Source organism: Vanacampus margaritifer, chromosome 2, assembly GCF_051991255.1.
Source record: "Vanacampus margaritifer isolate UIUO_Vmar chromosome 2, RoL_Vmar_1.0, whole genome shotgun sequence".
NCBI classification, from domain to species: Eukaryota; Metazoa; Chordata; class Actinopteri; order Syngnathiformes; family Syngnathidae; genus Vanacampus; species Vanacampus margaritifer.
In genome coordinates, this window is record NC_135433.1 from 38,946,700 (window position 1) to 39,018,788 (window position 72,089).

At 38.9% G+C, this 72,089-nt stretch overlaps 2 protein-coding genes across 3 annotated transcripts in view; one reads left to right on the top strand and one right to left on the bottom strand.

The window, feature by feature from the left end:
* Positions 1 to 963: 963 nt before the first annotated feature.
* Positions 964 to 31,303, bottom strand: LOC144043809 (activin receptor type-2B-like). The gene is made up of 11 exons (XM_077557797.1): positions 30,744 to 31,303; positions 27,581 to 27,797; positions 18,073 to 18,188; positions 16,440 to 16,591; positions 13,888 to 14,031; positions 13,659 to 13,802; positions 10,199 to 10,347; positions 10,009 to 10,123; positions 7,415 to 7,553; positions 7,195 to 7,325; positions 964 to 6,868 (listed from the first exon to the last, which is right to left on the bottom strand). Exons 1-11 carry the CDS (start codon positions 30,793 to 30,795, stop codon positions 6,674 to 6,676), a joined length of 1,554 nt encoding a protein of 517 aa, XP_077413923.1. The 5' UTR covers positions 30,796 to 31,303; the 3' UTR covers positions 964 to 6,673.
* A 15,107-nt stretch (positions 31,304 to 46,410) lies between these two features.
* The window catches only part of LOC144043346 (integrin alpha-6-like), a 27,489-nt gene continuing 1,810 nt past the window's right edge, over positions 46,411 to 72,089 (top strand). Inside the window, exons 1-25 of one of the 2 annotated variants that reach the window (XM_077556886.1) lie at positions 46,412 to 46,693; positions 56,882 to 57,009; positions 57,100 to 57,179; positions 58,234 to 58,495; positions 59,445 to 59,576; positions 59,659 to 59,872; positions 59,973 to 60,166; positions 61,006 to 61,103; positions 61,197 to 61,324; positions 61,391 to 61,480; positions 63,344 to 63,405; positions 63,486 to 63,655; positions 63,916 to 64,056; positions 65,143 to 65,258; positions 65,329 to 65,485; positions 65,576 to 65,653; positions 65,786 to 65,865; positions 68,136 to 68,213; positions 68,313 to 68,415; positions 68,491 to 68,661; positions 69,916 to 70,017; positions 70,195 to 70,305; positions 71,269 to 71,367; positions 71,462 to 71,587; positions 71,676 to 71,776. In XM_077556886.1, coding sequence (XP_077413012.1) covers positions 46,512 to 46,693; positions 56,882 to 57,009; positions 57,100 to 57,179; positions 58,234 to 58,495; positions 59,445 to 59,576; positions 59,659 to 59,872; positions 59,973 to 60,166; positions 61,006 to 61,103; positions 61,197 to 61,324; positions 61,391 to 61,480; positions 63,344 to 63,405; positions 63,486 to 63,655; positions 63,916 to 64,056; positions 65,143 to 65,258; positions 65,329 to 65,485; positions 65,576 to 65,653; positions 65,786 to 65,865; positions 68,136 to 68,213; positions 68,313 to 68,415; positions 68,491 to 68,661; positions 69,916 to 70,017; positions 70,195 to 70,305; positions 71,269 to 71,367; positions 71,462 to 71,587; positions 71,676 to 71,744 — 3,171 coding nt within the window. In that variant the 5' untranslated portion in view covers positions 46,412 to 46,511 and the 3' untranslated portion in view covers positions 71,745 to 71,776. Of the gene's footprint in view, positions 46,694 to 56,881; positions 57,010 to 57,099; positions 57,180 to 58,233; positions 58,496 to 59,444; positions 59,577 to 59,658; positions 59,873 to 59,972; positions 60,167 to 61,005; positions 61,104 to 61,196; positions 61,325 to 61,390; positions 61,481 to 63,343; positions 63,406 to 63,485; positions 63,656 to 63,915; positions 64,057 to 65,142; positions 65,259 to 65,328; positions 65,486 to 65,575; positions 65,654 to 65,785; positions 65,866 to 68,135; positions 68,214 to 68,312; positions 68,416 to 68,490; positions 68,662 to 69,915; positions 70,018 to 70,194; positions 70,306 to 71,268; positions 71,368 to 71,461; positions 71,588 to 71,675; positions 71,777 to 72,089 lie in introns of both variants that reach the window. The other variant, XM_077556885.1, reaches the window with a different exon arrangement.

Here is a 72,089-nt window from a genome sequence, read left to right on the forward strand (position 1 = left end):
TGATCGATTTTTTTTTAATCAGATCGGAATTATATGTGGGATAAAATGTTAACGTGGCATATTCAATCGTCAATCATGCTTTCAACAAGTCATATACAATTATGGACCAGTTTACACACTATAATGGCGTCCAAAATAAAAATATGGTGATATATAATTTTACAATATTAATACACAAGCATCAAATATTTATCGGGTTTAACTATGGATGGGACAAAAATATCGATATAGCTATACATCGCTTTTTCCTAACAGTACAGTATTGATACTGATTGATCAGTTTTAATTGGGAGTGCGATAAAATACACTATTGATACCCAAGCATCAAATATTTATCCGTTTTAAAGGGAAGTCAACTCCCAAATTTTCTTTTCTTTTATGTTGTAGGCCTATGTGTCCCCCACTTGTGAAAATGGGGCATTATGAACAATGTGTTTTTCGAATATGAGTTAAGCAGTAGAATCCACCTGCTATCAATCTCAGGAGGCAGTCATTTTGCCAGTTGCTGTCAACTGAAAATGACATCACAGTTGCTCAGGGCTCATGTAATTACAAATCATAGCTCCTGTTTTCTGAAGCCAAGCTGTGATTGGTTATTAACTTTACCCTGAACAACTGTGATGTCATTTAGACAGCAAGTGACAAAATGGCCGCCCCCCTGAGATGGATGACATATTCTAGAATGCCGGGTTGGGGGCACATACAACCTATTACTGCAAATAATATTTTTGGGTTGACTTCCCTAGTCGTGCGACAAGTATCAGTATTGTGATGTATACAGTACAATCACATAAATATCAATCAGTTTTGTAGAAACGTAATGAATTGTAACTCTGTAACAAAACTTAAAGGAACATCTGTAAAAGTTTGGAGCCACTAGCAGGTTCAAGTCAAGTGTACCTAGTAGTCTTTCCGGTGTGCGTATTTCACAGTAAACACAGTGAAGATGACAAACACACTGGCTTTATCTGCGTTCGTATTTTATTTTTCATATACAAAAAAGATGTCTTCTCATCTACTTTTTTTTTAATTTTTAAATTTCTACGTACTTTCCGAGACAAAAGTCATACATTTGCGCACGGGAATCATCACATCAATGGGGAAAATCTTGTCATTCACACTCGAACAAGGGCTTTCTTTGCATTCACACACACACAATAATAATAATCATAAAAAAAACTTATACATACAATAATTGAGCGATTTTGAACAAGAGTGAGACAAGTCTTTTTGTGTGTGTTAAGAACAGACATGAACATAGAAAAAGCTTATTTTTGTATTAATATGTCTAAGTCAAAGACTAGTTCCAATTTTGACATATAGGGGGCAGCCCATTATTGCACAAAGCATGTTTTTCAGGTTGGGTGCCAGTGCATCTGCATGTCAGTGTAATGAATGTTCCTTTTTTTTTTTTTTCTTTCGGCCACTATTGCACTCAACTTAAAGTCATGGCTGCCAAAATTAAGTTGTCCTACTCTTGCTCTCAGTGGCTCAATTGTTCTTGTCCTTTTTACAGATGACGCCAAGTTACAGAGGTACTGTGTGAGGTAAGTGGTGAGAAGAACTGGAAGTGTTTTTGGGAGGCATTGTGTGAAAGCACCTGGGTGGACCGTTAGGGTGGGAGTGGGGGGTCATTGTTGCACACAGCTGAGTGACCATCAAATGATATTTAAATGACTATTGCTGTGTTAAATATATTGCTGGACCCTCAGCTCATACACACATCACTGTGCACATCAATCGTTTTGCGTAATCCCCCAAAAAAATATTGAAATAAAAATTACCCCATCCATTTGTTTGTTTGTTTTTAACAGAAATCATATGAAAGTCACCATCTTCGCACAGCACTGCATGTCTAAACTATCACGTCTGAACATCACATCGGCAGGTTATGTGTTTATTTAGAGGTAATACTGTTCCAAAAAAAAAAATAAGAAAAAAAAGAGCTCGCAGAAGCATCCGGAATCATCTTTTTGCTTGCGATCCACACACACAAGCACACGCACACACGTGTGCTAGCTACACGACACCCGATAGCCACTCTTGGGCAAAAAATAAAATCTATTATACCATACAGTTAAGACCAAAATTATTATATCATTTATATATATATTTATATTTGTGGAACAGGTATTTTCAAGTTGGATGGGGCTCCAAAAGGGGACAATTTCTATTGCTTTGACTCAGGATCTTGGGAAGTATTCATTTCAAATCACAAGAAGGAGAAAATGTGACTATGGGGTCATTTTTAATGTTTATCTCCAGAATTTCTATTTTGTGTCTTGAATCAGAGTAAGTTTCCAAAAACTAGTCACAGGAATTTTGGAAATACTGAGTTTGTCATGGGAATTAATGGAAGTTAGCTGCTAAACTATGCCCGACAATGTAGCATTGATGTACAAATGTACACAATACACACCTGTTGATTACTGGAAAGGGGAGAAGTGTTTGTAAAGTTGGTGTGATCATTATTATTTTTTAGCATTGTCACCTTCCAATAATTTATTGAAAATAAAACCAAACAAAAATAATACTGTATCTCCAAAATGTGAGAGAAATTCTAGTTTGTCTCAAGATGAAAACATTTTTACAAGTGCTGATCTCAACCATTGTTAATCAGCTATAAATTTACACTGGTTTCTGATTAAGCTCAAGCATAATTTGGTCAAATGTAAAATTTGGCCAACTATTTTAACTCCTTCCAGTACTTGCATGTTCCAGCTAAGAGACCCATTCATAGATACAGAAAAAAAGAACAATATTTCTAAATATGGCAATTTTGGGCTTAACTGTATATGGGAACCTTTAAAACACTGATTCTCAGACCCGGTGCCGGCACCAGATGTGATCGGCCTGCCAGATCGTATTGGGGTCGCCTAACGAACACGTCACGCTACAGGATTGGCTAGAAATTATCCAATTGACGACAAACATTGGAAAGAAAATATTAAAGATGTACTTTAAATAACAAAATGTACGGGCTGAAATGGTAAAAACATAAACAAACATAAGAATATAAAAGCAACATATTGAATAAATAATAAAAATAGATGAAATAAATGATAAATACACAATTTAGTTGCCTGAGATGTGACAAATATTGTCAGTTTAGATTACTAATGTGGTCCTATTATCATTAAGACTATTTTTGTTATGTATTGTGATTTGAGAACTGTTAAAAAAGAAACCAAACCGAAGTGAACACGTCTGAATCGGGCATATCGTTAGCACTGCTGTACTGACGTCATCGGCAAGGTCGACGGCGCTTCAATCTATTTTTATTTTTTTTAATCTTCAAGTATCCTGCTTTTATATTCCTAGGTTTATTTACGTTTTGACAATTTCAGTCCATACATTTTGTTATTTAAATGACATTATTAAAATTTTCTTTCTTATGTTTTGACGTCAACCGGATTTCTTTTTCAAATAACTTTATTGAACAATTATAAACGGATAATCTCCAGCCAATCCAGTAGCGTGACGCCATCGGTAGGCGACCCCGATAGAATCTGGCAGCCCGATCACATCTGGTACCGACACCGGTCCTCGAGTAACCCTATCCAGGCTGTTTTCTATCTCTCCCCAGCCAACACAGCAGAGCAGCGTTATCAGGCTTCATGCAGAGCTTGCTGATTAGCTAATCGTTTGAAACGCCTGTGTTGCTTGTGGGAGACATGGAAAACAGGCTGGTTAAGGGTACTCGAGGACCACGGATGAGAACCACTGCTTTAAAACACACATAAAAAAAAAGAAGAAACAAACAAAAACATAGTGTCCAGCGCGTCATCTATTTACAACAATCGACGTCTCTTAATTTTTTTTAATTTTTGGGGTGTGTGTGTGTGTATAGTGTGACAACTGCTAGGGCTATTGTTAAAAAAAAGTTGTTTTTTTAAAAGTTAAATTACAGTAATTTTCCTGGGGGAAAAAACTAATTAAAAATCTCAATAGACAAAGAGGCCCATCTGACAACATTTAACCATCTGGACTTAAAAATAAAACATACAATCAAATACATCATAAGAACAAAAATAAGTCCACGTACATGTAGAAAAAAAAAGCCTGAGGTACTTGTTCAGAAGATCTGAGGTCAGTCTCGGAGGAGAGGAAGCAGCTTGAGGGCTTACCCCTTCATCATCATCATTTAACACACAAACATACACGCACACACAAAACACGAACGACAACGACGTTAGCCTCGTGTCACGCCACTGATGGTTCTAGAGCAGGCTAAGAATACAAATCCTTGAGAGTTCCGGAATAGTCAGAGCAGCATAAAAAACGGACATTCAAAAATGTATGGAACTTGTGTTCGTATGACAGCATGTACACGACGACGACTGCATGGCATTGCATCGGCGAGAGACGAAAAAGGCAACCGTTTTGAGCTCACCCGGCGTGACGTACGTGGAGGACTGAGGTATCTGGGGACAAATGACTGACTTGAGCGGAATCCGTTCGACACGTCAAGGGAAAACACAGAAACAGACATGTTGCTTGTACTCAAGTATGGCGGCCTGTCCGCTATTCTCACTTAGAAACGCACACGTACAGCACAAAATGGCTCATACCCCGGCTGTTAGGAATTTTTCTAGGTTACAATTATAAGCAATAAATACCTCTCTAAATCAAGGTTCAGCTTAAATTTTGACAAACTTTACTTTGACAAAGTAAACTTTAATTCTGATTCGCACTAAGTTTGAAGGTTCTTTTAAGAATTGTTTCACCATCTTCCAAACAATTTGTTGATTGTTTTCAACTACTATCAAACTGTGCAACTTTAGCATGCAACTTAAGGAAAAATACAGGTCCCAGTGCGACAGCAGTAGAGATCCACAGGTATACGTGAATGTTATTAATCATCTTTCATGAAATATTTGTTGCTTTGCCAGATGTTTAGACTGATCTTAGACCACTATTGTGCTAAATGTTTGGTAGCAGCCATTAAGTGGAAGTCACAAAACATGAATCACTTTTGAAAAATTACAAAAATTGAGTTTGCCCATTTAAGCGACGAGGAAAATAAAGATATGGAAACCCATTTGAATTTCAATTAAAATATCATTTACATATTTTAAAACAATATTTTGACTGAAAGTACACTTCTACAAAACATGCATTTTTTTAACTGTCCGATGAAAGACAAGCTTTATCGCTTTTTGTCATTTATACTGTATATCTTTATCTGAAATGTAAAAGATCTGGAGATAATATATACATACATATGTATATACTGTACATTCATTTTTACTTGATAAATGCAGTATTGCTCACTTTGCTTTCATATGAAAAGCATTTATGCAGAACAGAATATGCATTTTTTTGTTTTTGAAAAAAAAAACGGATGATGTTAAAGACCTTGTCTGTATTTCATCAAAAAAAAAAAACGCTTTCGTAAAACATGCATTTTGTCATTGGCCAATAAAAAGCGAACATTACAGCATACAAGTTTTGCATGCTTTTTCTTTTTTTGAAAACCAAAGACAATTTGCTGTTCATTTTTTTTAAACAAAGTCACACATCTATCATCTATGTTTTTTTTTTAGGGGGGGTCTTAATCATGAGATACTTTGTTGCATTTGAATAAAAACAAAAAAACAGATGCATGCTTTTCATTGGATAGTGACAACTGAAGCTATTTTTTTGTTGTTGCATTTAAAGGTATGCACACTTGGAGACATTTTTCATTGGTCAAGTTCTCAAAACATAAAAAAGTAAGAAAAGCGGCAAATATATCATTGTGTGATTACTAAAAGATGAACTTTCTCAAATTTGGGCCAGGATATGACTCATTTTGTGCTTTAACTGCATAATCATTCATTCCCATCCACTCACACACTTACACAAACATAGTTAAAAATAAAGAATGTGTAACATTGCAACTCCAGACAGCATTCGTCAATGCCGGCACTGGCCAAAGGAGTAACTCTACAAATAAAAGCAATGAGAATGAATCAAAATCAGCATTAAAATGGGGAACACGTCCATAATGACAGCTAGCTTGGCTCTCCCTCTCGCATAAGAGGACACACACAAAAAAAGAAGCCTATTGGATACCTGAGAGGTAGTTCCCCGCGGGACCACATGGTGTCCCTAAAATCTCCAACAAGTCCAGCACCCATTTTAGCTTGATAAAATCCACTGTGCTCCATTATATATATTTATATATACTGTATGATTTTTTGTTGTTGTTTCCCTTAACTTTTCCTTTTCTGTTGGGAGCGAGGCATTCACAGGTTTAAAAAGTAGGGGAGCACACTTTGAAGAGTTTCTTTTAAAAATCAGAGAAGCGTCGACCCCTGAGGAAGATGAATCTATTTTGTTCTAACAGTCTCAAAATCCTCCAGAGGTTTTGAAGTTCAAAAGTTCATTTCACCGGGAAGGGGATAAGGAGAAAAGTATTTTTTGTTTAAATGTTAAAAAATGAGGTAATTAACGAAAAAAAAATACATGAGGTAATAACGACTTTTAGTGTTGCCTGTCGCACAGCTTAAATACTACGTCCAAACTACAGCAGATGGATGTGTTAATAAGATCCAACACCCCAGAACAAAAATACCAGTATTGGGGATAAAATAGCAGCTGCATGTTATTAAATATTCACCGAGATCCACTGAGTTTGAGTTTGAAAAAAAAAATTCAAATAAAAAAATGTCAGGAGCACTGCCCGTGTTCAGGTACTGGACTCTTTGGGAGGTAGGTCCTCGTTGGTGAGCGACGTGACAATGGAGACGGGGCCGTCTGAGGTAGTGCTGCCGGTGGTCCTGGCGATTTGGCCGATGCGCTCCTCCACGCAGCCGGCCGACAGGCGGGCCTCTGCGTCGTGGTCCCAGCATTCCTCGATGGTCTCGCTCAGTTGGCTCAAACCCTGTGGGGGGAGGAGGGGCCGCACGTGTTAAGAAGGCTACCTCCTCCGTTTCAACCCAATGGCTTACTTTTTTTGCATTTACACAAGTCTGAATTTTACCGTTCCTCTTCTGACCAACTATCTTAAAGCTAGAGTTTGCAGTGTTTAAACTTTTTGTCTAAATGACCCGACAGTAGAAAATTATTAAAAAGATCTTTTGAAAAACCACACCTTTTTGACACTCAATTTTTTCTCTCTCATCATACTACTTCATCCTGCCTGGTCAATCATGGTAGATGTCCCTGTACCTGACCGCATAACTTTGTACGCTCAGCAAAATTACTCACAGGATGTTTTAGCCAACAGTCTTTGATGACTGGGCGCAATTTCTTGTGCACGACCACATCCTGCAGATCCTCCAGGGTTGGATGCTGCCCTATTTCGTCCTCAAACGGCAGGAGGTATTCACCCACGGTAGCTGAAAAGGACATTAGAAGAAAAAAAATTGGGCCCCACTTCTTATTAATCAACTAGGACAATCACAAGCTGTCTTCCGGGTGGACTCACCATCGGTTTCGTTGCAGCGGGACACCAGCTCCCACAGCACCAGACCCATGGCGTACATGTCGATCCTCAGGAAGGAGTCTCGCTGGAAATTGATGGCTCCCTCCAGCACCTCGGGAGCCATGTAGCGTCGCGTACCCACCTGATGGCACCAAAACAAGTTGGGAACAGGCTTAATGTGGATATAGTACAGCTGTAAGACACACTGCACGTCGCACATTGACGTTCGCCATTGAACAACCCGTTCATCGTGTACGTGAGGCTGATGGGTGTCTGCAGATGCACCCAAATTGAATGCTTTCCTTCACTATGTGTTTTGATCAGAATGTGTAAATATTGAGACTTGTCTCCATGCCAATGATAGCCTGTTACTGGATCGCCGAGTTCACTGATGCGAGAGACAATTTTTACTTTTGCTGACACTGCCAGCTGTCGGAGCCTAGATTGCACGAAAATTTTGTCTTCCAAGTTCAGGGGTTAAAAAAAAAAAAGAAGTGGAAAGTGGAAATCGGCAATTCATACAATAGACTGAAATATTTTGCATTCTCCCTCCAGCCAGCACAAGCAAGACCCATGTGCTTCATATCCTGGAGACTACAGATGTGATGAAGACGACCAATTTGAAACAGCATTATGAGAAAAAGCATAGGAATTCTGGAGAGACATTTTTTCATAAAATCTGAGGTAACTAACAAACATAAAAAGCACTGAAACTGCTCCAAGTGGTAGTCGTTTATCTGACCCTAGAACAAAAAGCAAGAGCGTGCTTACTTGGAGTGGCCTGTAATTTGCGTAAGGATAAAAAGCCTTTCTCCAATGCAGAAAGAATAATAAAAAAAAAAAATACATGACAACGATTGGTGAAAAAAAAAGAGAGGAAATGACAGCTAAAATGAAGCAAACCCCCCTTTTACATTTCACAGCAACTACACGCACTGAAGTACTGTTTGGTGATATTCTAAGGCAGCTGTCTGATGGAAAACAATTCAGAGTCTATTTCTCCAGCTGTGGATGAGTCTATGACACCACTGACAATGTTTAGCTGATGGTGTTTGTGAGGTATTACGATACGATGAGTCAAAAAGTAAGTCTGGTCGCATGGCTCAGTTTGAGAGATTATGATGCAATCAGGGGTGGGCGATATCATTAGCGATATTATTGTCAAAGTTTCTTTCACGATATGTAGTTTTACATTATAGAGTATTAATATTCTCTCAAAAGAAAAAAACGTGTCCATTGATTGGCTACAAAGCAGTAGGAAGTGCTGAAAGTCCTTATTCCGCAAATCAGCAGCATACATGGCAAATTAGGAGGAAGTGATAAATCCTCATTCTGCCAATCAGTGGGCAGAGGTGAGCATCGTCATTGATGATTGATGGAAGTGCCCACCTTTTGGCGTGTGAAAAATTGCACAGGCTGAGCACCTGAGTAAAGCAGGATTACTTCTGTCGACCGCGATGAGTCCACACGGTCCTTCTCAAGCCATGCATTTTTGTGAGGCTTCACATTATCAAGCATTCGCTAAAAGTGCTGAAGCACACGCCAAAAGATGGGCACTTCCATCTATCATCAATTCCAGTCAATGAAAATGCCCACCTCTGTCAGTGGGCAGGATTCAGTCATGTAACTTAATGGCCCCAGCGTAGTGGAACACGGCAGTGTTTCAAACTCATAGTGGGGATAAATGGAGAAGTCTCTCACCAGCCTGGAAATGATTTGGGGTTGCCAAGATTGACATTGGTCAAAACGTGCAAAAAAACGGTCGCCGTGAAGAGCAACTGGCCGACATTTGTTCAACTTGCTCTGTGTTCCACCATGAACTATGAAAGATTACGAGGAAAACTAGCAGTACACACGTCTACACAGGCACGGCTACGGCTAAAGAATTGAGCAAACACACACTGTATTATTGGCAACTAAACAATCTGTCAAAACATCGCAGCTGCATTTGTTGTCCTTTGGAAACTGCGCGAATAGCTGTACCTACCGTCTGTGTTAAGGACTGTTTACAAATTACATATTCCACGGCGACATATATGGCACAAATCACTATATATCAAATACAATACATTTACATTTTTCATTCTGACTACTGTAGCTGGAATTGGTAGATCCTTGTATACTCCACTTGGAGAAATTGGATGAGATTATTGTCAGACAATCACCAGAAATGTATTTAAACACATTTTCTCATACTGATAGTTGTCGTAGTTGACAATGGTGGACCACAACTTACTGTTGTTCAGAATGATGGTGGTGATGATATTTGTCATTATGGAGTAATAGGTGACATTTAAGTGACAGAAATAAGTAAGCTTCAGGAAAATAGTTTGTTTCTATAAAAAAATTTAATTGCAAAGAAAATTTATTTTTGGGCTACAAATAATAGATTTAGTATGGCAGAACTCATTTAAAATTTACTGTCACAATATCAATAAAAAATGTCAATGTGCTTGCTAAAAAATTGTGAGGTTGTTTTTACACTTGTAAATTACGTGTGTGTACATTCTCAGTCATGCAGGCCTTGGAAACACATCAGGGTTGAAATGAGTTGCTGTAATTATTTCAAATATGGAGCAAAAGTCTGTTTTTGTTACCTGCCCATGAGTGTCTCCTGGAGGTTTCCCCGGTTCAAATCGGACGGCGAGCCCGAAGTCTCCAATGATTGCGCTCAGGTCGTTTCGGAGCATCACATTCTTACTTTTGAAATCCCTGATGATGAGAGAGAAACCGCCATTAGCCAACCTATCACAATGCAGTCGTCATCTTTTGCGCCTATAGGTATACCTGTGCGCGATGGTGGGTTTGGGTTCTTCTCCCTTGTGGCTGGGAATGTCCTCGTGGAGATAGGCTAAGCCACGGGACATAGTCTCGGCTATGAGGCACAGCTCCCCCCAGGTCACAGTGTTGCCCTTGAGGTGGTCGGTCAATGAACCCTGAAACCAAGCACCGGGAGTGTGAAAGGCGTAATGACATTTTTTTTTGTGTGTGTGACAATATACAGTGTTTCCTGTCCAACACTATATAGTTCATAAGTGTTCGGTTACGCAAAGCAGCATCCTAAGCTTTGTGGTCAGGTGACGGGTCTCCTTTTTTTCTTACTCCACATGTGTGGGTCAAGTCCACACTGGGCTAGTAACAAGTCGCGGTAAGGTCACTAGGCGAGCGCCGGCGCTGCAAGTACCGGTACCATTGAAAATGCAATTTAACTCTTTGACTGCCAAAAACGTTAAATAACGTTTAGTAAAATCCTACGGAGGACTGCCAAAGACGTTAAAAGACGTTCACTATGTTTTTTTTTTGGAAACGGGTGGAGGAAAGCCTTGGCCAGCTGTGCTGAAAGTATCAAGCAGATCTAGTTAGTATAATGCCTATTTTTGGCCCCTAGATGGCAGCGATGACTCTCTTTGGACAGGATTGGGTAGGCGTCAGTAGAAGACGTGAGGCGGAGCTAGAGTGTTGAGGGGAGAATGGCTGAGGAAGCGAAAATGGCGACCGGTTGCAAGTAGCTCACGCTTGAGCATTTTTTTTTAAAGACGAAAAGCATCGACCAATGCTAAAGAGTACATTGATGACGACGATGATGATGATGGTGACTCCGAGGTTGACGCCGAAGCTGGAAGCGTTGACGCGGCGTCATAAAGCCTCACTGGTTAGCGATGCTAACGCCGGAAAATGCGGAGCACAACCGAGCACTTCTGCACAGGCAGACGTTCAATCGGACGACGAAGAGTACCCCGAGTTCCCCTCATCGGAGGAGTGGGTACAGTCTGATCACGGAGAAGACACTGGTTATGGACTACGATGCCACCATGAATGGAGTGGATAAGATGGATCAGAACATCTACCAACCGGTATAGGAACTGAAGGACATGAGGAAGCCATCGTAACACCACCGTAACGTCACCGTATCATGATCCTGAGAGTAGACTTGATGGCAACATGGCCAAACACACACTGCAGTAAATGCTTGCTATTGCCCGGAAAAAAAGACGGCAAGAAAGTGTAGCGTCTGCACGTGAAGGGGCAATCGCAGTGTAACTAATCTGTTGTGCAAATCCTGCTGCGTCTCCTTGCACGCAGGGGAGTGTTACAAAAAGAAAAACTGTAGTTGAAACATCCACACAATTGTAATTAGTACCACAGTTGCACACATTTGTAAATAGTTTGCCAAATTGTTTTGTCAAATTGTTACACTGTTGAATGTAAATTAACGTATTTTGCTATCAAAAAAACACTTTTTCCATTGTTGGTGGTAGTGTTTTACAGAAGTAAAGCACTGTTTAGGTGTTTGTGACATCAATCATGGGAAAAAAAGGGGTCAAATTCACTAGAGTGCGTGAAATAATATCGTTTCACAAAAAGCTTGATTTCTCCGTATTTTGTCAAAACAGAGCATTTGGGTGAAACTAACCATTTTCTATTGTTGATTACTGAAAAACGGAATAAGGTAGAAACAAACTTTTTTTTCTGATGAAAGATGAGAGTTCAATCTTTCATTCTGTGTTCCCATAGTCCAAACACATCATTTTCTGTGGACCTTGAAAGATCAGTCAAAATGCTTAAATCAGCTGGCACCCACGGGATCCCTTTTCTGAAAACGCTTGGCAGTCAAAGAGATAATATAGTTTTAAATGACGCAATACCTTGGTACCAAATTAGTACCGTGCATCTCTACTATGCCATCTAATATGAATTGAACATGCAGTCAAAGTTTGATGATCATTTCAGGGATTCTCCAAAATGGGGGAAAATGTTTTGAAATTCAACCCTCAAAGGCAGTTTCACATAGGGATGCACGTTAATGCTATTTTCAACCAATACTGATAAACCAATAATTTAGAAAGTACCGATGTCGGTAACTGATAAGTAAGCCGATAATGGCAAAATTAACTTGAATACAAATATACTTTCGAATCCTACTATAACTTAACATGTATACAATACATTGAAACATTGCGTAAAGCGCATGGAGCTGAATTTGATTGATATCTCTGCTTCAAAGACAACCAGTAACTCATTTTGAGTTTGCCAAAACAAAACAGCCAAGTTTTAAAAACGCAACAAAAAACTGTGAGGTTAACATTTTGGGGAGTGTTGTGGAATTTTCAGTAGTTAGGCGAGATGAATAAAAACAATTTGTCTTTTGGGTTTCTTTATATTTGAAGCTTCAAATATACACATGCCTTACAGAGGAGTCTACAAGAAGTGACCTGTGAGAGTGTGCGCAGTAAATTATCATGGGAAGATTTTTTTTGCAGCCTGGTTAGGTTTTGAGAAGATAAAGGGAAGGTCAGCTAGACAGGAAAGCAATCAGTCTGTTCGAGCAGGCTTTTCAGTCAAGGTCACTTCGATATTGCTTCATGTACAAGAAGTGAAAAGCCCATTGTTAAAGAACATCCAGGTGTCCACAATACAGTATAAACTTATGTTAATACGTGTTCATAGTTATTTTCCATAACAGGACAGTAAAGAAAGCCCACACTGGTGACTGCCATGTCGCAATGATGCATCTTCTGTGAACACAAGGTTGCGCGCATTATGAGGTAACAAATATGCGACATTATCATATAAGAGGGGAGGGGTTGAGGAGTTGAGCCACAACCACAACAGATGGATCAACGTGGCATGTCTATTATTATCTCGGCAGATTTCTTTATGAACTGGTTTATCTGTATGATGTCAAATTGGTCGATAATTGCGATAATTATGGGCATATTTCTTTATTAACTGGTTTATCTTTATGATATCAAATTGGTTAATAATTGACGATAATTAATCGGCCACCGATATTATGGTGCATCCCTAGTTTCACTCAACACCATGAAATTTCATAGGCATGTCTTTCATGAGTAGACCCACAACAAAGTTTCAAGGATCCCGTGTCAGGAATTTAACACAAAGTCGGCCATTTTGGTTCTGTTCAAAGCTGCCATTTGGGTTGCATCATCAAAAGTTGATAAAAATTTCCCCCCCAATTATTGGCCATACACAAGCTTCATATAGCCGATGAGTAGTTTGTCAGTAAATAAACAAAGATCAGTATTATGGCTCAACAAAAGGCAAGAAATCAGTCCTTAATATACCCTGGCCACCATCTAATAAAAGTGCGGTTTTAATAAAAGCAGTGATGCCCTTTTGCAAAGGTAAACAAAAGGCCCAGGCCAATATTGGAAAACAGACAGAAGGTCGGGTCAGGCCAGCACATAAGCGCCTATAGCCAACATTAAAGAGATTGAATTCTTACTCTCTCGTGGAACTCTGTGATGAGCCACAGTTCCGTCTCCAGGTTACTGCCATGCTTCTCAGCAGCGATATAATGCAGGATATTTTCGTGCCGTATGCCCGGTGTCAGGAAGATGTCCCGCTCGTTTTGCCATGACTGCTTATCCTGCGAAACAACAATGGAAGGATGTCAACTTTTAGACCCTTTTCATGTAAAAATCTGAGTGTAAAATGCAAGAGCGTTGACCCACCTGTACAGGGAAGACCTTGACTGCAACATATTCGCTCATGAGTTGGGCTTTCCAAACGCAACCAAAGCGACCCCTGGCTTTGATTTCTAGCAGCCGCAGGGGTTTCAGGCCCACCAGGGGCGATGGAGGGGTGGGTCCAGGGTCCTGAGCCACAAGGAAACAGATTTTTTTCCAATTATATTGATTGATTATATTAATACCGTATTTACCCTCTTAGAGTAAATTACTGTAATCTCTCATTTCCCGCAAACCGCGATTGACGAAATCCTTGAGATATATATATATATCAAGGATTTAAGGATTATACACACAACAAATTTATGCCAGGGATGTGATTTGACCAAAGTGAAATTATCTGAAAATTTAGCCGGGGGTCTGGGGGCCGCTGGCACCCAGCTAGGTCCAGGGTCTAGGTCTAGGTCCAGAGCTCATGGGTTTTCCGTGTTTCTAAGTACTTGCAATGCACTCACATGACAAAGAAATAGACAAAACAACAGCATAAATTTTCAATGTATATTGAACTATCCCATATAAAATGGCAGTTTTAGTCAACTCAAAATCAGTTACATTCAAAAACATTGGACTGCCTTTGCTTTTAAAAACTATCACTGAGAATATCATCATATCTAACTAATGTGATTACTAAGTTAACACATAAATAATGTTGAAGAGTTCAAATTTCATGAACAAATAATTGTATCATGACCAAATGAAAAGTAACTCATATTAGAGCATACCACAAATGTCTTTGTTATAGCAGAAGATGTTATCTGTCGGAGTCATGTGCATACACAATGAACTACAAAAAAATAAATAAATAAATAAATAATCTGAATTTTTTTTGGGGGGGCGGGGAGATAAAAAAAGCGGAATTCCGCGAATTAGTGGAAAAATCACATCCCTGTTATGCTCACTTCTTCAAGGATTATGCTCACTACTTCAAGGATTTCGTCTAGCGCGGTTTGCGAGAAAATTAAGAGATTTTATTAGGGGTGTGCCAAAAAATCGATTCTCATAAGAATCGCAATTCTCATTTAGTACAATTCAGAATTGATTTTAAATGTCCCAAAATCGATTTTATTCAAATAAGTCTTCCATTTTTTTTGTGTGTGCCTTTATTGGGAGCACTGTTCATGTTGTACCCGATATATATATATATATATTCACACACACATATTCGGCAATATATCGCGATATTACAGCGCGCAATTCTCAAATCAATTCGATATGCGGCCGAATTGATTTTTAAACATCAATTTTTTATGGGAATATTCAACAAAACATCTTCCTTCGGGTTAGGATTCACACATTAAGCATGGAAGAATGTTATATTAATGAAACATTACGCCTTAATATTTTATTTCAGTGCTGTTCAAACATGAAACAGACTGCAACCTGTTAAATGCAGTGGCTCAGTTAAAAGTCTGAATTTTCAGATAAATAAATACATTTTCATACAAATCTTACAGTGTACATGTACAAGTTTACTGATTAGTATTTTCTAAATTTGAGCTTATTTTTTTTGCAATAATCAATTTATAGATTTGTGTCGGGATTAATCGGTATCGAATCGAATCGTGATACGAATCGAAAAAATGCATCGGCAGATGTGTCTATCCTAACAGTGGAGGGATTACAATTCATTCTAACTAGTGATGGTTCGCTACATTAGCTAAACAAGTTTGCTTTACAGTAGATGTGCAGTTGTGTAACTTAAGACAGTTGTGCTTAATAGGAACATTGCACTTAAGTTTAAAATGATCCCAAGGTTTTGACATTCTGTCATTTCAATACTCTTTCCTCCTAAATTGCGCTGACTGCTCTGCAGTAACAATTGATGTGGAAAAATCCCGCAATATAGCTACAATACAGAAAAAATAATTCCACGATGTAGTAAAGCCGCAAAAAAGTGAACCATGACATAGAGAAGGAAGACTGTACGAGATGTGTTACGAGTCATGCTTTTAAAGGGCACCCGGCTTTTTACCAGTGTGTTTTATCCTCCTACAATATCCAGTTCATGCTTACAGTTAGCAGCAAATGCCATTTCTGCTCCACTTTGTGTTTATTTGTGCCGTTTTACTTGCGGATCACTCTCTAGTCTGTGCAGCACACCTCCTTAGGAGCAATTGACATCATCGAAAAACCTATTTTTTTTAATGTGAACAAACCATCTTTAATATTTTTGTAAAATTTGCCAGGCTTTAGATGCATGTTTTTGTTGCGCCTTTTCTTATTTTAATATGGTGATAATTCAGATAACAGTGATATTAGTCAGCATAATTGTGATATATATATACAGTATATATATATATTTTTTTTAGTATGCTTTCATCACCATTCTGTACACAACTCCATGTGTTCTCTTGCCCCACAGACAATTCATTTCCACATTTCCATAGAATATAATTGAATGCACTCAACCCTCACCATTTCTTAGAGTGCCTGCGAGGTGGAAATGAGAAACAATGTGGCTTTCATTCCCTGCATACGTCTCTCTTGCCACAGAAGTGCACTGCAGTAAATATAATGGAATTTGTCACCCATCTCACCTCGCCCAGGTCCACATGGCCGTAAGGCGGCTTGCGGTGACGGTACATCCACAGGGCCAAGATGATTGCCAGGGAGAGCACACAGAGCGGCAGCAGGGAGTAGACAAGCACATTCAGCATGGACGGCACTCGGGGCGGAGGCCGGATTTTGACTGTGGGAAGAAACAACTGATGATTATAAACAATGCAAATGATTTAAAAAAAAAAAATCTGCATTACCTTATTGAGGAAATGCTTCTCCGCAACAAAGTATTAGATGTATTGCTAACCTTTCAAATGAACATTTATTGTTAATAGTGTATTGACTATCTCCAAGTAGTAGTTGTCTTGTGGCTTCTTCCAACTGGTGTGTAAACCAACATTTAAGTCTCTTATAAGTCTAATATTTTTTCCCTATATTACGGTATTTTTGTCTGATATAATTGTTTGATATAGGACTATTTTTGGTAATATTTTGTATTGTAATATAATTTTTCCACAATATTTAGATATTTATTTTGCCTATTAATAATGCATATTTTTCTATTTTGTCTATTGTTTTCCGCCCTACTTTTTGCTTAAAATGTGTGTGGATTTTTCATATACAAGTAGTAATATTGTATGCTTTTTTTGCACTTTATTACAATTTGTCATATTTTTTCTATTTTTTCTAATAGTTTATATTTATTTTTGTGATTGTTAATTTTTAAATTAACCTAATACTTATGAATAAAAATTTTTGGGCTTCACACGATCAGGATTTTTTGGGCCGATCACCGATCAGTGATCAACGAGTTTGATTACAGACCAATTAGAAGATGGAGCAATATATCTATTTAAAAAAAATCATATTTACTCTACAGTTGTCCGACAGCATTTGTGAGGGATATCGACTAGCCTGGCCCAGGAATAGCGAAAACCCACATAAGTGAGGGCAATTGAAATGCATGAAGGGAAAAAAAATAATTCTCAAAAGAACACTCCATCCATTCATTTTCTTAACCGCTTGTCCTCACAAGGGTCGCGAGGGCGTCGGAGCCTATCCCAGCTGCCTTCGGGCAGTAGGCGAAGTACACCCTGAAATGGTTGCCAGCCAATCGTAGAACAAAAGAACACAAATAAGCATAAAATTTAAGATGAGCTGAAATGTCTTAATTTGAAGAGCTGATCCATGACGCCGTTGATCGATTGGGCAAATAAAGACATTACAGCTGATGACTGATTTTGCATAAAATGCTAAAAAATATAATCAGGTCCCGATCCAGCCGATGTAAAGTCTTATATGTTTATATTTTTAGCATTGTCACTTGGACACACAATTGTACCCGATATTTTGACTCTTACCATAAGTAAATCAATGACGTACATTTATTTGATATATACTATGATATCTTTTAGGCTTTGATATTTATGTGGCACGTCAACATTCATATTCAACTCCAACAAATCAAGAGCAAGAACTTGTGTATGTGTTGCATATATGTGTGTATATATGATGTGTGCGTGTATACAGTATATTGCTTCCTCACCCACCAGTGCATCGTCTCCTATGATATAGAGATACACTGTACCTCCTAGATATAAAGACATATCGATATATCAAATGTCCTTTCCACTAATGTGGGAGTTATTTTTCGCTGGGTCCGCCCCTCACCTCGATTGCCAATGCTGATCAAGTCGGGGAGGTGGGTGAAGCGCTCGTTGCAGTAGTTGCCCTCGCAGCAGCAGAAGAAGACCTGAGGGTTCTCGTCCATGGAGACACACTCTTGCCTGAAGACACAGGATGACACATGCAACACACACCTGTGTTAGTGGTGCAGAAGAGTATCGGGGCTATTTTTAATGGCGGCCAATGCACGCTGGAGATCTTTTTGTGAAAAAAGAAGGTTCATTTGTATGATCATAAGTGCTGTACATTTCGAATCTGTCAGGTTGAAAAGCAAAAGCAGGGAATGAAGCTATTTATTGCAGTGTTTGCTTCTCTTGCTAGATAGTCAAAGCCAGGGGTCAAGTCCGGTGCTTGAGGGTCTTACAGGTTTTAGAGGTTTCCCGCCTCCAACACACCTGATTCCAATGATTAGGATTGTTTCCTGGCTTCTGCAGAGCTTGCTGATGAGCCTATCTATCATTAAGGAACCACTTGATCACTCGAGGACCAGAGTTGGTGACCCCTGTCGGCTATTCAAGGCTCGAAATGTTGTTTTTCTTTCCTTTTCCTAATTACTTCATTTGAGGAACACCTTTTTGTCTGCCGTTTCAGTCTGAAATGCTTTTGCAATCTTCCCGCACCATCAACCGAACAGCTTCTCTTCCGCCGCCGACTGGTGTGACATAAGGATGTTGTGGCATTTGTATGCCCACTTGCAGTATAGTATTGCTTTTCAATGAGTCTATATGGGGCACAAAATGGGAATTTTCACTTGCAAATTACGATGCAAACCTGCTGCTTTTGAGCCTTGCTATTGCTTGATCCAATTTTACAGGCACAGCGGAGCCATGAAAGCCACAGAAATTGTATTCTTCTCCAAAACAAGCCAATGTAGCATAAAAAACAATTTTTGAAGCTGATGGGTCAAATTACTACATATAGTTGCTTTCTGGGAACTTAAGAGCTCAGATGGCGAGTTCATTGTTTCTTAAAAGCACACAGAACTGCATTAGTGTTAATCACTAAACACATTTCTGACCATTTCTCCTAGTGCAGGGTTACTAATACTATTCATTTGTTCGTAAAATAAAATAATTTCAGACTCTTCATCAATGTCAGAAGCTAAACAAGCAACCACAACTCCAGAATCCAAAGTAGAAGCCTGTCACAGACCCCATTCAACTTCTCCAATTTAGAACAGACCCGCTGGAAGAAAAAAAAAATCTTCCTACACAGGTGCAGGATTTAGTTATTCATTCATGCCTCAAAACATAAAACATATTTTTTTTTACATCAGAAGCAAAAGAGAAAACAATTATAATAAAAACCTTAAAATTCCAAGCTGCAGCCTAAAAACTCCCAGATTTTAAGAAAATTGCAGTATTCGAGTTAGACTGTTTCTTCTACGTGCAGGATTTAGTTACTTGCTCAGGCTTCAAAATGGGCAAAATTTGGGATTCTCCTTTGAACTCTACATCAATGTCAAAAGCTAAACAACTAACCGCAACTTAGATAGGCTGAAGCTAGACAGGCTGTCAACACCCCCACTCAACATCGGCCCAGTTAGCTTCTTCGGTTACACATTCCATTCTTCACTTATGCCTCAAAATGTGCAGGATAGTCTGGATGGGGAAAAGCTGCAAGCTACTGAGTGTTATGTTGCATGCACGTGCAGTAAATCTCGGCGTACGTAAATATCCACCCGTGTCTAATTGAGACCTGACCCCAATATTTTCAAAAACAGCTTTCATGTCGCCTCAGCATGTTCTCCCACACTCACAGCGTACATTATGCAACACTGAATTATTTAAAGATGGCGCATTCTATATACAGTGTCCTTAACATTCCTGCGTGCATCGTAGGTATTTAGAATATTGGACGCTTAACAAGTGACTCCAACCCCAAAAGTGCCACTAATGTGCATTTAAAAGTGGGTTCAAGATGAGGCTGGCAGACTTTGCTGGTCGCTGCCCCAACCCGGATCGATGCCAGCAGACTGGAAAGCTCAAAATGTGCCACTGTATGAAAAGCAGTCACCGTAGTTTCATGTGTAGTGGGCAGTGGCCTAGAGAATTTGAATACTCAACTACTGAGAGATCAGGCATCGACGGCATTGTAAAATATTTTCTTTATTTCCCCTTTCACATAGATTTTCCTCAAGATTCGGAAGCTTACACAGGCCATTAAAAACAGCTTATTTGTAGTACAAAGTACATTTTGTAGCGTAAATTTTACCCATATTTTTTCCCCAGTCTTAACAGAGTAAACTTTACACTTGGAATAGAGTAAAATGTTAAATAAATAAATAAATCACTCAAGGGTTGAGGATGATCCCACAACCTTCATCGTGGGAGACGGCCACACTATCACTTAAACTATGCCACACCTAAAGTTTGTTAACATATTGTTGCTGTGTCCAAAAGAAGACCAAAAATGATGGCGGTATGAGGATTCCACCTGATACCAGCGATATACTGACAAGTGGCGTGGCTCAGCAGGTATAATGGCTGTCTCCCAAACTGAAGGTTCTGCGATCGTTCATCAACCCTTGAGTGATTTATTAAAAAAAAATATATATATATATATATATATATATATATATATATATATTAACTCTCTTCCAGAGTAACGTTTACTCTGTTTAAACTGGCACACTATAGTCTTCTAGAGTAAAATTTACAAATTTATGACATTTACAGTTTTATAAATTGATCTACACAAACAAAATGTGGTATGCAACACAAATTAAGAGTGCATATTGTGTTTTGTTGTTAGGGCTTGCGGCAATTGCAAATGTGTCATGTTCTGTTACTTTGAGTCCTGCTATGTCTGAGTTCATAAACGCAACACGAGTGACTGGGAAGAGAGAGAGACCATGAGGGACTGCGTTCAATGTCAACACAGGCATACAAAAACTGTGCTTTGGTTGTTAATAAACGTGAGTTTGCTGACTAATAATGCCTCCATAATAGATGTTGCAACATGTAAGTGTACCAAACAGGACATCACATTACATCAAACACTGTTGCTAATGCTAGCTTCCAGACATGACTATCCCTATGCCAGATACGGTATCAGGCATCAGCTACAACATGCTTGTCAGACATTGCATCCAGCCAGCGGGAGAAGCGGGAGACGAAGTACAAACCCAATTCCCAAAAAGTTGGGACACGATACAAATTGTGAATAAAAACTGAATGCAATTATGTGGAAGTGCCAAAATGTAATATTTTGTTCAGAATAGAACATAGATGACAGGTCAAAAGCTTTAACTGAGAAAATGTATAATTTTAAGGGGAAAATATGTTGATTGTAAATTTCATGGTGCCCAAAAAATCTCAAAAAACTTAGGAAATGTAGCAATAAGAGGCAGGAAAAGTCAATTGCACTTAAAAAAAACAGCTGGAAGACCAGTTACCACTAATGAGGTTCATTGGCAACTTAATTGAAGTATAAAAAGAGCAGTGGCAGTGTCTCTCAGAAGCGAAGATGGGTAGAGAATCACCAATTCCTCCAATGTTGTGCAGAAAGATAGTGGAGAAAGGTGTTTACCAGCGAAAAATTGCAAAAAGGTTGAAGTAATCATCATCTACAGTGCATAAAATCATCCAAAGATTCAGAGAATCTGGAACAATCTCTGTGTGTAAGGGTCGAGGCCGAAAAATCTTACTGGATGCCCATGATCTTCGGGCCCTTAAACGGTACTGCACCGCAAACAGGAATGCTTTACTGTAAGGGAAATCACAGAAAGGGCTCAGCAATACTTCCAGAAAACATTCCAACACAATCCACCGTGGCAGCCGCCGTTGCCAGATGAAACTCCACAGTACAAAGAAGAAGCCATTTCTAAAGCAGACCAAGAAGCGCGGGCGTTTCTCTGGGCCAGTGGTTATTTAAAATGGAGTGTGGCAAAGTGGAAACCTGTTTTGTGGTCAGACCAATCACGATTCCAAGTTCTTTGTGGAAAACTGGGGTGCTATATCATACTGACTAAAGAGGACAAGGACAACCCAAGTTGTTATCAGTTTATAAGCCTGCATCTGTCAACATATAGGGTTGCATGAGTGCCACATCTGCTCCCATCCAGGCATCATCACTTTCAGAGAAGATCTTGCATTTCTCAACACGATAATGCCAGACCACATGCAGCACCGATTACAACATCATGGCTGCGTAGGAAAAGGATCCGGGTATTGAAATGGCCAGCCTGCAGTCCACTTCTTTCACTTCTAGCGCACATCTGGCGCATCATAAAGGAGAAGGTGCAACAAAGAAAGCCCAAGGCAGTTGAACAGTTAGAGAGACGCGTGATAGACAAGAATAGGACAGCCTTCCTATTTCTAAACTTGAGAAACTTGTCTCCTGGATCCCCAGATGTTTGCAGACTATTGTAAGAAGGAGAGGGGGTGCCTCACAGTGGTCAAAATGGCCTTGTCCCAACTTTTTTGAGATTTGTTGTGTCAATCAAATCAAAGCGCCAAATAAATAAATACATAAATGATTCAAGGTTGATGCTTATTGATATTAAAGGGACAGTTTGGGTTTTTGGACATGAATCTGCAATCAGCACTGACTTACTACCGCTGACAGCGCCTTGTGACTGTGACCCGAGATCTGGTCCAATTTTGGTCGAGACGAAAGTAGTCGAAAGTAGAAATAAAAAGTTTTTCTTCTCAAAACAATTTGTGTTTAAAAGAGTGATACATTTGCATCACAAAAGCGCAAACTAGAAAAAAGTAAGACTCCATTACCGCCTGGCACTATTTTTTTGTTTGTATCACTACGCGGCGCACTGCATCCAGCTGACAGACGCACGTGTTTCACCGTAATTATAACTTTGAAAACTCACAATAACAAGCCTGACAATGACAATGACAATGACAATGAAGACAATGTCTTTAGCCCTGAGCCAAGGGCGCATCTTTATGAACCCGGATATACTGATGCCGAAATTCCTCAGATGTAGTTAGAACGGGCAGAGAGAGAGAGAGAGCGAGGAGGGATAGAGAAGTGGTACAACTTGATGGTGGAGCATCACCTGGAGCACTGAAAGAGCGGGTGACTGTCACTGACAAATGGGTTGCACTTGTTTGAAGTGCTCGGAAAGTGGTGAAAAGTGTGCGGAGATTCAGGGACATTTTTATTGGTACGACCCGGGAAATCATGCGTCTGCACCATTTTTACATATGTGACCCGCTGCGGCAGAATGGGCCGCATGTCGGGAAGATTAATGTAGAGATATTAGACAATACAAGACAGTTGGACAATATTTGTCCATTTTGAGATTTCTTGACAAATAGCCTCCTTGAGGTCTCTAGTTTAATTTCCCAGCTGCAAAAAAGTCAAAATAAAAAATAAGCAATTATTAGACACTATGCATCGTAACTAGGGGGGGTGTTTTAGCCAAGCTGCTAGCTAGCGCCGCGTCTTGCACAACTGTTTAAAAACAACCTGAATTTCCTAGCCTCAAACGTAATCCACAAATGATATATATAAATGTTGTGAGGATACACAGATCTGCTAATGGATGGATGGATGGACATAGCAACCCAAAAAAAATCTAACTACACCATTCAGCACGAAAGTGAACAGAACAGTCATCCTACCTTGTAGCAGAAGCTATGTTATCATCGCTTCGGATACCGGCGAATTGTAATCCAAACAGACAGAGACAATCTTCAATGTCGATGTTGTCAATTTCATACGACGTTGTTACTTTTAATTGACACAAAATTAATTAATCAAATTTCCCACTGTGGTAATATGACCTAATTTAAGCAAGAAAATATCACAAGGAGCAACAATAAAATAACCTAACTTTGGCTGATGCCTCAGAAGATGAATTGTAAACTGAATGTGATCTTCAAAGTTGAGGCTGATTTTATCAGTTGAGAGTTCAAACTTGCAAAACATTTAAAGGGTTCAAATCTCGGACGATGGCCTTGCCTGCTATTGGAATTGACTTTCCACTGATATTTTAACACTTCCTGAACATTTCAGGTTCATATCTTTTTCCTAAGGTACTGGTTGCTATGGACATTTGAAAGATGCAAGTACCAAAACTTAAAACCAGTTTTTCTCAAAACTAAGGATTTCTACCTTCCAACATTAAAATTGCTGTAATGTTGTCAATTTTTGAGGTCAGTCTATGTATTATATATAATTTTAAAGGGTATTAAGTGCAGATTGTTTTTTTGACACATGAGGACCCTTTTGCCAGAGCCAGTCTCACAAGAATGCTGCCAGCAGACATGGCTGCTAATCTCACTTTTTTATGTCTTCACACAACTGGCTACTGTTAGCCGTAGGGGTGGGCGATATGCGCTAAAAAAATCTCAATATTAATAAAAAAATAAAACTAAAAAAAAAACTTGGCGAGATTTTGACGATATTCTACAAAAAAAATCTTGTGCATCTGCACTCGCTTCACAAAATAATAATAGACAGCGTTTTTGAACAACAGCTCTTGTTTATATTTTAATTTGCTAATAATACATCTTCTGCAAAACATTTTACAACGATATTCTTCGGCAACATTTAACTCTTTCACTGCCACTGACGTTTAAAGACGTCAAGTAAAAACCTACGCTTCACTGCCAATGACGTCAAAAGACATCATCCAATGATTTTTTTTTTTTTTTTTGAAACAGGTAGAGGAAACCCTTCCGCATGTCTGGTGAAAGTTTCAAGTCTGTCTGTTGTGCCTAATGACTATTTTTGGCCCCTAGAGGGCAGCGATGACTCTCTTTTGACAAGATCGGGTGGGTGTCAGTAGAGGCGGAGCTAGAGCGTCGAGCAGGAGATGAGAATGGAAGACAAAGGAAAAATGGCGGCCGGTCGCGAGGAGCTCACGCCCGAGACGTTTTTTTCAAAGACCAAAAGCATCGCTGAAAAAGCACATTGTTGACGACGATGATCATCATCGATGATGAAGATGAGGGTGGTGACTCCGTGGTTGAGAAGCATTGACGCGGCAGTAGAAGACGTTAGATGGAGCTAGATGGAGGAGGGAACGGGCAATGGCGAGCGTTTGCAAGCAGCTCTACACTTACAAGACGAAAGGCATCGACCAACGCTAAAATAGTACATTGATGACGACGGTGATCATCCTCGATGATGATGAAGGTGAATCCGAGCTTGACGGCGAAATTGGAACCGCTGACGCGGCGGCTATGTGCCCCGAGTCCAATGCATATTCATCGGAGGAAGTGTGTACAGTCTGCTACTTGCTATTTATTCCCCGGAAAAAAAGGCCGTCAATAAAGTGTAACGTTTGCACGCAAAACGGACCAATGTGAAAGTGAAAGTAAACTGTTGTGCGAGTCCTGGCGTCTCCTTGCACGCAGGAGAGCGTTACAAAAGGAAAAACTGTATTTGAAACATCCACATAATTGTAAGTAGTACCACAGTTGCACACATTTGTAAATAGTTTGCGAAATTGTTTTGTCAAATTGTTACACTGTTGAATGGAAATAAACGTATTTTGCAATCAAAAAACACTTTTTCATTGTTGGTGAAAGCGTTTTACAGAAGTAAAGCACTATTTAGGTGTTTGTGGCATCATTCATGGACAAAAAGAAATGTACAATTCACTAGAGTGCATGAAATAACATCGTTTCACAAAAAGCTCTTTTTCTCCGTTTTTTGTTTCAAAACAGAGAATTTCGGAGAAAGTAACCATTTTCTATTGTTGATTACTGAAGAACGGAATAAGGTAGAAACAAACTTTTTTTTTCTGATGAAAGCTGAGAGTCCAATCTTTCATTTGGTAGTGGTGGTACCACCAGCTACCACTGGTGGTAGCTCCATCTAACGTCTTCTACTGCCGCGTCAATGCTTTCCAACCACGGAGTCACCCTCATCTTCATCATCGATGATGATCATGTCATCAACAATGTGCTTTTTTAGCGATGCTTTTGGTCTTTGAAAAAAACGTCTCGGGCGTGAGCTCCTCGCAACCGGTCGCCATTTTTCCTTTGTTTTCCATTCTGATCTCCTGCTCGACGCTCTAGCTCCGCCTCTACTGACGCCCACCCGATCTTGTCAAAAGACAGTCATCGCTGCCCTCTAGGGGCCAAAAATAGTCCTTAGGCACAACAGACCTAATTGAAACTTTCACCACAGATGCGGAAGGCTTCCCCCCACCCGTTTCAAAAAATAAAATTAAAAAAAATTGGATGACGTCTTTTGACGTCATTGGCAGCCCTCCGTAGGTTTTTACTTGACATCTTTAAACGTCAGTGGCAGTGAAAGAGTTAAGATATAGTATTAAAACTCGTTAATGTCAAATTGGACAGTGAAAGCCAAGTTGACGACAATATCGATAACAACGATTATCGCCCACCCCTAGTTGACTGCAGCCAACGCCAAACACAAGAAACTTTACTCGCAAGCCGAATTAACACACGTTAACAACAATGTATGGATGAGTCCCTTTCCACCGCGAGACGTGCGATGCGTTCACTAACACAAGAATACAAAACAGAACGTGCAACACCGAAACATACAACACACCTTAGTTCCATTAGTTTATAAAGTTTATACAATCGTAACGTTATATACTACTCGCTCTCGCTCTCCATTAGCTCTCTCGCGTCATGGTAAGCACTTCCAAACAACTTGGTTTGTGCAGCGTGCCACGCAGTGATATGAACAGAAAAAATAGTGCCCGCCGGTAATGGAGTCAGATTTTTTTCTAGTTTGTGGTTTTATGATGCAAATGTATCACTCTTTTAAACACAAATTGTTTTTAGAAGAAAAACGCTTCATTTCCGTGACCCCAGCCAATTAGCCGGACTATCTGAATTTCGTCTCGACCAAAACCGGACCAGATCTCGAGTCACAGGACACTGTCAGGGGTAAGTCAATGCTGATTGCACACAACTGTAGAGGAGGATGCCATACAGATTCATGTCAAAAAACCCGAACTATCACTTTAATTGTTGACAATTTTGATCATCGACAAGTTACAACATTGTGACTAATCGACTTATCTTTGCAGCCCAAGTCTAATGCGACATAATGCTAGGGCCAGTTTCGACTCTCCCCTTCCAGTGACTGGGGGGGGGGGGGGGGGGGACTGGCTGCCATTTGCCAAATTTGGCGGGAAGATCCAGAACACATTGTTGGTGACGAGCTTCACACTTCAGTCCCAACTTTCTGATACTATGTTTCCGTTCACACAGAGCTGCAGGTCCCACCTGTTGTTGGTATTGTCTCCAATACCACAGCGGAAGCTGAAAAACTCACAGGTCAACCTGAATTGCCCGTTTACATACTACAGTAGAGCAGCACCACCGGGGGATGATGAGGCTTTGATGAGCAGTGTGAAAGGCATTTACTGTATGATTGGCTGGCAGTTGCCAATTTTGCCGGAAAGACCCAGAACCTGCCGGCCTCTTTGGCCTTCAAAATCAACTGCCGTAGCACAGCCTCTTGGGAGAAGTGAGTGTCAGGTGGGTAAAGGTTCACACCCTGGTCCCGCCATTCACACAGTTGCCATCCACCGGCTCACCTGTCATAGCAGTTGAAGTCGTCCAGCCAGCAGCCTTTCTTCACCAGCTTGATGGTCCCTGAGGAGTTGAGCCAGGAGGCGTAGCAGTGCAGCCGCTTGTCCTTGTCTTTGTCCTTGTCGTCGCAGCGCTCAAAGCCACTCTGGTTGGTCTTCTCAGCGCGCCAGTTGTCATTGTAGAACACACACTCGCGCGTCTCCGCCTCGCCTACGCTGTATCCTGTGAGACACCAGACCAGACAGTAATCAATCCGACCAAGCGAAAGGAAAAATGGATGGATGGATAGACGGCACGGGGAAGGAACATGGAAGAGTTATCGCTTTGGAGCGCCGCCAAGTTCGGGAGTTCCTCTAGGGCTCGGAAAGTTGCTGCCAAATAATCCACCGTGCTTAAAAGATCTATTTAGACTTTTAATTAGCCGTGATACAAAACATAATAGCAACACGCCAGACGTGTCGAGAGATAAACACAGTCCAAGGGATTACCCCCGCCCCGAGTACACACTTCACTTGTACAACCTGTGTGCACTGTACATCTACCTCTGGGCTTGGACTGTCAATTACCGGTTAAGACATCACAGCATAGGTTATACCGTACATGAAGTGTCTGCCCACCCATCAAGTGTGTAATGCAAATGTTTCGTACGTACAAATGGCAATATATATATATATATATACACACACATATACACAGTGCTCAGCATAAATGAGTAAACCCCCTTTGAAAAGTAACATTCTAAACAATATCTCAATGAATACAATAACAATTTCCCTAATGTTGGCAAGACCAAATTTAATATACATCTGGTTAACTTATAACATGAAAGTAAGGTTAATACAATAAATTGGATTACACATTTTTCAGTTTGACTCAAATAAGGGTGATGCAAAAATGAGTACACCCCTCAGCAAAAATGACTAAATCTAGTACTTTGTATGGCCTCCATGATTTTTAATCGCAGCACAGCTTCTAGGCATGAAAGGGGGTGTATTCATTTATGCTGAGCACTGTATATAATATATTCCTTAGAATTGCATGAAGTTAATGGCAACTTTGTATTCATATAATTTCTAATTTCTTGTCCTTGATCGTATAACGATAATGGTGTCGGTCACCACAGTGAGTACTCGATACCTTAAAATAAGACTGCTATTGGCACCAATACCTGGTATCGGTAGTCACCCATCATAGTCAGGATGATACCACCTCTGCCTCAATTTGAGCCAGGAAAAACCTGGCGTTACGAAACCATTTTCCCAATTACTGTTTATCAACCAATTATTGCAACAGCAGAATTAATAGAGATAGGCCGATATGTTTTTTTCAGGGCTGAAACTGATGCCGATTATTAGTAGTCAAGGGGGCTCATAAGTGATATTTGAAACCAATATTCATTTTCAGTAAAAAAGGGGAAAACACTATACTGCCGTCAAGATTTTTTTAAATACAAATGCAAATCTTGACTTGTGTGTGATGTCTTAAAGCATGTTTATTGAACAATTTTATTTTTCATATAAATTTCTAAAAAAAAATGTTCAGGTTTGCAAGGTTATGCAAACTTAAACAATACCATAACTCTCTATAGTTTTCTACAGTAAATATTTTTCCCCAAAATTTAAAGATACATGAAATCTTAAACTATCAGATTTATTAACGTTGAACAAAAACAAAAGGTTCAGAAGGTTTCCAGGGCCATCAGCATCTCTTATAAAGTTAACTGAAAATTTACATAAATAGTTCCCTGAGATTAAAAAGGTTTGTCAAAATGCCCAATGCTTTTAACTTGCTTAAAAGTGCAGCATAACATTGTTCACACTTCACACTCAATGGGGCAGGTAAAATGGCATGGAAAAGATTAGTTTTGTTGCGGTAGCGGTGTGAAAGAGAAGAGCAGAAATCCACACCTGGGTGTAAATTTTTAAATACAAAACACTCACTTCTCCTGTACTGGTGTGTTGAAATTGCCATTAAGGTTTTTTTTATATACATCTCACCACACGCTAATAAGGCTGCTCTAACTATCTTTAAATAAAAATTAAAAAAAACATTGCATGAAATTGGTCCTCCATTGTTGCCACACAAATTTAGCTTTTACGTCGTCAGAATAGCTTTGTTATTATTATTTTTTCTTAAAAAAAAATAAAAAATAGAAGCTGTCTCTTTAAATCCTGTCCTACAAGAGACTGCCCCTCCCCCAGTGTTGCCCCTACCCCACACACACACACACTCGTTTAAATGTTCGGTAGCAAACAATGGACTTCAATATTTAGGAATATTACGTTTATAGAAGGGAAGTTATTTATTCGTTTATGTTTTAACTACGGGGTGATGCTCCATCGAGCCCATATTGGTCGTCACGTGATGAGGGAGGACTTTTACTACAACAAGACCCCCCCACACACCTTATTCCCTCTCTCCCTCCTTCTGTCACTTATGGAGGCTTTAACACACAACAACGTGGATTCTGGAGGAAGCAGCTTAGTAGTTTACTATAACATTAATCTACAAACCATATTAGAACTAAAATGGCTGCGTGGGACACAGGCACACAAACGGAGGCAGACGCATATATTTAAGGAGGGCAGCTGTGTAGACATTTTATTGTCATTCTAAACGGGAGGAAGAGGAGGGGAGGGGGCCGTGAGGGGAGGCCGTATGTTCCAAAATAATAAAGAAGGTCAGAGAGCAAGCCCACGTTGTGGAGTCACGTTATTGAAAGCTGTGGGGGAGGAAAAACGGAGCACCCTTGTGCAATTTCACTTTGTTGTCAATCTATTGTCTGTTGGAATATATCGATTTAGCTTTTTTAAATGTGCTTTAAAAAAAAAAAAACGATGTTTCTCGTTTTGTTGTTGTTGGGTGAGAGTGTTACGTAGCATATAAGGTTTCAGGATGTTGCTGCAGCTGCTGCTTTCTATTCCTGCCCTGGGCTCACAAAAGGCATCGAACGCAACAGTTTTAGCACGAAGCACCTTTTGTGACAATGCACACTTTCGAGCGTTTATTTGAATATACCTCATCAAACTAAACATTTCGAAAAACAAGTAACACACGCGATCTGGGGAGTACACTTAACAAAAACTAAATATGTGGATAAAAGTTTAAATAAACACTGGAATAGGTGACAATGTCTGTGGTGGAAGCTAGCCCCTAGCGGCCGCTTACCTGCACATAAAGTTCCCAGCAGAAGTGAACAAGTCAGCCACGAGAAAGACATGTTCCGTCTTTAAAATGCACCACCACGCAGGTCCGCCGTTTTGGTTCCGTCCCGCACATCCACCCCTCAGCCCCGGCGGAGTCAAACCGACCGCAGGGCCCCCTCCGAGCTAAAGCCTTCCGCGGCTCGTAAGCGCCGCCGCCGCCGCCACACCACCGACCACCACCACCAACGAGAAGAAAAGACGGAGGGGGCTGCTTATAGTCGGGCCGCCGGCTGGCTCGTTTAGTCCCGCATGGCATCAGAAAAAAAGAAGGCGGAAGGAAAAACGAGCGTTAATCGTTCTTAATGGTGGTGAACAAACGTGGAGAACGGGGCGGTTGGCGGCACTGCGTCGCGAGGTCGCCCGGGGTTTACGTGCATGTTAGTCTGATGTGTGTCCAAAATGGCTTCGAAATGGGGAGCGGGGGCTGCGAGCTGGGAAAACCCGGATGTGTAAACACAAAGGGGGAATTCAGGCAGCCACAGTCGAAGTGACCTCAACGCCACTCCGCTAAATGTGCCTAAAAATGTCGTCGTTTCACATCTAAATAACCGACTTTTTTATTTTTTTTTCCCCAAAGGGCGACTGTATATTCCGACGATGATCCAGGAGGAATATGCGTGTGGAAATCCCCCGAGGATTAACGTTTTTTTTTAAAGCACTCAATTCTCTATCGTTGTCCTCGGATTACTGGGGCTAAAATTGCGTAATTTCCGTTGCTTTTCTTGAAAAAAAAAGAAGAGATGAGAATACACATTTAAATCATAAATGGGGTTATGAACGTTTTGCAGAACTGCATATTGGTTAGTATCAATTTAGTAAAAATAATACATCACTTTCTCAACATTTACTGTAACGACTTTTGCCATTTATATGATATCGTGAAATGATCATTATCAATATTACAATTGAATACAATTGTTTAAACATGTATGTGTTTTGTACCCAGACTTTATAGACACTCTGTAGAGTCCAAAATTCCACACTGTTTAACAATATAATAGCAAGAAAACATTTGTGCAATTTCACTTTGTTCTCAATCTCATTGTAATAAGAAAATATTAATATTGTAATAAGAAAATAGTCATTCATGTTCATTTATAGGCTAATGTTGTTATTTATAATTAATTTAATTAAATGGACTAATAAAAAACCTGTGTCCTTTCACCAATGGCTGGCCATGCTTCACACCAAATCTATGGCCCTGGGGCAACATCCGGCCCACGCACAGTCTTTGACAGGCTCAGTGGCTCTCACAACAACCATGAAGTCTAACTAAATGCAGTAATTTTTTTAGTTGTGCTTTTGTCTTATGTGCATGCATGTGGAAGATAGTACAAGCAAGATAGTGAGCAAGAGCTATAATAGTGTCTGCAGTTTTGCCAATTAACGGGAATCACTTGAAGAAAAAAAAAGGTAATTGTGGTGGGATTTTTTTCTGATTTGTTTTTTATTCAGTTTTCCGGGTTTTTTTTTAAATCATAAAAAACAAAAGTATGAAAAACTTGGTGCGGGGAGTATAAGTCCGAAAAAAAGAAAATGCAATAAAAAAAAGGAAGCATTCCCCCCCCCAAAAAAAACATGGGGGGGTATGAAACAAAATAAAATTATTTGAAAAAAGACACTTAAAAAATGTCAAAGATTTTTTTTTTCTCTCACGTGAATGCAATCCGCTTCTGTAATTGCCCACCCCTGCTCCATTCAGTTAAAAAGGTTTTCACAATGGTGAGTTTGATCCCAAGAATTTCATGATCATAATTGATAAACTATGATTGGTGAACTGAACCTACCTTTACAATTTCATTACAATTGGAAAAACAAAATTGAATTCAGATCCATGTCTTTCCCTTTGGAGGATCTACTATTATTATCATAACCTATATCAGTGATGACGAATGAGGGTTTAGAAAAGGACCCGATTTGTAGACCAATAATCAATAGCATTAGTACAACAGTATTAGGAAAGTCATTGTAGAATCCTGGGTCACGCACGCACACACAGGAGTAGCTCATGCAGCAAATGAGCCAGGAATCAGGTTATCCGTAGGTAATCACCCTTTAAACCAGTGCATGTAACTCAAGACAAAAACGTCTTCCTTATCGAGCCGGCTCGTAACTAAATGAGATGACGAGAACTCATTAAAGGTTCAGAGTGTGATCAAGCAGGGGAAATTAGAGCTGCTGCGGGAATGATGGAGCGTTACACAAAAAACAACTAAGAGGGCGGGAAATTGACCTCCACGCTAACATGCTATCGCTCATGTAGCTGGACGTGAATTGGTCCGATCAATAGGACAGTCGAGCCAGGAAGAAGATCCAATGCAAGAACTGTATCAAAGTAAAGGCACCCTCTATACAACTATATTTTTTTGAGGAAAAACAAAAGAATTATAGTAATCTCTCGCCATTAGGCGGTTATACATTCCAATAAGTGAAATTTGTGAAATATTCCCCAGGTATGTTTTTATTGCATTCATAGAATTAATTTAATTAATTTAATTTAATTTAATTAATTTAATTACACGAATGATACAAATGCATTTAAACACATAATTTATTGAGAGAATCATCAATGATTGTACGAATAGCCTACAGTCAGTTTAACAATGTACCTATCCTTCTATGTTTTGTAATCAATTCTTTTTTTTCCAAATTAACAAACTTTTGATTTCACAAATTACACATTATGTCGCTTTTGTACATGTAATGACATTTAACCCTGAAGAACCCACGGGGTCAAATTTGGCCCCTATAACTTCTGCTACTCAAATAACAAAGACCTTTTTTTTTTCAGCAGTGATTTTGTCCCTGTGTTCTTGTTTCCATTGGCCAAAGTGTGTTTGTACATTCAAAATCCAGTTCTAAAATGCAACAAATAAAACTAAAAAAATATATTGGTCAATGTAGCTGTGTATTTGATTGATTATTTTCTTAAATTCTAAATAGTTTACTGACAGTTTTTGTTATTCAGATTTTTCGAAATGATACCCCTAAATCCCAAAAGGGTCAAATTTTGCCCTAATCCTAAATTAGGGAATAAAGGGTTCAAATTGAAAAAAACATATATTTTGGTGTTCAGTGAAGTTATAGCAGTCATTTAATGTATAATTCATAATTTTCCAAAGAAGAAAAGGGTTCTTGGGTTCTCCAGGGTTAATTTGTACTAACTGTAGTTTTCTTGCAACTAAAACCTATAGAGTATGTTGCAATCTGGCGAATTTGCACTCCTCCACGAGTGACAAGACCTAAAAAGGGATGTTTAAAGCATATATAAATATATATATTTTTTAAACTAAATACTGAGTAGATTTAAGCACACAGTAGCTGATAAAAAAAAGAAAGATTTGCACATGTAGAATATAAAGCCATTTCAAGTAGTTCAATCATTTTACCCCTACTGACATGATTCTAAATAAATTAAATAATTAATCATTTATTTTGCCAATACATACTTTAATACAGAGGTTGTTTTTTTCCCCCTTATTTTGATTATTGTACGACTCCACAGGGAGTGAAAACAGCACATTTTAAACATATTATATTGTGTACTATTGAAATTATAGATCAAATGTGCCTTTCTTTATATATAAAAATAAGGAAATAAAGTGATCAAATCAATACCCTTCATATTATATTTGCAAAGGCACAACGTGTGCTATACATCCCTCATACAGAGCATGCAGGTTTACCTATGTTGCACTGAGCGTTCATCAACGATACCAGCCGGTAGCAGAGCTCCTTGGGGGAGGTAAAGCTCCCTCCCGCACAGCAAGTGTAACATTTCCGCAGTCCTTTGTTTTATGGAGGCCACGCCACATATACGGCTCCACAGCAGTGGCTTTATGCTACCGTTCCAGTTTTCTTTTCTTCATTATCATGTTTGACGAGTGAACATTAGGCTATATGTATGTATATGTGACTACTCTGCAGCTTTGCGATAGATCCATTAGTGTACAGAGCAGGCATGCAGACGGTAAAGAAAAACGCGTTACATCAGGTGTGCCAAGAGAAATGATCCATTTGCCCTTCTTTTTTTTTTACTGCATAATATTCAGTTAATTTATTTATTACAGTAAAATTAGATGATCTTGTCATTCTGTCGGTGCATATACTTTTTGTGACATTTTGCCTTGAGAGTTCTTTTAAAATATGTGCCTGCATGCTCGGTAAAGGTTGGGAATCACTGCATTAATTAGTTTGTGAGGAATGATAATGTGACATATTTGCTTTTATATGTAACTTTTGAATTATGCTGGACAAAAGGGAAGCAGCAAATGCGACCTTAGCCTTTACTGCTTTCCAGTCAGGCATCCGTCAAGAATTTAGGGTCGGGACCCTAACATCCAGTTTAAGCTGCTTGGTAAAATACAGGTAAAGTGGGGTGCACACATACTAGCACATACGGGCTGGTTTTGTGAACCCCCCCCCCCTCTTCCTTTTTTATTTTTTCGATGGATGTCTCTCAAATATTATTGCGAGTGATTACTTGTGGTGTTGGTTGTGTCAAAGGTGAGTCTCAACCTTCAAGTTTCAAGCAAATCCTTAAGTAATTTGCACTCGCATCATAGCTACTTGTCAATTGCCTGATGAGGGATTGCACAATTTCAGAGTCAGAACATACACAAGCGCATCGATGTGTGGTGTAGGCTCATGTTTGTCTGATGTACTTCCAGGGTGGCAAGAGAAAAAAAAAACTCTAACTCCGTGTGCTTGCTGCTGGGACAGCCATGTTTGCACAACTTGGCAAAATGACGCTGAAGTTGTCTTCATCGTGGTGCCATATTCAATTCCACCATAAAAGACCGCAATTGCACATTTCGCCTGTAGATGTCAATGATTTCCACTCTTTTTATTGGGAAAGATGCTGGCTTTCTCATTGTCTCCACTAGGGGGTCACCACATCCAGTCCTTGAAGGCTGCTAAAATCGTCTTGATCGTTCAATTGTTTCCCGAAAAAAATGAAAAATAGACCTGGGCCATGACTTGCATTTTCAATGCCAAAAGTCTTTTTCTACTTGGGGCATTGTGAGTCAGTGGGGAGAATTCTTCTAAATTCTACCAACACTCCAACCACAGGAAATTATCCTCCTCAGCCTCACTGGTAAGGTCCATTCAGCTGGTCTGGAAAGGAGGGTCCAATGGTAATTCAAAACTCAGGTTTCGGAAGGGTCGTGTGGTTTTTGTCCTGGCCGTGGAAGGGTGGACCAGTGCTCCACCGTCAGCAGGGTCCTCTGTGGTGTCTGACGTGGTGGTGAAGTCCGGAAGGTTAGAAAACCAGTGTCCTTACCCATATAAAATTGTGGAGAACAGTGCCATCTACAGGTGAGAGAGCGCAATTCCGGTCTTTTAAGGGAGCCTGACAGTGGAGACAAATTCAGCGTCGGGACCTCACGGTGTGCTGTACAATAATTCTCTGCCCTTCTTCCACTTTGATAGTGTATCAAGGGGTTCAAACAGACAACAATAGTCCACTATGGACGCTTTTATTCAAAACCCCCGGCAACAACAACTCTTCAGGTTCGTTCGTCAAAACTCGGGATAATCAGCATTAAACGTCCTAAACAAGTCCTTCAGAATAAAAGCATTCAAGTGTTACAACCGTTGCACCTTAATGTGAAAAACAAAAAACATCTCCCCTTCCCCCCAAACACATGGAATATCGTCAACTTTGTAAAGGTCTGCTGTTGATTATTACCATGTGATTTTTTAAATCATTTGTCACAAATTTGATTTAAGGAGGTGTCATTGAGAAAAAAACATCCCCGAGGGTGTATGTTTGGTAATTTCCTGTGGGCGTGCTTGTGTGCATGTGCTTATGCCAGTGTTGTTGGGTGGGGCAGGCAGGATTGGACAAATAAAGGTGAGTTTGTTACTCATGTCCAGTGAGGAAGTGATTCATGTGTTATGATTTTATTTGCCACGTATCTTATGATAAAAGATACCAAGCATATTTGTACACATTGTATTCAACCTGGAGGAATAAAATTGTTGCGTCATTCTCTGTGATGGTGTAATGTTTTAATCAGGAGATTAAAGTCATATTTGTGCACTGGAATTTATCATTACGCCAAACCTTTGTTGGTAACGGTCAACTTGCAACAGTGCTGACTGAAGAAAATGGGTAAGTGTTGAGGATTTAAGGGAGGAGCTGGGAGTGGCAGGGTGAGGTGTCAGACTCTGGTCATGAATTCATCCTTCATTCCTTTCCGGCATGTTGGGACTTATTCCCGGCCTCCCATCCCACTGCACTTCTTGTCTGGAAAACAATTTTCTTTTGCTTGGATGTCTTTAAGTTGGACCAAACAGCTACACAGTGTCACGTTCTTTCACACCAAACTCATTCAAGCATGTCTTGCTTTAATCACTTGAACACACTTGAAATGGGACTGAAAAGAGGCTTTATCAAAAATTTCCTACAAAGATGTGAACATAGAATTGTCTGAACACATTAGATGTGTCCAATATTTTCATTTCGATATTTTTGTGCAATGGAATGACTCTGTCATAATATTTCTTGCACATTCTCTGATCCCAGATGTTCATAAGTGGGAGTGAAAGTAAAGCTGAGATTTATCACACTTACCTGGGATTCTGCTGAGGAGCACCTCAGGAATTCCAGCATTCCACGTTAACCTCAGAACACCATGAGTTTACCTTTAGGACGTGTGTGTGCAGATCTGTCTTACTACACATGCATAAACTACATGTGCTGAATGTGATTCATGCAGCCAGTCACCTTTACCGAACAGACTGACAAAGCACCTGCGGGACGGTAACGCAAGTCATCATTTTCAAGTGAACATTCATTTTACTGGGACATGTAGCTACTGGTTGATTGAAGTAGCACCAATGGCTTGGCAATAAGAACTGAGTAGGCCTAAAAACAATACAGTGGTGCCTTGAGAAACCAGTGACCGGACTTATCTAACTGTCATTGGGCTGAGAAACACACAACCACATAGCTCAGTGTTTCAGTCTGCTAGCCTAATGCTAATACCTTTCTTATAGAGATCTGGAGGTTGATGTGACGCATCTCAAAATGGGCGCTAGCGCCGCCATTCTCGCAGGATAAAAAACACGTCCGTTAATTTTAGTAAACGGCAAACGCCACACTTTTACAATGATAGACAACTGTTGTGGACCAGGTGCCATAATGAGAATGTGCAAAAGAAGGATCGAGCATTCTCCAAACTAATAAAAGAGCAGCATAGCTTCATAGCAGTGTTAGAAGACTATCTTTGTCTTCTGCGTGTTCGTTGTTGTTCGGGTTGAGAATGTTGATTTTCTGAACACAGACTGGAGATTGGTGAACAGGTCCTTCGAAGGATTTATTTTACAGAATATTCTGGACACAAGCAAGTTTACAGACAAATGGCTGCAGTTCCTCTCGCTAGTGTGTAGTTACAGTGGACTCACAGCATTCTTATACTATCTTGAAAAACCCTCAGAAAACAGCCCCCAGCCCTGAGTTCAATACACATGACGACAGCCGGAAGTAGATAAGACTTTTTACACTTTTACAGCATATCATCCAATACACATTGAGTTCAACCCCAGACACTGGCCCATTGATGTGGAAACAGACGAGGTCCTTTAGACATGCGATAGCACTTACAAAGACACATCCATAGATAAAAGTTCTACTGAGTAAATAAGTAAATTAAAACAGTTATGACTAAATCTAGGCTGAAGAATCTCAACAGCAGCCATAAAAAGGAAATGGGATCCTCCTCATTGTGGTAGATATCACTTTTGCAGCAATCACTTCATATCAGATGAGTCAATTACTGAATCAGTTAGTCGCGTAGATGTAGCACGATTGCGTAGTTATTAAATGAAGGCGGAAGACGTGATCGGGCACTTTGTCTACAGTGGCTGAACTAGCACGCTAATCGGCGTGAAGCTAGCTTCTTATCACATGCAAAATCTGGGAGAAATAATCTGTTTTGTTCGTTTGTTAAGCTAACGTTGAATAGATATCACACAGTTGAATTTAATAATTGATCAACAGCAGAAAGAATACTTTTTACGGCATCAATAACGGCGGTGCCGGTCGAATAAGCAGTTGCTAATCGGCATGAAGCGAGTTTACTACTACACGCAAAATCTGTTTCGTTCATTTGTACCGTTTAATAGATATTAGTATGTATACACAGTTGAGTTTAATAACTGACCAACAACAGAAAGAAGACTTTTTTTCAGCATAATTAACGGCGCCGGGTGAATCAACAGATGCTAAATTGCTAATATAGCTAATTAACACTGCAAGCCTTGAGTGAAACTGCTCATTTAGATGGCATTTTGACCACACATAAAGGGGAAATAAATCCAGATTGTACAAACTTGTAAAGCCTTTGTACAATCACATTTGCAAGCGCTTACCAGTGTAAGTGAGGGGGGAATTCGATGTACCAGCCATCGCCGAGTTGGGGAAAAAAAGCACTCCTGGAGCTTCATAGGCAATGGTATTATAATCCAACCTGTCGGCCTTGCGCCTTTTCATCAAAGTGAGCGTGAAATCTCTTGGACGGAAAATTGACGGATAAATGCTATTTTTATCCCTACTAGGAATTGGAGTCCATTCACGCGGCACTGCTACTTTCCTGCCAGAGAACAGTCATGTGATGTCCGGATCTCTATAAAAGGTGATTGGATAATATCTCAATACATGATAGGATTCAAGGACATTATATTTTAAAGTGGCACAACTCAATTCACTTTGATTGAGTGGTATTTCAATTCGGATCGATGACAAGATATGATGCAATGAGTTTCTTGTTGAAAGCAAATGCCCCCTAACACTGAACAAATTGTGATAAAACTAGGGATGGGTAAGCACCAACACCAGGTATCATTTTATCAGGTAACATTTCTAAAAATAAACGGGATTCAGCTTTGGGATTTGATTGAGTGGGCAGTGAGATTTGCCAAGAACAAACCTTAACACCCAAAAAATAAGAGTGCATTACGGGATACAGGAGTGTTTTGTGACAAGGAGTGTCACAAGTTGAAGTTAATTTGTGGGAATGCAACCATGTGCGACAGCGGTTGACTTTGTAAAGTGAAGTCACCGGACTGCTGTAAGGAGGTCGAGGGAGACCTTGATTGGCACTTAGATGGTAGAAAACCTTGTTTTTTGAACTCTTGACTCTTTTATTGCCTGGAATGCTTTTCACTGTTTTCCTCAGTGGGGCAAGGATCAATGGATCGCGCCTTCATTTCTGAGCGTGTTCTTTGTGTTCAGTATGTCTGTACTTTGTAATTCACAGCAAGCAGGCAACCAAAACGAATATGGAGATGTTACTTATAAATGTAATGGGATCAATACGGACAATGAGTGTAGTTACAGAATTAATTGACCTTTCTCATTGTGTTTGGACCCAAGCAAAACCGGTTATTTCGCTGAAAGAAAACACCTTCTAACTGAGCATGCATGTGAGGAGACAAGTTGAAAAAAAAAAAACACCTTTAAAAGGGACAAGTTAACCAATTAGGACCATATGCATTAATTCACAATCTATATTAATATTTCATTATCCTAAGACAATTTCAGGAAGTGCCATCATAGTGTTTGGAGGAATTTGGTGTGATAGAACTTGGGATGAACATTCCAGCATTACCCAGCTTCTAACAAAAAAAGCCTCTAAGAAAAAAAAAAAAAAAACTTAATGTCAAATGTGAGTGAGCAATGTGTACAAGAACAAATTGTGTTGATGGAAACACTGTAAGTGTATTGCACATAAAGTTCAATAAAAGTTTTAAATAACTATATGAAAATTCACAATCCTTAGAGATTAAATGCAAATGTATTGAATTAAAAAGTTAAATACAACTGAACTGTACTGAGGCGAAGATTCTTTTGTGTACCACTAGAGGGAGTTAAGGCAAGGATGGTGGATTTACATGTATCGCCATCAATTTAGAGTGTGGGCGTGCGTTTGTGTGTCTTCATGCGTGTTTGTGAATTTCAATGAGCTCTTCCTCATACCAGCTATAAAAGTTCTCTCTAGCTGCAGGGCAGTCTGGTCTGCTTTTGTGTTGGTGTCAGCTTTAGGTTACGGACTATTCAGATGCACTGGCGTGTGCATGTGTGCGCGTATCGGTTCCTGCTATATCTTCTATTTCAAGACCTCTGAGCTCATACCATAACATTTGTTCAAATTTTTCCTTACATCGTTCCTTCTGGAAGAAATGATCAAAACTGACCAGATGATGTATACGTTGGACAGGAGGAAACACAGATTAGTAGTTCTTATTGAACTGTAATCAAAACAGGCATTAATTAACCTTAATGCTTGAGTGCCACTGTCTTTGGATCACGAGTCCTTGCTCAAAATAAATCGATCCTCTGAAGACAAATACACAGTGGGCAATGATGAAAGGGGAAGTCAACCATAAACATTTCTTGACAATAATATGTTAAATGTGACCTCAGTAGTCTCAACATGACATTCTGACTGATTAATATTGCATTTGTGGAATATGCGTTATGCAACAAAATCCAGCCGTTTTTATCCCAATCAGGGGGCGGCCATTTTACCACTTGACGTCGACTGAAGATGACATCACAGTTGCTCAGTGCTCATTTAACGACCAATCACAGCTCACCTGTTTTTTTAAGCTGAGCTGTGATTGTTTTTTACCTGAGCAACTGTGATGTCATTTTCACTCAAGTTGCAAAATGGCTGCCTTCTGATATTGATAATAACTGCTGGATTTGACTGCGTAGCTCATATTCCACTAACATAATATTAACCAGAATATAGTATTTAGACTAGTGGGGTTGCATAGAACATATTCTTGTCAATAATTATTTTGGGGGGGGTTGACTTCCCCTTTAATGATTTATTAAACTGTTTTATTTTTAAATGAAGTTATTTTATTTTGTCTGTGGAAAACCAGAACAGAGCTCCCAAATGCTTATGAGTGAGGGTGTTAGAAAAAATCGATTCGGCAATATATCGCGATATTACAGCGCGCCATTCTCGAATCGATTCAATATGCGGCCAAATTGATTTTTAAACATCAATTTCTTATGGGAATATTCAACAAAACGTCTTATTTAGGGTTAGGATTCACAGATTAAGCATGGGAGAATGTTATATTAATGGAACATTAAGCCTTAATATTTGATTTCAGTGCTGTTCAAACATGAAACAGACTGCAACCTGAATTTTCAGATAAATAAATTTTCCTAAAAATCTTACAGTGTACATGTACACGTTTACTGATTAGTATGTTCCAAATTTGAGTTTAAAAAAAATCTCAATAATAAATTTATAGATTCGTATCGGAATTAATCGGTATCAAATCGAATCGTGACCTATGAATCGTGATACGAATCGAATCGCCAGGTACTAGGCAATTCACACCCCTACTTATGAGTGTTGTTCAACGTAATGTAACACAGTGATGAACATGCCCCTGTCCCAGCTTTTCTAGAATCTGTTGCAGAATATTAGCAAAACATAAAATAACATTGAGCAACTTTGAAAATTAAATCTTTGCTTGAATGCGTATTCAATTGAATTTCAATTAAAAATGATTTGCAAAGCACTGTACGATATTCTGTTTTTATTTACATTTGACATAACTTCATTGGAATTGCGGTTTGGATACGTCTGTCTTTCTTTCAAGTTACATAACCAGCTGTGTTCAGTGAACGGGCACTTCCTCGTAGCAGTTGTTAAAGATCATAGGCTCAGTTAAAACGGACTGTGCAAGTCTACCGCATTTATGAGTAACCCAAGGCTATGTATTTGTACTGTGCCATAAAGACACACATACACTTTACACGTCTATGTTTATTATGCCACTCCCTCCGCTCTGCTCAATTGTTCCTTCCACTGCTCATATGAGGCTGTAGATTTAAGGACAAACACTAGGTCGGGCTTCAGGCTAGTCTATGTGACACTGACACTATATACTGTTTGTGGGCCAAGAAGTAGTTGGAGAGTGACAATGACAGAGACAAAATATCTGCCATTTAGGAATTACAGCCCTCAGGAACTCATATGTAAAGGGACAAAGTGACATACTTGTAAATATAACCATTTGTTTTTAACTCATTCACTGCCATTGACGACTATAGACGTCAAAAATTCATGTGAACTATTGCTATTAGTTTAACTTTTTTTCCCATTTCATGTATTTTTTTTTATGAAAACCTAGATTTTTTATTACACATTTATAACAGATATAAAATTAGCATGTGATATATTACGATTAAATGTCCCTTATTTTTTATATATTTTTTTAAATTAGGCCCGTCAGGCGATTGCATTTTTTAATTGTAATTAATCACATGACTTCACTTGTTAATTAACGATTAATCACAAATTTTATATCTGTTCTAAATGTACAATATTTTTTCCTAGGTTTTCATACTCGTTAGCAAAAGTGGATTTTTTTTTTAACTAATAGAAATAGTTCAAATGAATTTTTGACGTCTATAGTCGTCAATGGCAGTGAATGAGTTAACACTTTGATGAAAATCGTTCACAGTATGTTTCAAGGGCAAAAGATCCCATAATGATTGATGAGTGGTATGCCAACAATCACTTACAGTTCAGTTCACGATTGATATGCTAAGGGTACAAAATGAAAACCACGTAACTGCTTATTTTGTGTGTAAACAAGAAATAAGAGAAGCAAATACAAAATGAAGGAGCTTCCTTAGACCACACCCAGACGATCACGTTAGACGCCTGACTTTAGCTTTTGATGTCAGTCACTAGACCCCGCCCCTTAAAAGCACTTATACAGCAACCCTAGAGATGTTGTGACTATCGGCCTGTCCCAATGTACAGTGATCGATGGCAATCCATTCATTATTTCAATCGGGAAAATTGATTTGTTATACGAATAAAGTAAATGACAAACTTATTCCCACAACAAAAGTCAATCTAGCACTGTGTTTTATTGTGAAATTTGCTCCCAAAATCCAGACTGTCACTTGCACCTCAGCCATGCATGATCTTTATTTTAATTTCCCTAATCCTGTGAGGGAAATTGGATTGAGGGCAGAGAAAGAGTAAAAAAAAACAAAAAACAAAACAAAAAAAAAACAGTTAGGTAGGTAGGCGTGTATAAGAGAGGAAGGCGAGGTGTTTACTGGCAAATGTGTGCGAGCACTTTGAAGGTCAGAGGGAGTTACAGTATTTCTCCCTCGTCCACTTTGAACACTGTTCTTTCAACACGATAAGGCTGATTACTGTTTCTGACCTCTGGTGCGCTTCCCATGCTACACTTAACTGGAACTCGAACAGCGCAACGCTAAGCAACTTGAAAGCATGTTGGACCAGGCCATGCAAAATGTGATTGAAAGTGGCCTTTAAAGACGACATTAAAACAATTAAATAGACCAGAAAGTTTTCAAAGACGATTCCTAAAGCCAATCCTCAAGTTTCAAGGCTGTAATAATTAGATGGATAGGAACAACATTCTTCCCACTTTGCCCTTTCTCCCGTCTTCCACCATTATTTTTGCCTTTTGTACAGTATGTGGGCGGCTTGGTTCTCTCTCTCTCTTTCTGTCTGCCCTCTTTCTCTCCGTGCACACAAAGCCCGCGTTGTCTGCTGACACGTTGTGTTGTGAGGAACAAGCGGTGGGTCTCATGAAATGCCGGCCACACCGTCATATAGTCAGGGAAGTCGCCTTTGCGTGTCCGTTTTGGGTCTTCGTCTCTCGCTTGAATCTAATGAGTCAACATGCACATAAACACATGGTGACATAGACGCAGCGGTGTTTTCGGATTGTGAGACAATTTACGACTTTCGAGATTGGAGCCGGCCTTTAAAAAACGGTGATACTGATTTGTTGGAATTTAGATGTTTCTGGGGTTGGTGAAGGACTCTGGTTGGTGGCCCGGTGGGTGGTGGGTGGTGTCTGGTCTGTGCTGGATTTCACTTTCCTTTCCTTTCTTTGGTCCTTCCTCGGGTCTCCTGACGGCCTCACGACTCTGGCTGGAAATGTTGGGTTTAGGTGAACGGTATGGGATTTTTTAATAGGTTTTAGGTGAACTAATGAATACACACACACTCACACGCACGCACACACGCACATATACTGTACATACTCAACCACATATTAAAAAAAAAAGAAAAAAAAGAGAGCAATGATGATGACATGTCAAATCGGTAAAATTACCGAATGAACAATACTGAGCTCTCCAGAAAAAAAAGAAAGAAAAACAAAAAACAAACAAACAAACAAAACAAAAAACGGTGATACGAGCGCTGTAGGATGAACTCAACTCACTTCAAAACAAAGTAATGTGGCAGTGAACAATTCTTTCAAAAAGAGACTTCGATCATTTTATTGCCACGAGACGTTCACTCCCAAATTAAACTTAAAGCAAAGAAAATGACACAATGCGTATTAAACATGACAAAAAAGGCTAAATGCCATACATTGGCCCCAGGTGACCAAGTCTCATAAAAATAGATTTTAAATACAGTAGAGAGAGGTAAACTGTGATTGATTGATCCCTAAATAAAAAGCACCTTTTATAGTGGTCTTTTATTGTGGGCATACCTAAGCACTAATTGGTGTCTTATCAGCATCTTGACATGGCCCGTGTGAGTTGGGATAAACGATCTGAGCAATGGAGAAATTCTCACTATCACAGATTTAGGCTGGTTAGTAAACAATATTTGAGAGAAATGGCGATAATGTGTATGTTGAAAAAGTTTTAGATCTTTGAGTTCATCTCATAAAAAAAAATGGGCGCAAAAACAAAAGTGTTGCGTTTATATTTTCGTTGAGCACGCTGTAGCTAGCATTTGGGCTAGCTAGCTTTATAACAGCATCAAACAAGGTGTGCTTTTTTCTTCTCATTAACTCATTCACTGCCATTGACGGCTCTAGACGTCAAAAATTCATTTGAACTATTTCTATTAGTTTAACATTGCCCCCCCCCCCACACACACACACTTTTGTTAACGAGAGTATGAAAACCTAGAGAAAAAAATATTGGACATTTAGAACAGATATAAAATTTGTAATTAATCGTGAGTTAACTATTGAAGTCATGCGATTAATTACAATTTAAAAAATTAATTCCCTTACGCCCCTAATTTTGAATACTCTTTTCTTTAAAAGAAAAAAAGATGATTAAAAACAAAATGTCTAGGTTTAACAAAAGTGGGGAAAATTTTTAAACTAATAGAAATAGTTCAAATTATTATTTTTACGTTTATTGGCGTCAATGGCAGTGAATGAGTTAAGAGCACTATGTAAGTAAATAAAACAGGCACGTTTTTTTTTTTAGTTGAATCAGTACTTTTACAATTTCACCCAATTATTATTGTTTTATGCTGCCCTGTGTGTGTCCCTAAAGGGAAGGACGTTTTGTTTTTTGTCTTTTCCTCTTCTTCGTGTACACTAGTACAGAATGTTCGCACATTTGCCACCTCATTCCCACTCACGTTCACACCTGCGAACTATTTAGGTTTCCTATTATTAGGACCCTTGTTGCAAACTTGAAGACTGATGACATTTAAATGCCTATGTGAAACTTCCTTGATTCCAGGCTGCGTGACATGATAGTAGGTTATTGTGCGTGCTTGCGCGCGCGTGCGTGTCAGTCTAGTCGAGGGGAGGGGCAACTCCAAGTGAAAAGTGGACACCGCGCAGCCCCTCCTTTTCATTCTCACAGTGTCACTTCGCTCTTGGAGCAAGGATTCACTTTTTCTTTTAACACAAGTTTTCCCATTGAATCCACACGAGTGTCATGGAGGGGATGGCGTCAGGTGCGCTGCGGCTGCTTCTCGCCTTCCTGCTGGGATGCGGTCGACTGTCTTCAGCCTTCAACCTGGACACGGAGGACGTCGTGCGCAAGGACGGAGATCCTAACAGCCTCTTCGGCTTCTCCCTTGCCATGCACCGGCAGCTTTACCCACGGGATAAACGAATGTGAGAGCAACTTTTATTCTACACGCACCTTCTCACATTTTGCGTTAAAGTAATAATAATCTGAATAATTATGCACTCATACGTCATCATTTGGGCTCATAGCTCTTTTTCTACACTAATGTGTCTGCGCCCTTCAGTTTTCAACCTTTGTTAATGTTTAAGAAGTCTTGCCTTTTCTGTTAAAGTTTGATAAATTGGTGAGCCTTTGGGCTCGCGCACGTTTGCGTGCGCGCTCACGTCACGTTGCGCCACAGGTGATAGGGCTTCATTTTAGACTCGCAGGGTTTTAAACAGGGGTGGTAAAAGAACTCAAACACTAAATATACCCGTGACAAAGCTCTTTAAGCACTCATGAATGCACATAACAAAATGAAAATATAATGAAAATACAGTATGAGAATGTCTTGCTTTCCTTGTCTGTTTTTAAAGGAAGTAAAAAGTTATCAGAAAAATAATTAAGTAACCTATAGATATTGATAGAGGCTAATTATTTATCCTCTTTTGCGTGTTCCAAAAACTTGAAGATAGACTTCTTGTGAGAAAAACTCCTTGCAAAGATGATTTATTACAGAGAATCTCCGGTCACACAACACTGAACATCACGTAAAAGGTGGAATTCCAGGGTGCGTGTGTGCCCCTCTTTTGCGGAATACAGCTTTTAAAGAATCCAAATCAGTAAGAGAACACCTATTCCTCCTCCCATCATGAATAAGTAAAACAGATTGGTTCTCACACAATATGTTACATAATATTATTTTCATACACAGTCTGCAGCTGTGTTCATCTTTTTAGACAAAATATACTCTCAGGGTACTTTTCATACTTTTTTCCCAAAAAAATATCTCACAAACAAATTGAACTGGATTTAGAGTGGCCATGAGTGATGGTGCTCTCAGGGTTTGTGTGTTGCAAAATCTGTTCTCACAAACAGAATGTGTGTGCGCAAAACACTGAGAAGGAATTTTTAGACAAAAACAAGGTTAAGGTCAAATTATACTGAGTTCAACACTATTTCACCTACTCTACACATCTATAAAACATTTCAACATGGTTAATATATGAAATAAAGAATTAAAAATGTTAATAATGTATAACAATATCTGAAAAAAATCTACATAAGTGCAGCAAAGTATAGTTAAAAAAAAGTCTCAGAAAAATAAATATTTTAATTATTATGATTTAAGAGTCTTAATCATAATAATTAAAATATTTATTTTGGTCTTACTTTAAGACCAAAATATAACATGAGTTTTGACATGCATGTGCTTAAAATATGTAAAAATACACATCAGATATAAAATATTAAATTTTACATGAATCAAAAAGACAAGGAGTGTGCATGTGCATGTTGCGAAAATAGCCGTCCATATTTTACTTTGTCATGACAACGGATCCTGTTATGAAAGGATTGGACACTGACAGTGGTGGAATGTGAATCAAGTGGCTCCATAAAGTAGCTGATAAAAGTTGTTTTTTAGCTTTTTCTCTGCTATGTTTTCGATATTCTTATCTTGCAAAGCAATGTTATACTGTACTTTGGATTCCATCTTAAAGGTCTTATTAAAAACATAACAAAACAACACAAAACCGGGTTTTTAATTTTGTAATTAGTTTGAGGAATGCTTCATGCTTTGAATGAAGATGATTTGTAGTTTTACAGGTTAAAAGAGTGGCTCTCAAAATTCTTACACCAAGTACCACGTCAAAGAAATCTAAGGTTTCAAGTACTGCCACTACGACAACAATAAAATATAGTAGGGCAGTAGGCCTATGTGTTCATCAAAAGTGAAGTTTTATTCCTTAAAAGCATCTTTAAAATGATTGCAAGACTCTGTAACATTATACACACTTAACACTGATCTTTAATATGGTCTTGCTCTTAAACAGTCTTTGTGCCACTTATCCTCAATAGGCTCTTGTGTGTGCTGGCGCGATGATTCAAGTCAAAATTATTGTACATAATAACGTGAAACATTTCGATTAGCTAAAAATAAATTGCTGAAAACCAAACATTTCTTAAAAAAATAATTGCATATACGTATATTGAGGTGATGCGCTAAATAAAATGAACTGCCTTGAGGCGCTAATTATTTCACTTTCCAGTAGGGCTGGGCGATAAAAAATATAATCTCTATTTTTTATTTTTATTTTTATTTTTATTCAGGACGATTACGATTTTAATCGATTTAATCTAACAGACTCAACAAACATTTATTGAAAGGTTTAATTTTTTCAAAAATAATTCTTGTGCAAAATGTTCAGAAAATAATGTATGCTGATTTTAAATAAAATTTAACATTCATAATTTGTGTTTAAATGCCACAATGAAGTAGTTGGTAGCTTTTGTAAGCATGCCTTGTAAACCACCCATTCAGCATTCTACCACGTGTGCAAAATCACAACTCACAATAACATCGAGATGTAACAGAACATAAGAACAAAAGCTTTTAATAATCTAGAAGCCAAAATTCAATTTCACAATTTAGCACATTTTCAACAATTCGATATTTGAAATGACGATGTATTGAATTAATTAGATGTATTGCCCAGCAATCAATATACCCTAATGAATTATCACTAATTTGTTCAATTCTTTTGCTTCTTTTTCTTCTTTTAAATCCTGTATGCTGGTATACTTAGTTCCTGTGGATTTTCCCTGTACAAGAGAACATGATTATAAATGCCATGATTGATTGATTGATTGATTGGTTATTATGTGCCTTTCTGCCACCTAGTGGCAGAACATTTCGCTGGATAAAACTACATTATTTGGAGTAAGTAAATACTTTCGGACCAAGTCACGGCACACGAACGTACCATGGCACACTAGTTGGGCTTCACGGATCTAGAGAAACTTGTTTTAAGTCTCCGGTCAAGGGCATATTATCCAGTTTGATTCTATTGGTTGACTATAAATGCTGTCGAGACACGTGGATGTGGAACATCAGATTCCAAACTCGGATATGTGTGTGCATGCTTGCACAAGCTACGTTTGTTTCGCAAGATCTTCACAGAGCACACACGGAGCTGGAACGAGCTCGTTTCAGAAGTGAATATGTGAGTTTATTGGTTTACAACACAGTATGGCGAAATGAGTGCGAGTGTGCTTTCATGTTCCCCTCGCAGCCACGTGTGCAGCAAGTATTTAGTCGTATCATATTTGGTTCTTCACGCCCTGCAGCGATGTTGTGCGTGTACCTGCAGGTGAGGGCAAGAGGAGCTGTTATGGTTGTGTACCTGTACATGCGTGTGTGTTTGTGAGTAGGCGTGTGTCATCATTGGCAGACAGCTTCCTGCCTCGAAGTGAGGGCGTAAAAGCTCGGCGGAAGTTTGACCAATGCATGGATATAAAGTGTGTGGGAGTGTGCAGCCTATGGACACTTTATTAGGCACACTTGCACAATCGAGCGCCAGTACAAGAGAGGTGTTGATTTAACAGTGTTTATTGTTAAAAAGGATTTTGACCCTCAGCTTGATAATGGAATATAATTTCAGATTTATTGTCATTTGACATGCCACAATTACAGTTACAAGCCGTCAAAAACAGAACGGGAAGCCTGATCAACAAGCCTGGTCAACAAAACGGCGCCCTTAAATTGTAAAGTAACTCATCAACGCTACTACCAATAGTATAAAGTAGTGGGGAGTAACAGATAACGAGCGTCACGGTACACCTGCTTTCTGGGTCATATGATGTTAAGAAGTGGAGCTCTTAGGGCCAGTTTTTGGTTTTTATCAGAAGCGCCTTTCGTTTAGATAGCGTTTTGGGGGCTTAAATACTCAATACTCCGTTTGCATGTGCCAGTACAGGGACGTAAACACTGTCTGACCATATCCATCAGCGTATTTTGTTTGGCTGGACTCCCATTCAATGCCGTTTTTTTTTTTTTTACCTTATAGTCTAAAGTTGCTTGTAGAAGTGACTCAACTTCTTCATCTGTCCAAATGGAAATTGCTAGCAGCCGTCATTTTGTTTTTTGATTATTGACGGAGATCGCAGATCAAAGATGAAGGGAAATTTTACTCATGCGCAACGCATGGATATGGCAGCGTGACATCACAGTACTATTTAGCCACCTGGTATGCACACAATAGAATTCCCTGCATCACCGTATGCAGACATATTTTCTCTGATAAATGCTCATCGATATGTGAAATAAAAAGTGGAGATGAGATGCCACTTTTGCGACTTTTGCTCAGATTGCCATTATATAAACGTAGCCTTAGGCACTATGATGTATGGCCACCCTCTGAGATGGATAAAAACGGGGATTTTGTTGCTTAATTCATATTCCACAAATTCAATATTAATCAGAATATTATTATATATAATAATATAATAATGTATATATATATATATATATATATATATATATATATATATATATATATATATATATATATATATATATATATATATATATATATATATATATATTTAGAGTGGTTGGTGCATAGTACATATAATTGTGTTGCATGTTTTACTAGAATTCCCCTTTAACTTATTTGCTCACAAACACATACAAAAACGTTATATTTTAAATATTGCCTTGGTCTCATAAACATATTTACAGTATATGTTGTTTTTTTTAATGCTAAGACTATACAGAAGGCTTTGATGCAGCCTCTGACCTGAAGAGGTCGCTTAAATCAATGGTCGTCATTACAAAAACGGCCAGCAGGTGGCAGCAGAGCAAAAGAGATCAACCAGGGCATCGTTGCAACAAGCACTCGTTTCCCCAGTGTTTTCAACAGGTTTGTGACTAACAGATACATATATACTTTTTTTCCTGATGAAAGAAGAAACCCTAATCTTTCTTTTGGTAGGTTCCATGTTCTTATAGCCATAGAAGACAATATTCCGGGAGTGAAGGGGGTTGCTTCAGTGAAAATAGTTGGGAGTGAAGTGACTGTGCTGTTACTTTAGATTATTTTTATTCAAGTCAAAGGGGAAAAAAACACCTCTAAATATTTACTTGAGACAAATTAAGTAGGCTACTCAGTGAAGAAAACACGACTGATTTGTTATTATTTTTATTTAGAGCATAAACATCAAATAGACACAAATTTAAAATAGGAATGTGCAACTTCTGAATATTAATTACTAAAACAGTAATATATTTAATCTTTATAAAATAACATCAATTAAAGTAAATTCAGTAACAATACATATATACATAAAAACCTCATTGTGTTTTCTCAAGTTCAGAGGGGAGTTCATGTAATTTTTAGTAGGGGTGTGCCAAAAAATCGATTCTCATAAGAACCGCGATTCTCATTTAGTACGATTCAGAATCAATTTTAAATGTCCCAAAATCGATTTTATTTAAATAATTTTATATTGTTTTGCCTTTGTCTTTGTGTGCCTTTATTTGGAGCACTGTTCATGTTGTACCCGATTTGGCCACTGAGGGGCAGTGTGGTTTCACGCGGTCCAATACACTGTTAAGTTGTAGCTACATTAGAGAGTAGAAGGAAAAAGTCAGAATCAAGTTATTCCAATAAAAGTTGTTGTTTTTTCAGCGTGGAGCCGTTCTTTTGAGTGATAAAAGTGCCGCAAGTAGCGCGCTAATTAGCATTAGCGAGTCAAACTGGAGTAGATCATTACAATTCCTTGCACATCAATAGATTGAAGCAAAAATCACTGTCAATGAAATCATTTTGAAAAAAAAAAAAACCCTTCCTAACCGAAAAATCGATTCTGAATCGAATCGCGGACACAAAAATCTGAATCGAATTGAATCTTTAGGCAGACAGATGGTCTGGAATCACTATGTTTATATGTCATCAATATTCGGGTTAATGTCAAAATTCTGCTTTCTGAAACGCTATAAAATAGAATAACCAGTTTACATGCGTCTTGTGTACATGCTATATGCGATCCCCCCATCAAAACCGTGACGGGTGTGTAGACTTTTTATATGCATAATTTTTTTTTTTTTTAAGGGGTAGGGTGTTATTCTATTATTAGTGGGCCGACTTTTTATATTCTATTCTACGAAGTACTCTCAGAAACACTTCAATATAGCGCAGTGCCTTGCTGCAACTACAACCTACAATAATCAACATATACAGTATACTGTACTGCTAAATGAATCCCTCTCTGACAGTGTCAATCAAAACTGGGCATTATTTTACATTTTCTCACTTATACAACTTTTTTGATCGTATTTAAGTATGAGTACAGGTAAGCATGCAGTGAAATTGTGGGGCCTTGGTATTTGCTAGCTAACAAGGAGGAGTGTCAGGTTTTTGCTCCTTGGACTTTCTTCTGCCTCAGGTTATGAAAGATTATCCAACATCAAATATCTTTAAAAAAAAAAAAACTGCAGAAGCTGAACAGAATTTTGACATAAATAATTTAATGATCTGGGCAACAAATTTTTGAATAGACTCGGGATGGGCTCCTGGCAGACATTTTGTGGAAAAATTGAGGTTGGGCAGCATATGGTTGAATTGGCCGCATTCTCTCTCTCTCTCTCTCTCTCTCTCTCTCTCTCTCTCTCTCTCTCTCTCTCTCTGACAGGGCGCCGCCAGATGTTGCCAAGCAACAGGCTGCGCCCAAGAAAGCACTGCCGAGAAAAAAAAAAAGGAGTTAAAAAAAAACAAAAAATAAATTGCACCTCCCTCAGTGGGATGACTCTGTTATGGTCACTCTGTTGCTCTGCACCACGGAATGTGTGTCCCCATGTGTGCATTTGTGTGTAAATTATTACACACCAGCGCGCGCACACACACACTGTCTGTTTTTCTTTGTTCTTCCTGTAGACGAGGCCAACGTAACAGTGCTTCCTCCTCTGCCGTTCAACGATAAGATTAACAGCTGGGCTACTGTCAGTGAATTGGCGAGTAATGTCAGCGCTATGCTCCATCCATCTATTTTCTATACCACTTATCCCCATTAGGCTCACGGGTGAGCTGGAGCCTATCCAAACAATGCAAAACACTGTAGACTGACTAATAAATAGCATAGTTGTCGCAGGGTTGTAATTCTTCAAGCAACGGATATTTGAAGACAAACGTTGGAGCAAGGCATTTCAGCTGATAAAACAATAATACTCACATGTATATCTTCTTTATCCTCTGCGGGGAATGACAACTATAACTACAGCTTACTGAGATGTGACCGTCTCCATGTACAGTATACAGTTATTCTTTCTCTGGTGGCCAAAGTGTTTACCAAAAGAAGCAAGGCAACTTATTATTATTATTATTATTTTTAGATTTTTAATGTTAAATTAAAATTTCCCCCAGTATAATAGAGTGCTATTTTGCTTATTATAGACACATTACAACACAGTCATTCTTGAGTTCAATATGAATCTTATTTCAAGATAATTTGGATTCTATACTTTGTTTTGAATGGAAAATTGGTGAAAACCTGTTTTTGTTCCACCATGATTGAATGACATCACGACATGTTGTCAGAAGAGTGGAAGTGAACTGAGAAGAGGGGGTCAAATACATACAGAGAATCATAGGCGTTTCTTGTCAATTTTTGAGGTTGCTTATAAACACACATGGAAAATATATTAATAATATATTAATAATACATTAATTAGTTCTCTCTCTCTCTCTTTCTCTCTCTCTCTCACTGACTGACTGTCTGTCTGTTTTACTGTCTCGCACTCACTCACTATCTGTCTGTCTGCCTGTCACTCACTCACTCACTCACTCACTCACTCACTCACTCACTGTCTGTCAGTTTTTCTGTCAGTCTCACTCGCTCACTTACTCACTGACTCACTGTTTGTCTGTCTGTTTTACTGTCTCACACTCACTCACTATCTGTCTGTCTGTCACTCACTCACTCACTCACTCACTCACTCACTGTCTGTCAGTTTTTCTGTCAGTCTCACTCACTCACTCACTCACTCACTGTCTGTCAGTTTTTCTGTCAGTCTCACTCACTCACTCACTTACTCACTTACTCACTGTTTGTCTGTCTGTCTGTCTGTTTTACTGTCTCGCACTCACTCACTATCTGTCTGTCTGTCACTCACTCACTCACTCACTCACTCACTGTCCGTCAGTTTTTCTGTCAGTCTCACTCACTCACTCACTCACTCACTTACTCACTTACTCACTGTTTGTCTGTCTGTCTGTCTGTTTTACTGTCTCGCACTCACTCACTATCTGTCTGTCTGTCACTCACTCACTCACTCACTCACTCACTGTCCGTCAGTTTTTCTGTCAGTCTCAATCACTCACTCACTCACTCACTCACTCACTCACTCACTCACTCACTCACTCACTCACTCACTTACTCACTTACTTACTTACTCACTCACTGTCTGTCTGTTATACTGTCTCACTCACTCACTCACTCACTCACTCACTCACTCACTCACTCACTCACTCACTCACTCACTGTCTGTCTATCTGTCTGTTTTTCTGTCAGTCTCACTCACTCACTCACTTACTCACTTACTCACTGTTTGTCTGTCTGTCTGTCTGTTTTACTGTCTCGCACTCACTCACTATCTGTCTGTCTGTCACTCACTCACTCACTCACTCACTCACTGTCCGTCAGTTTTTCTGTCAGTCTCACTCACTCACTCACTCACTCACTTACTCACTTACTCACTGTTTGTCTGTCTGTCTGTCTGTTTTACTGTCTCGCACTCACTCACTATCTGTCTGTCTGTCACTCACTCACTCACTCACTCACTCACTGTCCGTCAGTTTTTCTGTCAGTCTCACTCACTCACTCACTCACTCAATCACTCACTCACTCACTCACTCACTTACTCACTTACTTACTTACTCACTCACTGTCTGTCTGTTATACTGTCTCACTCACTCACTCACTCACTCACTCACTCACTCACTCACTCACTCACTCACTCACTCACTCACTCACTCACTCACTCACTCACTCACTGTCTGTCTATCTGTCTGTTTTTCTGTCAGTCTCACTCACTCACTCACTGTCTGTCTATCTATTTGTCTGTCTCTCTCTCTTTTCTTTTCTGGGGGGGGCCCCCTTGTGGTCAAGAGGCACTAAGCAGCTGCTTAGTTTGCTTTGGGTCGGCTTTGATCCAGGATAGTATGTTATTGTAGTGACGGTTTAGGTAGTCAGAGGCAGCTCCACTGTTCTCTTTGAATTGAAATGAGAGAAGCAAGCTGCTGTGTGTTGTGCATGTGTTAATATTAAGTCATTTGCTCCCAAAAACATATAAAAACGTTCTATTTTAAATATTGCCATGGTCCTTTTTGTGTTTTGTTTTTTTTATGCTAGAGCCTACAATATGTTTTGATGCAGCCTCTGACCTGGAGAAGTTGCTTAAAGCTCTGATCGTCATTACAAGAAACGGCAGCAGAGTATAAGAGATCAACCAGGGCCACGTTGCAAAAAAGCTAGTTTCCCCGGTGTTTTCAACAGATTTGTGAATAATGATGAAACTTAGCTATATTCTAATGCTAATTGCTGCAAAACGGAAACAGATACAAATATACTTAAGTTAGTTAAAGCCAAGCTAACGGACTAGTTTCCAGTTAACATTATAACTCCTATTAAGACACAAAGAGGATTGTATATGTTAATATTCAAACTACAGTATTCACAAATGTCAATTTACGTGTTGTGAATGTCTTTTCATATAAAGGTTAAAAAAAAAAGAAGAAGAAAAAAAGTCCAAGCTCAGTTTTTGTTTATTTTGAATGCTCATAATGCTTACTGTAGAGGTGCTGCTACACCAAAATCTTACAAGAGGCTTGTTATAAATCGATTGATAGTTTAGTCACAGACTTTCCCCAACAATGTTGTGCTTCTTCTTTTTTTTTACCAAAATGTACAAAATAGTGAAACGAATTATGCCTGGCCGAGTGGCCGGGAACTCAGCACCCGATTGACAGTAGATGAAAATATGTCACAAAAGCATCCGCTCAAAAGATGACATCCTTGTTTTTCAGTAGCACTCTGCTCACTCATAGGTTTAAACGGCTTGAGGCCTTTGCCTCGATCTTCAACCCACAAAGGCGTCCTGTGTGTGTGCAGAGAGTGATAGAAGGCGTCTTTGAATTGCTTGCTGTGTTAAACACTGGAATGTGTGCTAATGTGATGCACAAGAGGAAGCGCTAGTAGAGTGAAAATGACAGTTTAAGCTTCTTCAACTGCACAGTGTGCAACTGATGGAGCCCCATATGGTGTTTTTCCTAATATATTCTTTCTTGCGTCTGTTCCAGGCTACTGGTCGGGGCCCCGAGAGCCAAAGGCTTTAGCGGTCAAACGGCAACAGTGACGGGGGGACTCTACAGCTGTGAAATGAGCTCATCCTCCAAGAGTTGCGTGCGAGTTAATTTTGATGAAGACGGTGAGATTTTTCTGACTGTGGCCTGGAGATCTTATTATAATGCTGAGCTTTTGAAATAATATCACACTAATTGCTTTGAATATTGTGCAGAGGACACAACTAGAGAAAGCAAACAGAACCAGTGGATGGGCGTGACAGTCAACAGTCAGGGGCCAGGTGGCAAGATTGTGGTGAGTGCATCAAAATTTCACTAAATTCTGTAAATTTGTAAATTCTGAGTAAATTTGACTCTATTTAGAGTGGGACCAAATAGACTCCGTTTTAGAGTAGGCTAATATTTACACTTAGAAGAGAGTAAAATAAAGAATTGAAAAAAAAAAATACATCAAATAAAAGTCACTTAAGGGTTGAGGAACAAACTCATGACCTTCAGATTGGGAGACTGCCACACTATCACCTGAGCTATGCCCCTCCTACTCTTTGCTTATCTCCAAGAGGAGACCAAAAACATCATTTTTGGTTTTGGAGTTACAAAAAGTCCAGCTGACATGAGCGATATGCTAACATACAGAAGGGGCTGCGTGTCTCAAGTAAATCGAATGTCTCCCAAACGGAAGGTCGCGCATTCGTTCTTCAACCCTTGAGTGACTTTTATTTATATTTTTCAATTCTGTATTTTACTCTCTTCCAAGTGTAAATATTACTCTAAACCTGAGTCTATTTGGCCCCACTATAAATAGAGTCACAATTTCTGTGTAGCGTGTACCTTTCAGAAAGAAATTCTGCAAGGAGGATTCGGCCAAAATATCCTCAACAGAGATGTGCAAGACTCATTACCAGTTTTGATTTGATTTTGATTTGATTTGAGTTATTGTTGCTGAGGGTTGCCTAACCAAGTATTAGCTACTGGTACTAGTTATCAGTACTTTTTACACTCAGGCCCAGGTAGCTTTGGATAGGTTTGTTTTGCCCCTTAATAAATAAAACTGATGTTTGAAAACGGCATTTTATGCTTTACCTAGGTTGTCTTCATCTGATATTTATTAAACATTAAAGCGGTGAAAATAAAAATAAATATTGAGAAGGGGGCAAATACTTTACAAAAGGCACTCTGTGAGATACATGCCTTTAAGAGGCGGGGCCTGGACACGAGTCGGTCTATGCGTGAGTGTCAGGGCGAGAGTTGTGGTCGACAGCAGCATCTGTGCTTTAAGTGTATTATAGTATTTTATTGTTTATTTATTTTTGTTATTGTTAAATTATGTTTTTTGTTTCCCCATGTAGACCTGCGCTCATCGATACCAGCGCAGGACCAACGTGAAGACCCCCATCGAATCCCGTGACATCATTGGCCGCTGCTATGTGCTGAGTCAGGATTTGCAAATCGATCCTTTATCCAGCGAGGATGGAGGAAACTGGCATTTCTGTGACAGCAGGCCAAGAGGTCACGAGATGTTCGGCTCCTGCCAGCAGGGACTCTCAGCCACTTTCGACAAGGACTACCACTACTTCATCTTTGGGGCTCCCGGAGCTTACAACTGGAAAGGTGACCCATAAGATGTGACATGGTTTGATTTGTTGGGAATTTTTTGAAAGGGGAAGTTATCTAACAAAAACAATTTGGGACAATAATATGTTCTATGCAGCCTGCACTGGTCCAAATATGGTATTGTGGTTAATATTGCGTTAGTGGAATATGAGTTAAGCAGTAAAATCTAGCCGTTTTTATCCATCTCAGGGGTCCGCCATTTTGCCACTTGCTGTTGACTGAATATGACATCACTGTTGCTCAGGTCTCAGGTAACAGCTTCAGAAAACAGGTGAGCTGTGATTGGTCATTGCCTGAGCCCTGAGCAACTGTGATGTCATCTTTAGTCGACAGCAAGTGGCAAAATGGCCGACCCCTGAGATGGATAAAAATGGCTGCATTTTGCTTCATAACTCTTATTCCACAAATGTAATATTAATCAGAATGTCATGTTTAGACTAGTGAGGTCACATAGAACATAATATTGGCAAGAAATGTTTAAAGTTGACTTTAACTCATTCACTGCCATTGACGACTATAGACGCCAAAAATTCATGTGAACTATTTCTATTAGTTTAACTTTTTTTTTCATTTCATTTAATTTTTTTATGAAAACCTAGATTTTTTACTGTACATTTATAACAGATATAAAATGATCATGCGATTAATTCCGATTAAACGTCCCTTTTTAAAAAAAATTTTTTTTAATTAGGCCCGTCAGGCGATTAAATTTTTTAATTGTAGTTAATCACATGACTTCACATGTTAACTAATGATTAATCACACATTTTATATCTGTTCTAAATTTACAATATTTTTTTCTAGGTATTTATACTTGTGTTCGCAAAAGTGGAAATAAATGTTAAACTAATAGAAATAGTTCAAATGAATTTCTGACGTCTCTAGCTGTCAATGGCAGTGAATGAGTTAAAACTGTACCATTATCCCCACTCATCTTCTCCACTAGGTGTGGTCCGTCTGGAACAAAAGAATGACACCCTCCTAGAGATGGACATTTATGACGACGGCCCTTTTGAGGCAGGGGATGAAAACGAGAAGAACCCCGACCTTGTCCCCGCTCCTGCCAGTAGCTACCTTGGTAAAGCATGCGCAATTATCACAGTGCCATGTGTTTACAGAGATACTCTAATTACTCACAAGCCTTTGTCTCCTGGTGACAGGTTTCTCTCTGGACTCAAGCAAACGTCTGACCAAGAAAGGCCAGCTGACGGTGGTGGCGGGTGCTCCCAGGGCCAACCACAGCGGCGCAGTGGTGTTTCTCAAGAAAGGCCCTAATACGAGGAACATCTTGCTGCAAGAGTACACACTGGAGGGGGAGGGGCTGGCCTCATCTTTTGGTTATGACCTGGCCGTGCTGGATCTCAACGGGGACGGGTGAGTGAAAGTGGAAGCACGGAATGTTTTTTTTGTTTGTCAGCATTATCAGTGTTTGAAGGTGAGTAGTATATTAAATGCTGATGGTGTCGTTTGATAGCTGGGATGACATGGTGGTGGGAGCGCCTCAGTACTTCGAGAAGGATGGCGAAATCGGAGGGGCCACGTACGTCTTTGTAAACAAAGACGGGAAATGGGACAAGGTCACCCCCACCAGAATAGATGGGCCGCAGGACTCCATGTTTGGCCTGGCTGTGGAAAATCTGGGAGACATCAACCAGGATGGTTACCATGGTGAGGCTTCTGTTCTAATAATTTGAGGGAAACTATACTAAAAAAAGATGATTTTTGCAGAGGATAAAGAATGTATATCTGTGAGTATTTTTTATATTGTCTGTCTACAATGTTTATATAGGCTACTTAATCCAATAATCCATTGCAACATACTCCCCAAAAATTTTTATTGGAAAATTGTGGCTTTTCTCTAAAAAAATAGGCAACGTTTTAATTGCTATGGCTACACGCGGTAGTTATATTTAAACAGAGGTGGGCACTTCTGACTCTCTGTTGGCCCCCGTCGTTGACGGATGCACACATTTTGGGCAAGTGCTTTATGATGCGAAGCCTGGAAAAAAAATACACGGACTGGGCACTGACTGAAACAGGTTTTCGTCCGTTGTTCCGGGCCATAAAGCACTGGCCGAAATTGTGGAGTGCCCATCTCTGTATTTAGCCATTTTAGAAAAATTTTAAACTTTTAATACCCACACTATATTATGTTCAATAATCTGACAAAAAGACTTTCTTCTTTTTGTCTCATCTCGTTCTTTTGTAATCGATAGGTTGCACAAAATGCAGCCGTTCCTCCCATGGACTCTCAAACTGTTTTTATTTTGTATAAACAAACGGGGCAATGATGTCATCTACTGGTGTTTGGGCAAGTTTGACATTTACAGTGGAGCATCATCAGATTCTCCGTCATCTAGCCCCGTTAAGAAAAATGTAATTGACAAGTAGACTTGTCAATGGCAGTGAATTTAAATACTGTAATGATTATGATGGGGGGGGGGGGGGGCATTAAAAAAGTTTGAGAACTTCTTCTTTATGGTCATGATTGTTCTTCACTGTAATAGACTTTGCAGTAGGAGCCCCTTACGATGACGACAATTCAGGAAATGTCTACATCTACCATGGGTCAGACACAGGACTCAAATCCAAGAAAGCAGCACAGGTGCAAAAAGAAAACCTCTTGGCCTAGTGTAACGTTGAGAAAATGTCATTATCCAACATTTTGGAACAAATGTTTGGAACATTTTTGCTGTAGATTTTGTCTGGCAAGCCTTCGGGAGTGACGATGTTTGGCTACTCTTTAGCGGGTAACATGGATCTGGACAAGAACTCCTACCCCGACCTGGCGATTGGATCTCTCTCTGACGCCATCTTTGTGTACAGGTAAATGCTCTGCTCTGTTTGGTATCGCAATTCCTGCCTATAGAAATGCTCATCCTGTCTTTTCAGAGCCCGTCCAGTCATCGCCATCAAGAAGGAAGTCAATTTCACACCAAAGGAAATCGACCTAACCAAAAAGAACTGTGGGGACAAGTTCTGGTATGTGGGGTCATACATGAAGCACCAATAGCAAGAGCACAATCTTCAACTGTCACCAAAGAGTCGTAGTTTGGTTTAGAGAAAACGAATGTTGCACGTATTGTTGCTGTTGGGCAGAATCCTTGTATCGAAATGACTACTTCCCTGGGAGAAAAAAAAGTTACCAAACACCACATTGTTCAAGGTGTTCATAATAATAATAACAAATACCTTACATTGCTATCGCATATCGCTGTGCTCTAACATGAACACAAGACCAGCCCAGAATCACGTTTGATCGCTAGTAGTGATGGGAAAATGAAGCTTCATAAAGCACTTGTGTTATTTTTTTTTACTCCTCTAGATGGTGCGCTTGGTATAAATATAAAAAGACAAGTCCAATGGAAAGTGATTCAATTTCCATTGCATCTTTAAACCTAGAGTGCCATCTAGAGGAGTCAAAAAATATCAGTGCTTCATGAAGCTTCATTTGTACATCACTAAACGCTAGTTTAAGACCCGTAGTTGGCCCCAGTGGTCTAAACTGAAACACATTTTTCTGATGATATCAACACTTCTGGTTCATGATTGGATCTTAACTAACCAATCACAATCGTAAGTTGATTTGCATTATGTTCATGATAAAAATGTGACATAAGCTTGGTAAGTTTTAACACATTACAGCCATACTATCCTGGCGTCCACTATAACAACTAAAAACGTAAGATAACTCCCCCAAATGTTTTTCCCATGTTGTTCTTATGTGGGAAAAGAGCATTAAAAAAAGAAATTTTGCCCACCAGACAAAATGCGGGTCCGAAGGTACTACAGTACTTGGCTAGAAAATCGACACGTTATTATGCTGTCATGGATTAAATTAGGTAGGACACGTTACTAGCATTTTGCCGGCGCCAGCCATCCACATCAAAAACTGCGCTTACGCCGGCTCAACCAAAACAGACAGAAAGCCTTTAATACGTCACAATAGAAAACGACTGTGGTTTCATTCCAAACTCTCTTTCAAAGGTCTTAGAGCCGTTAGTGATGCAAAAGATAAAATGATGACCAAGCAGTTTAACTAATTCACTGCCATTGACGGCTATAGACGTCAAAAATTCATTCATTCACTATTTCTACTAGTTTAACATGTTTTTCCCACTTTTGTTAACAAGAGTATGAAAACCTAGAAAAATAATTATTTTACATTTAGAACAGATATAAAATTTGTGATTAATCGTGAGTAAACTATTTAAGTCATGTGATTAATTATAATTTAAAAAAAGTAATTGCCTGACGCCCCTAATTTTTAATCTTTTTTTTTCTTTACAAAAAAAAGTTTGAAAAAAAATGTCTAGGTTTTCATACTCTTGTTAACAAAAGTGGGGAAAAAAGTTAAACTAATAGAAATAGGTCAAATGATTTTTTTACGTCTATAGGTGTCAAAGGCAATGAATGAGTTAATAAGCGGAAATTAATCTGCATGCACTTACCTTAGTGGTTGACCAGTTCACCCTGCATTAAATACAGCAATTTAAATGTAATCATCTTGATGCTTAGTTCACAAAGTAGCTTCTGCTTTCCGCATTATTGTATGCTGGGAGTTGCCAGATTTGTACTCTCCAGAATTTTTTTTATTTTTATTAAAATATACAGCAAACGACTCACAATTTAAAAATGTTATAAATAATAACAAGTCAGTTTTACCCAAGAAAACCCCAAATTCTAGTCCTGATTCAAGTTAAATCATGAAACTCGGCTCCCTCACCTGCCAAAACTCCTCACAAAGTTCCACAGAAGTTGCTCAAGTAGTTTTCATGTAATGTATCCTTCTCACTGACTAATGTCAATGAAAACACATCATTTCTGATTGTGTTCTTCCCTCAGCATGAACATTCAAGCTTGCTTCACCTACACTGCCAACCCCAAGAACTACTCTCCAAGACTGAGTAATACCAATCAACTTTGCCTTTAAGAAACGCTTGTCCTCTTTTTGCACACCAAAGCTGACTCTTGCGTCCCTTTCTAGCGCTTGTCTATACCCTGATGATCGACGCTGACCAAAGAAAAAAGAATTTAATCCCCAGGGCCTCCTTTACTCATCAGTCGGGCTCTGACAGCGACTACGAATCCAAAGGGACCGTCGTCTTGGACACCAAAGGAAGGAAACAGTGCATCACACGCCAGCTGGCCATACAGGTCCAGTCCCGTCCTTCACAGGAACTGAATGACAAGAGAGTCTTAAAACTGTTGGGATAAAAGTAACCCAATCGGGTGTAGTAGCTAACCCAGTGCCGGGTCCAAAAGGGGCCAAACCAATGCTGGGTTGGGTTGAGGATTTGAGGATTGCTTTGTCAAAATAATCAACCCAACCTTGGGTAAAAGTAACCCAATCTTCTGAAAATCCACAGTTACCAACCAACAAGTGGGTTTGACCATAATCCTGTGTAATCCCACAGGACAATATTCGTGACAAACTTCGAGGGGTACCCATCGATGTGGACGTGCAGATCCAGAATAGCAAACGCAAACGTAGACAGAGCTCCTCGGAAGTGCCTCCTGTCCTCGACGCTAAAGACGAAGAAACAACTCGTGGAGAGGTATGGAAGATGTTTTTGCTTTTTCGTGGGTAGATTACGAGGGGTCTTGAAAATATACTCACGCTTTGACTGGTCATTACTCAGTGGTGGACTATCAGAAGAACTGAGCTACATTTACGACCTAAATTCTAATAAGTTATATTAACTCATTCACTGCCATTGACAGCTATAAACGTCAAAAAATCATTTGAACTATTTCTATTAGTTTAACATTTTTTCCCACTTTTGTTAACAACAGTATGAAAACCTAGATTTTTTTTTATTGTATTAGAACAAATGTAAAATGTGTAATTAATCATGAGTTAACTCGTGAAGTCATGCGATTAATTACGATTACAAATTTTAATCGCCTGATGCCCCTAATTTTTAGAAGAAAAAAAAAAAAGATTATTTAAAAAAAATTGTTTAAAAAGAAGATTGTTAAAAATTAGGGGCATCAGGGGATTAAAATTAGTCATCGTAATTAATTGCATGACTTCACTATTTAACTCACGATTAATCACAAATTTTATATCTGTTCTAAATGTACAAAAAAAAAGGTTTTCATACTCTTGTTAACAGAAATGGAAAAAAATGTTAAACTAATAGAAATAGTTCAAATGAGTTTTTGACGTCTGTAGCTGTCAATAGCAGTAAATGAGTTAATTTATTCCCAACAGTCTATTCTTTTCCTTGCGTAGCCTTTCTCTTGGCTGCTCTGCTTCTATTACATGTATGTGGATCTTTTTTTTTTGTTTGTGCAATCAAATTTCTGCCTCTATGTGTTGCCATGTGAACCTATTCTTCCCAGGGCCCACAAAATCAATAGAATCAAAAGTGAACTAGCGAGCCAATCAGCATTCCAGAAAGCTGACCAATAGGATCGCTCCGGGACCCTTGCCTCTTTTATATCCGCTTTTGCACCTCTTTCACGCTTTTCCCGTTTATGAAATGATGATCTGCGTGCAAATAAACAGTTGGACTCACTCATTCTGTCTCCTTATAAGTGGAATCCCGTCAAGGTCACCAGTCAGCTCTCTGATTGGCTCGCTAGTTTGGTTAGTCATGTATGTTCATCATGTCATCTGTATGTTCATATCTTCCTAGGTTCAATTTGTGAAAGAGGGTTGTGGCAGTGACAATATTTGCCGCAGTAACTTAAAGGTGGCGCATCGTTATGGCTACTGGACAACTGATGATGACACCTTCAAACCGTTACCATTGTAAGAAAAAAAAAAAGCCTCGTGTTTTTTCTTGTGCTTCTCCATGTTTTGAAACATTGTTTGTGTTTAGGGAGAACGGCGTGCCAGTGATCTCGCTTAGCAAGCAGAAAAACGTCGCCTTGGAGGTGAAGGTGACCAATCAGAACGGAGATGATGCACACGAGGCGTCAGTGGTCGCCGCCTTCCCACGTGCCCTGACGTACTCCGCTTTCCGCGGCCCACCCAATGTATGACCGCCCCCCCCCACCGCACACACAAACCCTATTCACACGCATATACAATTCCTTGCGGATGTGACTGAAAGACTGTGATTGCAGGCTGTAACTTGCACGGCCAATAAGAACGGCTCTCTGGCTACCTGTGAACTTGGAAACCCCTTCAAACGGGACTCTGAGGTGAGCTTGTTGATTGTGGCTAGTTGCTAAGGAAAAGTTGCTAAATCTAGCAGCAAAGTGCTCAAATGGATGGTGTGGAGCAACTAACAGCATTCTTCTTTAAACTTGCATTATGTGTCTTTGTGTTTATAGAAAACCTTTTACATTATTCTGGGAACAGCAGGCATCTCGCTAAACACCACGGAAATAGAGATTGATCTTCAACCCGAAACGTAAGTTTACCTGACCGCATTTGGTGCACTTTTACATTGAAAGTCATTTTACCAGCACATCACTTGCACAAGAGTCAGTCTTGACGGCTATATTTTATTTTAGCTCACTTTGACCGAACAACTAAACACCAATTGTGTGCACTTAATTTACAGTAATGTTTTACATGTGCCTCCAGTAGTCTAGACATGGCATTCTGAAAAATAATGCATTTGTGGAATCGGAGTTAAGAAATAAAATCCACCATTTTGCCACTTGCTGTCAACTGAAAATGACCTCACAGTTGCTCAGTGCTCAGGTAATGACCAATCATGGCACAGCTTCAGAAAACAGGTGAGGTGATTGGCCCTGAGCAACTGTGATGTCATTTCCGATTGATAGCACGTGGCAAAATGGCCGCCCGTTCAGATGGATAAAAACTGGTTGATTTTGCTTCTTAACTCATATTCCACAAATGTAATATTAAGAAGAATACCATTTTTTGGCTGCATAGAACATGTTTTTTTGGGTTGACTTGGGTTAAAATATAAGGCCTGAGCAAAACTTTGTGCCCCAAGGGCCACTTTTGAATTTTAAAACAGACAGACGAGCTAGATTATTTGCAGAAAAGTACAATTGTGTGTGTTAAAATGTGTAAAATAATGAATTTTCATATTAAATTAATCAGTTCATTATACAATTTGTTTTTACTTCTCTCTCAAAAATATAACAAAAGCAATTAAATTGAACAGGTCATACGTCTCATAATTGGTCAATTTTATTTTTTTAATTATTCATATTCGCTACCTTATCCTATATATCACAAAAGGCCATTTGAACAAGGGTGTGTACACTTTTTACATCTACTGTATCCCAGTAGGATACATTTTACATGAGCCACTTATAATTCCGTCCTTGCAAAATGAATATACACCTTGTATCATAATTTCATGTAATTTAATGTTTATTATTGAGGTTGTAGATGGCTGTACAACTTTATTGCATAGACAGTGCATTTTGTTAATTTGTAAATTTTTAGCCTAGGAGGGGGCACAATTTTTCATCATTTTTGGGGGGTTTGGGGGTGGAGGGGTGTCAACATAGGACTACACACTTCCTAACCAGATATCTGGCAAAAATGCTATTTTAAATATGGACAAAATGTTGTACATTTGAACTCATTAACTGCCATAAATTCATTTTTAAAAAAGATTATTAAAAATTAGGGGCAAGAGGCGATAAGAATTATTAATTGTAATTAATCGCGGGACTTCACTAGTTAACTCACGATTAATCGCAAATTTCATATCTGTTCTAATTTAAACTAATAGAAATAGTTTAAATTAATTTTTGACGTTTATAGCCGTCAATGGCAGTGACTCAATTAAAAAAAGAAAGAAAAAAAGATTATTACAAAATTCGGGACATCAGGCTATTAAAGTTTTTAATCGTAATTAATTGCATAACTTCACTAGTTAACTCGCAATTAATCACAAATTTCATATCTGTTCTAAATTTACAATAAAAAAAATCGAGGTTTTCATACTCTTGTTAACAAAAGGGCGAAGAAATGTTAAATGAATAGAAATAGTTTAAATGAATTTTTGACGTTTATAGCCGTCAATGGCAGTGAATCAATTAAAAAAAGAAAGAAAAAAAGATTATTACAAAATTTGGGACGTCAGGCTATTAAAGTTTTTAATTGTAATTAATCGCATAACTTCACTAGTTAACTCGCACTTAATCACAAATTTCCTATCTGTTCTAAATGTACAATAAAAAAATACTAGGTTTTCATACTATTGTTAACAAAAGTGGAAAAAAAGTTTAACTAATAGAAATAGTTTAATGAATTTTTTACGTTTATAGCCGTCAATGGCAGTGAATGAGTTAAAATATTAATTTTTTTATCATACATTTCTCAATGCATGTTGTATAAAAGAACTATTATCGAAATCCAACAAAAGTTTGACTTTATAAAACAATATAGCACCCTCATTGCCTTCATGTGGTGAATGGTGATATTGTATAGCAACTTAAAAAGAAAGTTGATCTTGACTTTATTTTTTGGTGGAAATGTAATCAAGGGGCCACTTAGAGTGTGAAATTCCTTTTCATACAATTACTGACTATAATTATGATTTTGCTATTGCGCTAAAGTGGGTTATTGATAAACCATGGTACATTCCACACAGTAAACCCCATGACCTACTGTATTGAATCTTACCAAATAATGTACATGATGTTATACTCTATCATGATGAGGATGGGTGTTTTTTTTTATCCTTTGCAGAACCAGCGAGCAGCCGACACTAGCTGCTGTTAAAGCGAAGGCAAACGTGGCCATCTTGTTGCAGCTCTCTATAACGGGGTAACAAATTGTTCTACACGCTCACAACACTTTTTTTTTTTAATGTGTACCTGTACAGAATTGATGGCAAAATCTGTGTGTGTGTTTCTGTTTTCCAAGGCAAGCTCAGCCCTCCCAGGTGCAATTCCGCGGAAAGGCCAAAGATCAGAATTCCATGAAGACGGAAAGTGACATCGGAAGTCCCCTCATACATCAGATCAGAGTGAGTACACAAGACGGTTTGACATCCTCCATAGTGTGACTTCTTGGTTCACATAATCCCGCCCGCCTCTTTCAGGTCATCAACATTGGGAGGCGCATGGCGGACGTCGGCACCGCCACCCTGCACATCGACTGGCCCAAGACCACGGCGCAGAACAAGTGGCTGCTCTACTTGACGAAGGTCACCGCCACAGGCGTGGATCACATCGAGTGCACGCCGAAATCGGAGATCAATCCTCTCAAAAAGGTCAGTGGGGACCAAGGTTGTTTTAGTTAACTAAAACTAACGGAAAAAATCGAACTAAAATTCCCCAAATAATTTTGTTAACAAAATAAAATAAAAACGAAAATGCTTTTTAAAAAAATGAAAACTAACTGACACTACATTTGATGTTTACAAAACTAACTAAAACTAACAATAATTATAGTAAAAATGTAATTTGTTTTAGTCTTTGGTAATTAATTTAATGCATGAGCCTTTGGGGATGATTTTAAATGTGATTTCAAGTAGATTTATTTTGATATCAAGCGGAATAAGGACGTTTTAAAGTGTGCCACACAAAAGTGACGTCATCTAGCAGCAGCCAATAGAAAAGCACCTTCAGATGACGCTGCTCCCGTGGTGTTTTTTTAAATATTGCGCACAAGTAATACACACATAAAAAACTAAACTAAACTAAAACTAATACTAAAACTAATACTAAAACTAATACTAAAACTAATACTAAAACCAATACTAAAACTAATACTAAAACTAAGTAAAACTAAACTCAAACTAAGCATTTATGAAATAACTAAAACTAATAAAAACTAACTGAACCACCTTGAAAACTAATTAAAACTAACTAAATTTAAAAACCAAAACTCAAAACTAAAATGAAAAATTCCAAAACTATGATAACACCTGGTGGGGACAAATTGGGATGTGACTTAATGTGACTTAGGCCTGCACTGTAAAAACTCCCATGAAATTTAGCAGTGGTAGCCAGAATTTTCCTGTAATTACTTTTTTTTTGCATTGTTATGATATTTAAGTGTTTGTCGTATAGTTATGATTAAAATTATGAATATAGGCAATTATAAATATATTTTGCGGATGTTCACGGTTTTTCCCTATTCGTGCTAGGGCTCAGAATCATGGGAATTACTGTTTGCGGCACCAGGTGGGCATTAGTGGTCGCACTCTAGAGTGGTTTAGATCTTGGCAGGCAAGACATTCTGTGTTTGCTTCGGTTGATCTGGGTCTCACTCTGTCCCACTGTTGTATGGTGTTCCACAGGGTTCCATTTTGGGGCCCTTGCTGTTTTCGTTTTATTTTTTGGCTTTTTATTGTACTCCTCTACTAGTTGGTAAACAAAACAATAAACCCATTTATCTGCTTTTCGGTATATTTTTATTTGGTGTTTTACTGTGAAATTTTTCTGATGTAAAATATGGGCCATGGTTCCATTTTGGGAACATAGATCTGATCTTGCTTGACTTTTTGTGTGTGTTTTTAAAGGAAGTCAGCAACAGCAGGATTAGCAGGGCCTCAGAAAAGACCCAGGAACGTGATGGAGGAAGTATTTCACGTTTGGTGGACAAGAAGAATACAAAAATTCTGGTAAAAACTAAAATACTTTATCACTGGATTTGTTTCACTCATCTTTTTCATCATAGTCATTTGAACATTGGAAAACCATTTATTTGTGTATAGAAGGACTGATGGGGGGAAAAAAATCGGAATTTTAGTATAGTTAATACTTAAAGTTGAATATAGTTTGATGGTTGGATGTTTCAGTCTTGTGACGATGGGGCCAAGTGTGTGAAGATCAAGTGTCCCCTGCGAGGCCTGGACGGTAACGCAGTCATCACCCTTCACTCCCGCCTCTGGAACGGCACATTGTCATCGGTAACAGCACACTTCACACAACAATACTACAAAACTCACTCATAGACGCAGTAGAGTTCAAAAGTTTGGTGTCACTTAAAAACCTTTATTATATTTTTAAAAAAAAATGATGATAACATTAAATTATTATTATTAAAAAACAGTCTCGGTGTTGTTAATGTGGAAAATGGAAAAACTGAATGTGTTTCTTTTTTTCTTTCTTTAAAAAAATAAAAATAATGAATAAATAAATACAACTTTTGAAGGGTGGCGTATATGCATTTTATTTTATATTTATTAATTAAAATAATAAATAAATACAACTTTTGAAGGGTGGCGTATATACATTTTATTTAAAATTTATTTATTTGTTTATTACATTTTCACTTATTCTGAAGAGGGATCAAGTACCCATCTTTCCATATTCAAGCCAAACCATAAAGACATAAAAAAATATATGCGCATGCTTTAACATGATGATTGGACATTGAGGGGGGGTTAATATCAAGTGATATTTTGTTTTTATAATTTGAGTTTCAATAAATAACATATTACAGATTTGGAAAGTCCCCAGTTTGATTTTATTTATTTTATTTTATTTTTTAAAACACCTCCGAGGCTCTCTTTAAGTGTTTCACGAGTGGCTAACTACCTGCTGCATGCTATCTATCACTGCCAATCACTGTCAATACCGTCATTTCAACACTCTGGGCCTGAGCTCATCTGAGGTCTGACGAGTCCACATTTCAAATAGTTTTTGGAAATCACAGATATCGTATTCGTGAGCATCATCACTTTCAGGGACATCCATATTTATTTTACCAATACAATGCCAAGTCACATTTTGCACATTTACATCAGCATGGCTTCATTGTAAAATAGCCCAACAGTATATATATATATGTATATATATATAACATGTGTTGATATGCATAACATTGTTTTCCTCTCACGTCATTATATTGCTGTTGTTTTCTTAAACAGGATTACAACAAGCTGCACCATGTGGAGGTGATCGTCAAGGCGACTCTGCATGTTGAGAGCACAAGAAAAAACATGGTGCTTCAGAATACTGAGACCCAGGTACGCGCACACACTCACATGCAATGTTTCTCCATCAAGAAGAGAATAACGTCCATTCTGATCCGTCGGACTATTTCTTCTTTTTCCCTCCCAGATGCGACTGACCGCGTTCCCTGAGAGACGTGAGGCCCAGTACGGAGGAGTCCCGTGGTGGATCATTGTCTTGTCTGTTCTTCTGGCCCTGCTCTTGCTGGCTCTGTTGGCTTTCCTTCTCTGGAAGGTACAAACACACGCACACTCAAACGCGCATGTATAGTTCAACGTGAGGCGATTATGTGACGATGGTCTAACAACTTGCCTCTCCTCAGTGTGGAGTCTGTGGGAAAAAGAAAAAACAGGACCTGTCAGAAAAACAGAAGCTGACAACAAATGCGTAAAGAAAAGAAAAAAATCCTAAAGAAAGCAAAATGTGAGGTTAATTTTGTCATTAATGACTGGAAATGGGGTGCATATTTCTGCCGCTTTGTGGTTCTTGGATTTGGGCTTTCCTCACTCGGTTACATGAATGCTATTATTGCAAAAGTTGACTTTTTTTTTTTTTTTATGGCTCATGTGACTGTTAATTTGCAGTGGTACCTTTATTCACGAGTGCCTCAACTTCAAACTAAAAAAAATTAATAAATCCCTGATGATTTTTTCCCCCTGCTTTGCGATGCAGTGCAATTATACAATTTGCAGAAAAATACTTTCTTGGGGCCCAAAGTATATTGGGGGCCCTGTGA

Excerpts from the sequence above, each read along its gene's own strand:
- LOC144043809 (XM_077557797.1), bottom strand. The coding sequence starts at position 30,795 with ATGTCTTTCTCGTGGCTGACTTGTTCACTTCTGCTGGGAACTTTATGT. Across the intron at positions 10,124-10,198 it reads AAACCCACCATCGCGCACAG|GGATTTCAAAAGTAAGAATG; the intron begins GTATACCTATAG and ends TCTCATCATCAG. Across the intron at positions 6,869-7,194 it reads ACTGTTGGCTAAAACATCCT|GGTTTGAGCCAACTGAGCGA; the intron begins GTGAGTAATTTT and ends CTCCCCCCACAG.